General features: G+C 45.4%; 1 protein-coding gene and 1 long non-coding RNA gene across 2 annotated transcripts; both read left to right on the top strand.

Annotated features, from left to right (window-relative positions):
* Nucleotides 1-3,052: 3,052 nt before the first annotated feature.
* Nucleotides 3,053-20,590, top strand: LOC125757722 (uncharacterized). The gene is made up of 4 exons (XR_007415473.1): nucleotides 3,053-3,213; nucleotides 17,337-17,416; nucleotides 18,532-18,612; nucleotides 20,369-20,590. It is a non-coding gene; the product is annotated as an uncharacterized LOC125757722 (long non-coding RNA).
* Nucleotides 20,591-32,348: 11,758 nt separating this feature from the next.
* LOC119385215 (uncharacterized) lies at nucleotides 32,349-43,731 on the top strand. Its single transcript, XM_037652721.2, has 5 exons — nucleotides 32,349-32,581; nucleotides 33,230-33,387; nucleotides 39,942-40,033; nucleotides 41,815-41,907; nucleotides 43,396-43,731. The coding sequence occupies exons 1-5, from the start codon at nucleotides 32,456-32,458 to the stop codon at nucleotides 43,575-43,577; spliced, it is 651 nt and encodes a 216-aa protein (XP_037508649.1). The 5' UTR covers nucleotides 32,349-32,455; the 3' UTR covers nucleotides 43,578-43,731.
* Nucleotides 43,732-63,504: the final 19,773 nt, after the last annotated feature.

Below are 63,504 nucleotides of genomic sequence, written 5' to 3'. Positions count from 1 at the left end.
TAGGTCACCTTAACCTAGAACCCAGTGTTCAAAATTAACCCACAGTTGCTCCCTCCCTCCACCCCCTTACGGCGTGTCCAATGTTCATATCGCGGGTTTTGCATGTAAATCCCCAGAATTTATTTTTTTAACGCGATAGCGTTAAAGAGCTCGTATCGCAGAAATTCCGCCGTCGGCGTCGGCACCGTTGGTTGTGAGCGAAAAATCATCATCTTGACCGTGACCGAAAAATCGAAAAAGCTGCAAATAAAATAAATAATAAAAATATTGGGTCCGGGTGAGAATTGAACCCAGGCCGTATGCGTGGCAAGCAGGTGTTCTACCACACAGCCACGCCTCTGCTTGGAGCTGCACTGAAAGTAACTTTCATGCTTCCCAAAAATACACGTCCTGTATACAGGTGTCACAGTACGAGATTCAATATCGCAGTAATATTGCGTGGTACAAGCGTACATTGCAATCGGGCGTCACACCATGTCATTATCATAACGACTTTGTGGTTTAAAGACAGCCACCCATTACAGAAGGCACATTACTGCGCGTATTCCTTTAAGACCACGTAGTGGGTGCATCGCAACTTCGAAAAAGTTTCTCGCGCATAATTGCCCCTGGTTTAAAGCATGCTACCCATTACATAAGGCACACACCTTAGTGCGCGCATTCTGTTAAACACTCGTAGTGTTCGAAGTGTGCACTAGGGGCTATATCCCTATCGCGTTCAACTCTTAAAGGCGAAGCTTAAGCGTCCCCCCAATTTTTGTTGTACTTATAGCACTAGCCCCTCCCCCCCCCCCCCCCCCCCCCACACACACACACACACAGGAAGCCTAACAGTTACAGTAGATATCGAGCGCTGTCATTTAAGACAGCTAGCGTATCGAAACGCGCTAATAGTGGAGAGGAAAGAATGTGAGACCACTCCCTTTTATCAGTACCAAAGAGCAGTTTTTTACTGCTGGGTGAGACGGCCACCTATATTCGGGATCTTCCCACGAAAACTCTTTGGCAATCACAAGAAATTGCGTTTATTTCTGAAAGATAGTAAAACGCTTCAAAAGCTCCCGACCAAACCAGCGGAAAGGGCAATGATCTTGCAGATTTTTTTTTCTCTCTATAAAAGCAAAATTCCTATATTTATGTACTATACTGTGTTTCTGTAGTTTAATATAGGTCTAGCTTGACGTAAGCAGTGCCCCGAGAACCTTGAAGTGACCTAAATGAGGAAGAACACTCTGCATTTATATTCCCACGCTAGCTTATATTGGTCTTTAAGAGTCGGGATTTTGAGAGCCTCTCAGGGTGGGCGTGGATTAAGGCGTTTCACGCTGCCCACAAGAGCTATAAAATTTGTTATGTGAAGCCTGCGGAGATAACGACATCTATGAGTTCAGTGTTCCTGATAGTTAACAGCCTTTAAAATGAAAGCTAATAAGAAAAAAAAAGGCACAAAGAGGGACAACGTGAATCTGCAGATTACTATGACATTTCTCAGAATGTTTAAAACCGAGCGACAAGTTCCGTCGACACTTTCTTTTCCTTGAAAAGGACCAGAAGTGGCCTAGAAGCGTACAAAATTTATTCAGAATCACAACGATATGTGGTCACCACTTGGAGACGGAAGTTCAAAGGCATAACGGCGGTAAAGGTTTTCTGGAAGAATAAGCAGTCTCATTTCACTCAGTGAAAGCAAATAGGTTAAGCTTCCAATAGTAACTTTTTTTATATGTCTACACTGTTTTTATTGCATATCTTAGATGCTCTCTGATGAAGCAAACCGTACTCGACGGCAACCTTTCTAACATTATTGTTTTACATTCTCTACTCATTATATTTCCATTTAAAACTTTGGAGCATTGCACTAGATGCAAAACCGGAAAGCAAACGCTTCATGACAATCTTCATTATTAGGCTTTAGCTCAGCGGATATGATAATGTGTTGCTGAGCTCGAGTTTACGTGAACTTCGATAATTAACTACAAATTTGGCACAGTTCAAAGCGCATCTAAGTATAGCTAATTACATCCACTCAATCAACCACCTTCTAGCTTTGATATTTCTTAATCATAGGATAATAGATGAGTTGCAAAAAAAGAATCCGTGGCAGCGCCATCTGTACGTACGTGCAGGAAGCAGCCAACGGCCGCCATTGTGCATGAGTAGTCCCGTGCGTTTTGCCGACATGCATACCACCTGGATCACACAAAATGTTCACGTCAAAATGAAACATCTATCTCTCGTTCATACTTCTTTTCACTTGCACGAGCGCCGCGTTCTTGCGTGCTCTTTTTTATGTTGTCATATACAATGAAGGCTCAGCCCAGTGTTGCTTGAATACTTTGGGGCTTTTTACAGTTTTGCTGGTATTGATATGTTGCTGGTATTTATACGTTGCTGGCGTTATAGTTGCTGCAATGCATTATTTTCGAGCATGCGTAGCTTATAGCCATCGCGGTAGCTTAGTAAGTGCGGTGCGCGGCTGTTTAGTCGGAAGTTGCGGGTTCGATAGGGCCAAGAGGCTATAGAGGCCCGTGTACTGCGCGATGTCAGTGCACGTTGAAGAACACCAGGTGGTCGAAATTATTTCGAGTCATACACTGCGGCGTCTCTCAAAGGCTGAGTCGCTTTGGCACTTAAAAATCCCAAGACCGACCTCTCACGGAGTTTTTATTATCTATGTCGTAACATTTTCAAAAAGCATGCCTGCATCTATGCATTTTCCCGAAACATTACGACGCATTTAGTGGCACGCATCCACATTTGACCTAATCCTCTTGGAAATGTCACTAACACGCATTATTCTCACAAGCGCGTTAATTTCAAAAGCGCATTATTCTCACAGTAGAACACAATTAACGTCACGGCACGATATTCAACGGCCAAATGTATACATTATGTTGAGTGAAAATTCTTTCAAGTAATGTTTCCACAGCCATAAACTATCGCGCAAGATAGTTTCAACTGAATGCAGAAGTGATTAAAATGATCGTTTCTTTTAATTATTTCACCTAGATTACCGCGCACTTGCGTAAATACAATTACTGTTTTTCAGCTGATCGAGATATCTCAGCAGAGATTTTACCTCATGTTTACCTCGCGCAACAAGTTGGAAAAAACGAAATACAAATGTCTCGTCACGTCAAGAACAGAGCCGGTAAAAAGCAGGAAATGGCGACGGAAGCTGTTTTACAGCACTTTTACAAATAATACTAACGGGTGAGTAAGTAACTATATGCAGGTAAGATGGGCACGCTGCATAGTCTGGAGGGGGAAGAAATATAACGTGCTGTATCATACCTCAAAATGCTACTACGTCAAAGTGAGATCAGTTCCATGGCGGATGCTCTCTTGAGCACACCGCTCCCTTACTCTACTTCCACTGTTATATACTTAGTAATAGCCAATGGGAACTGGGCCACAGCCTCTACCTGATTTCGCAGGCGCCCTAATTTGGCCCAATAAAAAACAATGGGACATGATAGATTTTGTGAATGGTAGCCCGAATTTCACGTTGCAGGAACCTGGGCTAGTTGGCCTACGTGAGTTGACATCATTATTGTACTTGCAGAAAAAAAACGCACAGCTTGCGCAAAGACGTGACGAGTGCCCATCCCGCTTATTTCTTTTTTTTTCGCTTGATCTCTCACCATGTTTCAAAGTTCTGTATTATGCAAAGGTACCCAAGTATCATACCTACGATTCTATGTTGAAAGATGCAAAGGGGAATGGAACGAAAAAATACAGAAGTTCAGAAAGTTGGCTATGAGGAGTTAAAGGGCAGAAACACCTCTCTTTCGAACGACCACGCTTTCTGCGCTCCATGCCAATTCCGTCTAAAACCACTCGTTTCTTTAGTAATCTCTCAATTTATCATGCGGTAGAGCAAAGTTTCTTCCGTTCAAAAAATTGGCCGCGTATCTGCGTGCTTCGCTGCAAATGTCGTCTAAAGACGATAGAAGAGGCGCTGCGTGAGATATGGACGCCATCTGGCAATACGTCGGGAAACATGAGTGCTGTGTTGCGGCCTGGTAGTCCCGGCGCAGCAGCAGGCGATGACCGGCGGTGACCAACGCGACTGGTGGGGACGCCATCCAGGCCGAACACGCGGTTTGGCGCGAACCGCCGAAGCAGAAGAAACGTCCGCACTCAACGAGTACTCTCCACACACTCTTTTATTTACACGTCGCCTCAGTAAAACAGGAATGCCAGAGCGGCGCCCCATGGCATTCGTAGAGTGCAATACAGAACCGAAACCGAAACACAACAGTGAGCTCGTGCAGTGGGCACGGAGGAAGGCAAGTTTCAGCGCAGTCGCATTTTCAGCGCAGCTTAAGAAACTAGGGTCTTTAGAGTTACGTATGTATGCATTTTCTATTAAAGGAACACACCACCTAATACTTACCTAGTGATGTTGCACCTCAGATATGCGTATTGTTTGCTTTTTGATCGACAATGTACACAAGTATGAACCTAGTTAGCCGTTCAAGATGGCTGGCCCTTGGGCAAGTGGTTCAACTTTGGCCGAGTGGCTGAATCGAGGGACGTGCCAACAAACAGAAAGACAGACAGAAAGACAGACCAAAATTTCTCTGTTTAAGTATCCCAAGAAAGACTATCGTCTTTAAAAGAAAATATTGGATAAGAAGCTGTTAACGATACGCCATACCTCTAAACAGGCAGGCGAATGTGATCCAGCGCGCAGGCGGGAAATCGGAAGTTGCGGCAGCCGCGGTATGCTTTGCATGCTGAATAGTTAATATGTGGTGAAATGGTGAAACTTGTGGCGCACAAAAAAAGACACAGACAAAGAAAGTGATGGCAGGACGATGCGCTTACTTCCAACAGAATGTTTATTAAAGCGTCGGCTGTTCCGCCTCTGTTTAATAAACAGAGGCGGAAGCAAGCGCATCGTCATTTCCTCACTTTCTTTGTCCGTCCGTGTCTTTTTTATGCGCCACAAGTTTTACCATGTATCATCACCAACAAGCCCATTCTTACGTCCTTTCAAGTTAATATGGGCAGATTCTGGCACTGATCTTTCAAACACAACGGCCCTTGATTCTTCAATATAGCTCCTAGGTTGCACAACCCGTAGTTATCACAGAAGTCTCCTCGCTTTGCCTCGGTGGTTAAAAATTATCGTTGTGATATACGAATACAGATTCTTCACGATTTTTTGCTCGTCTACTGTCTCCAGCTCCTACGGGATCTTGAAAGAATCTCCTTCTACCTTGTTGAAGCTATTACAGTGGAACAAAAGTTATGTCGCCGTGTGCTGGACATATGCTGTACAATAGTGAATTGCGTGCAAGTGAAGCAAGCCCACTATTTTAAAGCAAAAGCCGCCGCTGTCTGTGCTGGAGGACCCCTCGGAGAGCCGGTGATCTTTACGCAAAAAGCGCCATGACGAAAAGATCTCTCCGTGGATGTGTGTGAAAACAGCTGTGAGCGAGTGAAAAAAAAAAACACATGCGCGCGCAGCCAACGCCTCCTCTCGACATTGCTCTGCGGAGTAAGAGGTGTTGTTGCGCATAAAAGTGGCGCTAGTCAGTGGCGAGGTGGTGAACGATAGAGTGTGCACGCCCTCGCTGCTCGCAGCGACGGTCTCTCAGGTATGCCGCTGATAGAGTGTACTAAAAGAGTTCGCTTCTAGTACACTCTACCACTGGGGAAAAAGCGCGTGTCGCTGCCATTGCTTCTCCATCTGTACGAGCACAAGGTAGAAGACAAGAGATTCCCGAAACGCGGAAGCGAGAAACGGAACAACGACGGGAGTGTCGAGCGGAAGACGTAAATACATGGGCAACACGAAGAGGGGCTCGCATTAGGAGTCCAAAGGGTTCACTTTAAAGCCTCACATACGCATTGATTATAGCGGCCCATCTTGCCTTAGATGGGTGCAGCGAGGCTTTTACGTTCTTGTGCCACAAAAGTGTAACACCTACCCAACTTTTATTAGATACATAATAATAATAATAATAATAATAATAATAATAATAATAATATAATAATAATAATAATAATAATAATAATAATAATAATAATAATAATAATACTCACTATTTTCAGCCTGTTTAGGTCATCTGAAAGATTACGGCCAATCCCAGGCACGGATAAATGTTTAATGAATAGAAATAAAGAGCGGACAGTCTAAATTAGGCCCATTGTCGAGTCATTTGAAAGGGGAAGATAGTTCACTTTATCTTGTGCGAGCAGATTCCATTTTATCCCCGCGAACCTCTTTATTTCGTCACTATATCTAACTAGCTGCCTTCATCGACTGCGTTTCCCATCCCTTGGTAACCATTCTGTTACTCTCACTGACCATGGGTTGTCTGTCCTACGTATTACGTCGCCGGCCCAGGTCCATTTCTTTCTCTTGATTTCAACTAGAATACCCGTTAGTCCTGTTTATTCACTGATCAATTGGCCCGTCCTAAGATCTCTCAACGTTACGCCTACCGTTATCCGTATCACTGCGCGCCGCGTGGTCCTTAGCTTTTTTTTTTCTAGTTACTTTGCTACACTCCACGTATCAGCCCCGTATGTTAAAACTGGCCGTACGCAGTGATCGTATAATTTTCGCTTTAAGGACAGCGGAAGATTGCCGGTCATTAGTTGCGAGTGCCTGCCTTATGCGACCCAGCCCATCCTTATTCTTCAGTGAGTTTCGTTTTTGTGAGTAGGCGCCACTGGTAGTAATCGACGTACGTATACATATTGTTGTACCGACTCTAGTTGCTCGTTTCCAATCGTCATCTCTTTCTCTTTTGACAGGTTATTGTGCGTTATATTTGTCTTCAGCATGTCCATTGTTAGCCCTACTTTCATACTTTCTAGGTGTAAGTCCTGAATCATTTTCTGGAACTGGTCACCATTGTTGGTGAAGAGCACTGTGTCATCGAAAATCATAGGTTGCTGAGGTATTCTCCATGAACATTTTTATTCATCTTTCTTTACAGTCCAGTTGTTGAAACACTTCTATGCGTTCAGTAAACAGCATTGGGGAGATCGTATCTCCTTGTATAAGCCCTTTTTATTCGCAATTTTATTGCTCTTTTGTGGAGGGGCGAGCTAGCTGTACAGTTCTTTTAGATATCCGCTAGAGTATTTTTATATGTTACAGGTACTCTTTGCGGACTTAGTGCTTTGAGGACTGCTGGTACCTCGACTGAGTCGAAGCCATTACAGTAGTCTGTGAGAGCTTAATAAAAGGGTTTATTATATTCGGAGAATTTCTCAATAACCGGCTTGACCACATGACTTGTGACCCATCGTAGAGTACCATTTCCTGAAGCCGGCTTGCTCGCTATCGTCGGTTTCAACCTAAGAATACAAGATCCACCCCGCAAAACCCTGGCGCTCTTGTCATACGCGTATTTAAGAGATTCGTGCAAGCTGGTTTGCTTTCAAACCACAAGTACATTTTCTGTGCTCATGTAAATACCACGCACGTCGAAGACCAAAGGTTCACCGTTCCTACCTAAAGTATGACGTTTGGCTAAGCGGTTATGTTAGCGTATCTGACGAAATTTTCCAGGAAGTTCAAGTTTTTCACCTAAATCCAGCGACACGAACATGTCTGTAGGGGAACAACGACTATTTGAAACATGCGAAACGTCCTTAACGTGACGGAAATAAGCGATTATGATTGGATGGAATGTTTACGCAAATTCTCTCTGCATGGGACAGTGATCAATGTGGGTGGAACACGTATGTTTTCTTACGTTGTAAACGATCATCCCTTGGTTGTAATCAAGTTATCCTGTTTGAAATCACCTTCGTAAATATTGTTTCTTTTTTAAGTCTATCGTAGTTCGGTAGAGTTGCTTACTTAGTGCTTTACTTCTAACTTCGATTGCAGTTTCATAGGTTAGTCAAGTTACTGCTTCGTTCATTCCCCCTATATCAGCATTTTCTTCTTGCTCTAAGGTGTCCTACTTGTACTGAAGTTCAATCCTAAATGCCTCAGATTTTACTCTGCCTACGTCTAGGTTGGCCTCCTATCAAACTAGAGCCCGCGACGGAGTGGAGCGAGCGCCGCATGCTACAGTTGGCTATGCTATATGTGGTTTTGCCGGCGTTCATATCATCATCAAGGCGCTCGAAGAACAAGAGGAAGAAGACTTCTCTTTCGCGAGAGCGTGCGCTGAGATGGTTATACTTTACCTGTGTTACTCCAAGCTAGCGGGAGCAATGAGACCTAGCGGCTACTAGGCCGATGGACAAGCCCCGAGCATAAGGAGCAAGCTTTTAAAACATACGAATACAGAGAAAGAAATAGACAAAGAGAAAGAGATAGAGAGAAACAGACACGAACAAGAGAAACAACAACTTGCAGGACGCTTGAGCTTCGCTTTCAAGAATAGAACGCCATAGCGTAATCGAACCGTGCTCGTTTCACCTTCGCAATCGCTAGCCTAGCTTCGCTTCTCGGTGGACACCTAAACCGTGCCGCAAGGAAAGCCAAAGTACGGACACCCTCCGGCTCCTATATCCATGCATGTGGCGTGACGAAACACGGCGGGGCAAGCGCACCCGTGGGCCCTTTGCGCCATCTCGCGGTTGATAGGCAAGCCTCTGCCAGGCTTAAGCACCTCCGATACGTTCGTGCCACCAACGGTAAATGGTGCATATAAATAGCTCGCCGTTAGTATGCCAGAGGATGTACGCGCTGTGGCCGAGTGACTAAGAGCATCGCGCCACGGAGCAAGGGGTCGCAGGTTCTAAACCCCGGTGCCACTCGAACCGAGGTTTCTTATTATTTTATTGATTTGCATCTGCCTCGGAGTTTCGCTCATCGACAAAGCTGATCTTTTACTCGACACCAACGACGCCATCGCCGACACCGGTCGATGACACCAACACCGGAATTTCTGCGAAACGAGCTCTTTAACTCTATCGCATTAAATACCGTGAGCAAGACAGAAAGAAAGAGACAGAAGCAAAGCAAAGGAGTGAGAAAAAACAAGAGGGAGAGAGAAAGAAATAGAAAGAAAGAGTAAGCGAGAAATATAGCGAGAAAGATAAGGGAAAAAGAGAAAAAGATAGAAAGAGCCAGAAAGAGAGGAAAGAAATAAAGAGAGAGAAAAATAAATAAATAAAAACAAAGAGAGACAAAAATGAGATGGAACAAACAGAGAAAAAGAGAGAGAAAGAGATGAAGAAAGACAGAGAGGAAAAGAGAAAAACGGAAGGCCGCCCAGCTCCGCTGTTGGTTCCAGCCTTGCGCCACTAGTGCAAGCAGCGCACTTTTTAAGTTCTACACTCAATACCTTACTACCATTTGCTTCCTCTCCATTCTCTTTTCTTCCTACCTTCGCATTGAAGTCTACCGTGACTAGGGTGTATTGGGTACAAGGCTTTTTCATGGCTTATTCTATATCCTCGTACAGTTGTTATGCTTCTGCGTTATCATGTCCGGAGGTTACAACGAAAGCCTGTACTAGTTTGAATTTATGCGCCTTGTTTATTAGGGTCGAAGCTCCTTATAGCGGCACCCGTTCGTCCCGTAGTAGTGTGTAACCAGTCTCATGGCATCTTCGAGAAATCGCATCGGTGCGCACCGGGGCGCCCTGGTACGCCGTTTAGTCCAATCATCGTAGCGCCTGGGCGCCCCTGTGCACACCGGTGTGAATTGTCGAAGATGCCTTAAAAAAGGAGGGGGCGTGCACACATGAAGGCTCCCTAAAGACAATGCGCTGCGACAGTACGTGATATGTATCGCCCTCTCCTCTCCTACGCTTCCCCCTCTTTCTCATCTCCTACGGTCCCTCCCTCCTTTCGCATCGCATTGGCTGACAACCTTTTAGGGGCGAAGCTCCTTAAAGCGGCACCCGTTCGTCCCTTGTAGTCGTAGTGCGTAACCAGTCGTAACGCTAGTACCAGATCTTAACCTCCAAGGTGGTGCCGGTGGGAGATTTTTCCTGTGCGTTGTTGAACAATAAAAAATTCGCAGCGTGCGCGTTAACTAAAAGCCGAATTCTTCTGTCTCTCATTCCCCATTAGCAGCCATTGGCATGTTCCAGTAGGAAACGTTAGTAGAAGTGTAAGTGTTAGCTAAAAGCCGACTTCTTCTGTCTCTCATTCCCATTAGCAGCCATTGTTTACCTCCAAGGTAGTGCCTGGTGAGAAATTTTGTTCAAAACGCCGTTGATTGATGAAATAAACACACGAAAGACGCCAGATGTTTTGTAAAAGCAAAACGAAAGAACGCCAGATGTTTCTAAAGCAAAACGAAAAGACGCCAGCTGCTTAACGAAAGACGCCAGATGTTTTCTAAAGCAATGGTTTTCTAAACAATGAAAATTCACAGCGTACATGTAAAATTAAAGTGAGCTGCAAGTCGTCATAACTCTCATCGAACCTTTAGTATAAACGCGCCCGATCTCACGTCGGTGATGATGTACTGGGCAGAATTCACGGAAGATTCACGGTTTACCGATGAACCTCCGCAGCTTCGCCCACTCATCATCATTCACTCCGTGGATATGCTGTGATTTTTTTTTAGGGGCGAAGCTCCTTAAGGCGGCACCCGTTCGTCCCTCGTAGTCGTAGTAGTGCGTAACCAGTCGTAACGCTAGTACCAGATCTTGACCTCCGAGGTGGTGCCGGTGGGAGATTTTTCCTGTGCGTTGACGATCAATAAAAAATTCGCAGCGTGCGCTTTAACTAAAAGCCGAATTCTTCTGTCTCTCATTCCCCATTAGCAGCCATTGGCATGTTCCAGTAGGAAACGTTGGTAGAAGTAGAAGTGTAAGTGTTAGCTAAAAGCCGACTTCTTCTGTCTCTCATTCCCATTAGCAGCCATTGTTTACCTCCAGGTGAGATTTCTCCTGTGCGTGATTAAACAATAAAAAATTTTGTTCAAAACGCCGTTGATTGATGAAACAAACCAACGAAAGACGCCAGATGTTTCTAAAGCAAAACAAAAAGACACCAGCTGCTTAACGAAAGACGCCAGATGTTTTCTAAAGCAATGGTTTTCTAAACAATGAAAATTCACAGCGTACATGTAAAATTAAAGTGAGCTGCAAGTCGTCATAACTCTCATCGAACCTTTAGTATAAACGGGCCCGATCTCATGTCGGTGATGATGTACTGGGCAGAATTCACGGAAGATTCACGGTTTACCGATGAACCTCCGCAGCTTCGCCCACTCATCATCATTCACTCCATGGATATGCTGTGATTTTTTTTGTGACACCTGCGGTAGCGGGGAGACATTACAGCACATCCTCTGCGGCTGCGCTCGATACCGTACAATCATTCGCGGTCGCTCTAGCTCGCATAGACTAAAGAATTCTTCAACGTTACCTGCTGAATCTTGTAAACAAGAAATCCGACATCATATTCTTTCTTTTCGGCGAGCCCTCTGTAGCAGAAGACGGGCCCATTGTTCAGTACCATGTAGGCTTCCCTACAGTTCTTCTAACCTCACCAAAGCCGATGATGTCTCTGTTTACGCCTTCTAACTATTCGAGTAATTATGCTAATCTATCTTTGCTTGACAGGGTCCTAGCATTAAACTTCCCAGGTTAAGTTTCCACTGGCGGCCTGTCCAGGTGCACAGTTTATCAGTGCTCTCTGCCGCTTTACTAATCCGACCGCCGCCGTGGTCAGGTGTTCCGCAGCTGCTGGAGTCTGAGGACCGGGATTGAGCTTTGAGCTTCATTTGGGATGTGGTTACCAGATACTGCACCAGGGAGGGATATTCCTGTTCTGGATGAGCAAAGGGACACTGATGTGACCGAGGAGGGGTTGAGGCTCGCACCCAGGCTCCGGCGAAGAAGGATTCTTGCGACGCTTCACACGTACAAGAAAACCTGTTTAATTACATATTTACAGGAGGTTTAACAACCAAGGCGTAGAGACGCGCCTTTACATCACAAGGGCCCAGAGCGAGACGAGAGGGCGAGCGAAGGCCAGTGAGTGAGTCCCAGCGCACTCCCGACGCGCTCTTTTTATCTCGGTCCGAGCACGCGTTAGACGCCAACTGCGTATCACAGTCCTGCCGATGCGCTTTCCTCGCAGCGCACCAGGTGATTTCCCGCGTTCCTGTGGAACGCGGACAGCGTATGGCAGGTACGCTGATGAGCGTCCCTTGCAGGTCGGTTCTTTGTATTGCCGGTTACAACAGCTCGTCCGCCGCCCGAAGAGGTCACGTAAGGGCTGCAGTGGCACTGCTCCCTGAAGTGGCCGTTGCACATCTCCATAGGCGTCACACTGATTGTCCACCACAACACAGAGACTCACACCACACAGCCCGTGTTACGGAAGGCACACCTGGACGTCGCAACGAACCACAGCAAACACACGCTTGGTCACAGTATGGGACCGTGCACAGCTGCAGATGCCCGGTCGCCGCTGCCCGGTTATTCACTGATCAAGGCACGAAGCGCTGCAGAAAGGCCACAGTCCGCAGTGGCTAGTTCATCGTGTCCTCCACCCTCCGCTGTGAGTTCAGTAGTTGTAGCTGGACTTCTGCCTGGCTTAAGCGGGAAGCGACGCGTTCAAACCCAACACCAACGCTGAGAGCCCCCAGCTTTCCCGAGATCCACCAGGTGTAAATTGTTACGAGGCTCCTTTCCTACTTTACTGCACTAGTGAAGCCTGAATGGTAGTGACCAGCTGAACTCGAACAAAAATGTAATAAACGTGCACACACACAAAGCTAAATAGCAGCACTTTAGTCAGACCGAGGACTCGAAAAGGATTATGCAGTGCCGCGGTTCCTTTGGCTATTCAGCTACGGAAAACTTCGACCAAGGCCATCGGCGTTTCCGTTGCCTTGGCTTCAGATCAATGGCCTGTGCCACGAGTTCTCCAAAGCTAAGACCCTTTTCTTTTAACAGAAAGTCGGACTTGTTCGAGAATAGGTAATGGTACTGCTTCGGCAGATTCGGAGATACCGCCGCCTCAGTCTTTAACACCTCAAACGGTCCTTTGATCTTTACCCTTGCGATCGGCAGGCAAACGCTGTTCTTTTCTACCACCTGCTTTATCCACGCGCACTTACCCGTGAAATCTTTAGCTTCTACGTAATCGGAGTGGACAATGTCGATAGTGGCTGCGGTGTCACGAAGGGCTTTGCATTCCTTTCCGTTTACAACTACGTCTCGTAGGTAAGGCTTTAAAGGAGCACTGACATCAAATTTTAAAGTCGAGATGTGTCATTCATTCGATTGCTCGGTATGCATAGGTCTTCTTTAGGGGTGTGCGAATATTCGAAAGTTTCGAATATTCGTCGAATATTACATTCGAAATATTCGTATTCGATTCGAAAATCGTGTATTCGAAAAGTTTCGAATTTCGATAACTTCGAATATTCGAAAAAATTCGAATATGCGATTCGATTATCATGCATAAAATAACTCGTCTTCCACATTTCTGCTGCGTTCGTATAGCTAAAAACGTTGCCGAGAGGAGCGATAAACATCGTAAGTACACGGAGGCACGATATCTGCCTGCGACGAGCGCCCCAATACGTATGATTTATTGCTGGTGCATCTCCGACGTGCAGCGCTGTTGGCGATCATGTAACCGTACATTTTCTATATTATGCGGCCGTAACGTGCCGCACTACCACTCGTTCACTATGCGGGACCACTTCTGAAGAAAGACAGTGACCCACGGGACTGGTGGCGAACTAGGCACCTTCAGATACCCCTGCCTGGCAAAGCTTTGCCCCATGTACCTCGCTATACCAGCCACTTCTGTTCCAAGCGAGCATGCCTTTTCAGTGGCAGGGGGGGGGGTGTCTCTGTTAGAAGGGAGCGCCTGCTGCCTGATCATGTGGAGCAACTCATATTTCTTCATGATAACATCTAGTCATTACTTTCATTGTGCTGTGATATTTGCTTGTGTTGTGATGTGCATTGTGCTAGCATGGACATTGTGTTCTAGAGATAGCAGTGTATGTTGTGTTGCCAGTCAGGCTGTTAATGTTTCTTTTTTTCAAGTAGCTACATGTTAAATAAAATATCGTTACTGTGGAGGCATTTTTCCTTTGATATTCGATATTCGATTCGATATTCGAAGGTGGATATTCGTATTCGATTCGTATTCGAAAAATTTGATATTCGCACACCCCAGTCTTGGCCAAATTTGAATGGCGTCCGTCGCGTGGAAGTAATTTTATTTCGAGGGCAAACAGCGTACGAAAGCTCAACGGAAGATTGATCACGCTGCAACATCGGCACTAGTGCTACGTAACAGGTGTGATACATTCCGCAAATACCATCCTGAGTGACGATACGCCAGTAACAATGACGTCGACGATCTGAGTGTACTTGTTGTGCCGCCGACGCCAGACGACGCTTTCACCGGCTCTCACTCACAGCCAGTGGCTCTCCTTGCTGTCCCGATCCGTGCCTGCGATTCATCGTGTCGTATCGACTGATTTGTCGTGTGATCCTCAGCGCGAGTGAGATCAATCAGAGCGACTACGTGCCAGCACGTCGGGGAACCGCTGCGTAGTGCGGACCTGCTCGTCGAGGCGCGGAAAAAGCGGAAAGTGCGTGGCGTTTCATTACACGTATGGTACACGCCAACACGACCACAAGCTATCAAAGTGGAGTAGCCTATAGATAAATAACATCGCTAACAAGTAACACGCATGTAGCGTTAATAGTGAATGGTAGTTCGTCCGTGGACTTCCTTGCGCTGGCGTAATACCGGGTTACTGCAGCCGTAACCGTGAGAGGCCGGATATGTGGGGCCATCTGGCGGCGCAAAGAAGAACCTGGCAAGCACAGAATTGTTACTGTAGAAACCTATCGTATTCTATTTCTCCGCTGGTGTGCATTCGCTATGTCGATATTCCATAGACCCCTTTGCGTATACCGGAATGCCGTGCACGCTACAATTCTCTGATATAGCTAATTGAGACACACCAGCGAGTATGGCCCAAGCGCGCGTCCCCGGGCACCTCCTCGTCGCTGCTTGGAACGGCGACCATTTCTGAATCGCTGTTTAGCAAAGGGTCGAAGCGAAAATGATTCGCGACGTCGCGTATCGCGGTGATTCTAAGTTCCAGAATGTCGTCTTCAACACAAGTCGATACTTTTGACGGCGACGCTGGTGACAAGGCATGGCTGAACGTGCGCGCCTAGCCAACACCACCTAGCCTAGCAGACGAAATGTTAGCTGAGCAGCTGATCCTCACGTCACTCCTTTCTGTGGACAAGTGGTAAACTGGGGCGCGATCTGGAGTTGACCGCGAGGGAGCGCTGCCAGCGCTAAAAAATGGCGGGCTTGCAGGCCGTTTTGAATCGTGCTAGATACCGGTCGGATATCGGATATAAATCAATAAAACAGATAGCTATTCGTCGCTCAATTGCATTTTCGGTCGCGAATCGCTACTAGGGGGTAGATAACTACTCGTGGATGCAAAAATCTTGACATGCGTAAATTTGATGTCAGTGCTCCTTTAAGAGTTGCACATTTTTGTCGTCAGCGCCTGTGATGGAGAACACTACCTTGGGGTTCCGACAGCCAGCCGCTATGTGCCCTGGCTCTTGGCACCGGAAACACTGCAGTGGCTTCCTTGCCTCAAAACTCTCGTCTTTCCCCGTCTTTCCCATCACTCCGCTCTCGGGCGCATTCTTTACAACGCTGTCGCCTTTACTGGGTGGTTCCATTCGGTACTCTTCCTTATAACAAACGCCTTTACGTTCAGGGCAATCACTGCGCTGCAGTTTGCTGAACGGACGAACGCGTGCTTTCTCTGACTTGCGACGGACGCTGTACTCATCAGCTAGCTCAGCCGCGCGTTCAATGTTCCTCTCGCCCGGTCTGTCCTGAATCCATAGGCGCGTTTCCTCATCCAAGCACCCGTAAAATTGCTCAAGGCAGATCAAGTCCACTACCTTGTCACGATCGTCATATGCACCTTCTCCCTTTAACCACTCCACCAAATCGGCCTTCATGTTGAATGCGAACTCCTGGAATGTCTCGCCAGTTTTCTTTTGTGCGTCCCTAAACCGGCGACGAAACGCTTCTGCTGAAAGCCGGAATTTCTTTAGGAGCGCAGCCTTCACTTTGTTATAATCATCCGCGTCTACTGCTGGCAAACGCGCAAGCGTGTCCGCTGCTTCGCAGGGCAATACCATTAGTAGCTTCTGAGGCCATGTGGCACGATCAAACCCCATAATCTCACAAGTTCTTTCAAAATTTATAAGGAACAACGCAATGTCCTCGCTCATTTTGTAAGGCTGCAAGAGGTCCCTCATGCTCAATCGTGCGCCTGCCTGACTCTCTACATTTTCTGTTCCCAGACCGCTAGCGCCTTTTGCCTCTGCAATCTTAAGCTGAATCCGCAAGTGCTCAAGCTCCCTTTCTTGGCTTTCCGCTTCTTCTTTACGCCTAACGGTCTCTCGCTCTTCGTCTTCTTGTGCCCTTTTTATCCTCTCCTCAATTAGCTCCCAGCACTCGGCAAGCTCCTCCTCATCCGCGCCAGAATCCTTAACTGCCTGTATTAAATGTGGCTTTCTATGTATAGTCGCCACCTTAATCCCCAGCTCCTCGCACAGAAGCACTAAATCCGGTTTTCTCAATTTGTTCAAATCCATGGCCACCCCGTCCAGACTTCCGTTGCTCAAACTGCCGTGAAGGTACCTCTAATAAACCCAAGCCTTCACAAAGCAGCAACTAATCTACGCCTTTGGATAAACAACACCATCTATCCAAAACACCTGGTAGAATCTCTACGGAAAGTGAGCACTCACCAGCATCGGTACCAGGAAAGAACACCAACCGATCCCGCCGCTGCCAACCAGTTGATGTGACCGAGGAGGGGTTGAGGCTCGCACCCAGGCTCCGGCGAAGAAGGATTCTTGCGACACTTCACACGTACAAGAAAACCTGTTTAATTACATATTTACAGGAGGTTTAACAACCAAGGCGTAGAGGCGCGCCTTTACATCACAAGGGCCCAGAGCGAGACGAGAGGGCGAGCGAAGGCCAGTGAGTGAGTCCCAGCGCACTCCCGACGCGCTCCTTTTATCTCGGTCCGAGCACGCGTTAGACGCCAACTGCGTATCACAGTCCTGCCGATGCGCTTTCCTCGCAGCGCACCAGGTGATTTCCCGCGTTCCTGTGGAACGCTGACAGCGTATGGCAGGTACGCTGATGAGCGTCCCTTGCAGGTCGGTTCTTCGTGTTGCCGGTTACAACAGCTTCAGCTGTCCTGCCGATCCAGACACCAGCCGTCTGGTATGGCCTTTTCACACATTTCGGTACAGGACCGCGATTTTGTTGCTATATGAGAGCATTTTTCATAAATACTTATAAGTATTCGATTTTATATGTCCGAAATAAACTTACTTGTTCATTTCTAGAACATCATCGACCACAATTGGAATAAAAAAGAGAGAGAAGTGCCACACCTACGAAGATGCAATCACTGTCTGGAATGAAGGTAACAATCCCAGGCACAGATAAATTTTTAATGAATAGAAATAAAGAGCGGACAGTCTAAATTAAGTACAGTGTCGAGTAAGTTTGTGACCTATAGGACAACCCCCCCTCCTTGTTTTAACATAATGCATAGGATGGAATTCAATATTGAATCAAATTCATTGCCCTGTAGCGTTTCGATTATAGGTACCTGTTCAATTGCGCGCATCAAAAGCGAAACTTATATGCTCATTATTTTATCTTAAATAAATATTATAAGGCCGATCTGCTTGTCAAAAACATCAGTGACAAATGCACTGCGCTCCGCTAGCATTAGTGTTTGTGTGTTGCCATTATTATGGCTCAAATAAATATACTTACGCAAAACAGAGTCCTGAAACTATTGCTCGCTTAACTCATATGTGAAACAAAACTTAGAATTTTCAATCAGCATGAAATCATACTTGTAAAGGGGGTCTGCGGTGAAGGGAAAACATTTTATGCAGGCGCAATCATATGATCCACTAGCATACTTGCACCAATTCAGCAGAAATTCGCTGCATGTGAAGAGCAACCACGATCTAGTGGACTGTGTGAGTACTTGTGGAATGTCAAAGTCACTTAACCTTGACCTTACCACATTTTATGGCATAAAAGATTCGTAATAAGACAAAAATCATTAATTTTACGTTCGTTCAAGGAAGGATGAATGTGAGCGAAACGATGATCAAAGTTTTCAATAGGAAGGAATCTATCATACGCATACTTTGCAGCAATAGTGATTGCAATATACAAATAGATAAAAGGGCTTCGCATTTAAAATGGCAGCTCTACTTGGTATTGAGAAAATTCATGGTTTTTTCGGTATATATGTACCTTATTGATTTTATGGATTTAAAGCTGGGACATTCGCATGGCCACCTGTAGTAAAAGTTGACAGTTCTCGTTCGCACTACAACATTTAACTATGGTGATTTGTGTATTAAGGAGGCACTGATGCGTTTACTGGCTGCTTACATCAAGTTACCACCTACAAAAAACTTCGATAGCTCTAGAAGGTGTTTGCTTAGGCATATGAAAAAAATAATTGTGCTCGTGAACATACTCTGAACCTGTTCCACTGCTATTCCTTTTCAGAAGAAAAGCAAGTTCCATGGACGAGCGAAATTATATACACTGACTATAAAAATTGCGCACTATTGAAGTCGAAATTCCTAGGTAACACAACTCATCTTTTCTGTGTGATACATATTTACTGCTGAATATTTGCTTACGTCAAAGCTAAATGACGCTTTAGCTTTGATTTCAAGCTAAAAAGTAAGACGATCATATCACCCCAAGGCACCTCGCATACACGCAGGTGGCTAAATCTTTGGTCACTTCGTGCGCTCTTTCATGCCCGAATCAAGAAAGCGCGAGCAAGTTATTCACGCGTCGCAAGCACAAAGCCGAAGCACCACTGCTCTTTTCGTTATGCTTGTTATGCTTCCTATGTATTCTAGCGAAACTTAAGCCTATGATCACAACAAACAAAACCTTGGCGACAGCCACTACTGGAACTGTCATTCGTGCCATTGTAAATAAGGCATACTTTGCAGATAGAGACGTCGTCGTTGAAACCATATATGAGGGTTAAAAGATTCGGCAAATTACCAGAAATCAGCGTGTTACATTAGACGACTCCTTTCTTATCATTCGAGGGATTTACCAGAAAACATAAGTAGTATAAATATATTTCCCTAGGGCATCAAATAAGTGTACACTGTCCTGTTTGATGCAGACGCTGTAGCAATAAATTTGCAAAATCACTTTCCGTCATCCACAGGACAGAATCATCTAGAATATTTGGTGTGAATTTGGCCTCCTTGAGTATTCTGTACTTTGTAATAATAGTATTAGTACCAGGGCACAGCCACACATTCGTTCATTCTCGACCAATTGCTGTAGCTGCAATAATTATCAATCATCTACACGGTGACACTCTTGGCTATAACATGACATACCATCTAAAAAATTATTTCTTTCTTCACTGAAAATGCTTGTAAGCAAGCCATTAAAAAACTCAAATATTTCTGCGTAATTGTGCTGAGTTTTCTAGAACTTGACTCATCTCACATATTATGCAGTTATTGAAGCCTCATACAGTCCTCCGCGCGCAAGCAGCATGTATATCAGCTGCAGTGCCACAGCACGACCCCACTTCTTTATTCCAAATTTGATTTATATATAAGTTGCCTTCGGAATGTGTGTGAACGCCTTTGCGCTGACTTTGTTTAATAAAAGGTGCAATGGCGTAAGCGGAAGACTTTTTGCTGTCGCATTCACCTATGTATTGTCAGAACTGCCGCCACCCCCGTGAGGCCTCCGTGATCTGCATACGTAATCCGCGATGCAGAGAAAAAGGAAGGGTCAACACCTGGGAAAGCTACCCGTGTGGGCATGGCAACCCGCCTGGCATGACTATTCGCATGGCATAGCTACCCGCCTGGGCTTGGCTACTTACTTGGCATGGCTACTCGCCTTGGCATGGCCACCCAATGCCTATGCCCGGGAGTGAGACTTGCTGGTGGGCACTGTGCGGACGTGTCGCCTCCCACAACCTGTGTCCGGCATAGCCACACGTGCGGCAAAAATAAAGGCGCATTTAAAAAATTGCGTCTGCTTTAGTAACGCCTGTTTTTAACTGTGTTGCGCTACTGCCGGCAATAGAAGCGTGCTCGAGATATCTCCCAACCATAACCCATATTAACAAAGCTTCTTACGTGTAAGTGTAGATGGCCACTAGTCGGTAGCCTTCCGTTATGGTACGATCAGCTTCCGGATTCTCTGAGATATTAAATACGAGTATAGCATTTACATACAATCCTCCTCCATGAAAAAAAAAACTGGGTCACACTGATATGAAAGATGAGTAGGCAAAGTACGTTGAGCAAGATTGCTATAATTTTTTCATCCATTTTATCATGCTGTCTAGGATACCAAGTGTGGGTTGCAGAAAAATATCTGAAAGCCAATAAGGAAATTCCGTATCTATGCGTGCTGTTGTACGAAATATACTCCGGGATCATTAAATACTGGATATACGACTGGGAAACATGTGCTGAGAAGACTACAAATGATGAATAAAAATTCTGTATTTAGAAACACACATAATAAATATTACTGCGTTGTGTCTTATACGAAGCATACGCGAATATCAGAACCAGTACATTTATGGACTACAGTTTGCTTGACATCTCTATAGGTTGACGGACACAGAGATTATTACATCATGCACGTCCCAAACTTCCAATAGATTGCAACAACTTCGACACTTGTGCTATTTTCTACAATACTCCTCTTCCCGATATTTGTACTAGACTATAATACTTTTCTACAGAGGTGCTAAACGGATTTAGACGTGCGCCTAATGTTTTTGGGACATCGCGTGTGCTGAATGTTTGAACCAAGAGCGAATAGCTCATTACTTCTATTCGGGTCGACACACTTTACACTTGTGATGAAAAGCATTCAATAAAAATCGATAAATAACATTCACCTCTCTCTCGCTTGTAAAACTTGTATCTTGAAGTAGTCCTGTGCCCACAAGACAAAAAGAGGTTTTCATTCCCAGGTTGTGAAAATAAAGCAAGACAATTGTTCAACATTTTGGTGGAATGTCGTGCTGCCTTAAGAAGGTAGGTCAAAATGCAAAAGCTTATGTTCTTTTGTGTCACTGTTTGCGCTGTCTTCCATGAAAACGCGAAAAAAGGCGAAATGTAAAACCAAGCACAGACTGCGCTTCGCACAATGTGCTCAGTGTACGAGGTGCCTACCTCCTATGGTAAAGTTTACATCGGCCAAAGTGGTCGATGAATTGACGACCGGCTTAGAGAACACCACTGCAAAGTCAACAGCGCAATTCAGGGTCATCTTTGCCTGCACTGTTGCGACTATGTTGGTGCAAACCTGTCTTCACTGAAAGTAATATTGTATCTAGAAGCAAGTCAGCCCTTACAAAAGAAATTATCGAGGCAGCTGCAATATCATTGCATATCGTGCCGCGATAGTGCAGCCCTTCCGTAGCATTATGCGAAATTGATGACCTTCGTAGATGCCAGGGTGCGATAATGATATGAGTATAACCTGTGCGCAAGTGGGATCTCGCGTTTTCTCAAGTGGTCACTACAAACGACTGTGCACCGGCAAAAGAAACATTTTATTGAAAGACAGCGCACCATATGTCTGCGTCGTGTGCCTCTTCGCCCCCGTGTGTTTCCTGCGTCGTCGTCCTTTACTGGTATTGTGCGTAAAACGCATTTCAGAAAGTACAATACCGACTTCGAGCTGGTCTCTAGGTAGAGAATCAGATAGTCTCAAGAGGCATTTCACGTCATTCAAGATACTCTCAATATATATCTTCGCGTGAACATCAAAATGAAGTACGACGAAACTGCATATGTTGTCAGAAACCGTTATTGGCCCTCAAGTTGACCTGTTTCTGGCACCGCTCGTCCGTGAGCTTCTCTTGGTTTTACCTTGACAACACGCCTTACAATGGTAAAAAGGCGCTCCACGAATGCACTTGAAGAGATAGCTACATTATATACCGCAGAAGGAGTTCTTTAAGATGGCGAAGTATATTAAAACGATTGTGTGTTCGCTTCTCTTCTTTTCTCAAGAATACACGTGTGCAGCTGAAATCCATTTGTTTCTTCTTCTCGTCCCCGTCTCCTTTTACGCTAGTAACCATGTCATATTATTCCCGATACCACCTAGCCCAACTTTCCGCCTTACCTGTGTAGCCATTTGTCTTCCACAGGCCCTGACTCCGCGAAGGAGAAATTGTCACCTTGCTGTGTTGTTGTCGAATGCTATTCTTCGATGACACCACTGGTACTTGCGGTAGCTTTGCGCCTCACAATCTCAATGGCTCCTTTTCTTTGAATTAGCTCAATCGTTGGCATTGACTTCGTTGGACTGTGAGTACGCAAGCATGGGCAAATTCAAGCACACGCAGCTTCACAACCTGCTTACGTTGAACAAAGAAATTGTGCCAGTGGAGTCCAGGCAGGTTAGTATAGTGCTTACTTGCCACGTAAGGAGGTTTTCTTTTTAAATATTTCAAACACAATATGCTCTCCAATGCACTTACAGTAAAAAAGTCACAGTTTCGCCGCAAGGGCGAAGGAATGAATGCGATAGCAAGAAGAGCGGCCCGTGATGGACGCGCTACAACTACCGTGCGTCCATCACTACCCGGCAGCTACTTGACAGTTTTAATTTCACGTACGTAGGGACTTCACATACGCAAACGTGAAAAGTACACGTACGTTACGTGCACGACGTCTGAAACGCTTTTAGCTACAAGTACGCGACGCGCGGTGAGAGATACTACGTAGCTCCATCTGCTGAGAATCATTAACACTGCGGTAGCTTGTTCGAGCGCCCGCGCGAGCAGACAGCGGAAGGGCAAGGTTCTCCCTGCGCAAATATAAGAAGTGAGAGAGCGCCCGACTAGGGAGCCTACATGACCGGCCGTTTTAGGGTGATGTCAGCCTTTGACCCACTACGTGCCGCCAACGCACCGCCGCCCGCCAAAACACAGTGTATCCAGACAGCAACGCCGCGCTGGGAGCGGCGGGTGGCCCCAGTATGGCGGCGCACAGAAAACTATGCATCTTGGTGCCCGCACTGCGTCTACTCCCGGTTGCGTTTAGTTCTCGACAATACGGCGTCGAGCGTTGCGGTAGCATGTTAAACGCTGCCGGTGAAGCCCTGGATGCTGCGTACCGCTCTGCACTAACCACAACAGAAAGGGCGTGCGAATGTTCCGCTTCCCAGCGAGCCCTGGCCGACGACAACTCTGGCTGGCTCAATTGAAGCGAGGCGGCTGGGAGAGTGCGTCTCGTATTTGCTCTCTGAATACTGCGTATTTCGTTCACTGTTTTTTGCTGCAGCACACGTTATATGCCTTTCACGTTGTTCGCGAATGCGTAGATAACCGAAGGTGCCGTTGCTACGTCCACGCATTGCGAGTAGGAAGCCTACAAACGGGACGCGTCCGCGCGTCCGTACGGAGACGCGCTCGCTAGTCTGAGCTGTTGCCTCCCTTGCGTGAGTTCGCGTCAGCGTAACCTCAGTATTATGTCGCCATAGGGCCCCTTATGCCTTTGCCTAAGATGACAAGAAACAGAAAGCCTTCTCATTTCGCTCGATTATATTTATCCTTACCCCGGAAGCTTTCTGCACTTAACGTGCTTTTGCATTGCCTCCGCGATCATAGGCTTGCAACTTTTTATTTTCAACTCGTTGTTAAGCATTGCCTCCGAGATGGGCACATGTTTCACCAGGCGACGACGGCGTGTGATGACGTCATCATTTGAGGTCATGTGATGAACTCATCATGAAACGTTATGATCACGTCACAAATTTCGGAGCTCTATGACTTCATGATGACGTCACACGGTCGGCTCCTTGATGACATCGATTGACATTCAGGTCATGCGACTTTCGATGCGCCGTCGGCTTGCATGCATTCACCTATCCAGCACGTGACTACCTTTATTCCGTTTTCTTGAATCATTTTTGTTGACACCGCCGCCGACAGTGTGTGGCAACATCATCATACGTGTTACGTCATAGTGATTCCCATGATGACGGCATACTTTGGTGTCATACCATGGTATTGCTAATTGATGTACCGCTCGTGTTGACGCCGACGCTGGACGCCAACGACGGTTACATTTCGCGTTGGATGCATCTAAGGCTTTCGCCTTAATAAGGCTTTCGCCTGGAAAACGGCCTTTGAATACACGGCAGATCACGAGTAACCCTTGTGGAGAGCAAGAGTGCTTCGCGTAGCTGGAGGGAGCGGCGGCTGGCCCCAATATGGCGGCGCACAGAAAACTATGCTGAATTTGGTGGAAGCTGGCAACAGCGTGTCCCATTGCTCGCTGGTTTTGGCTGAGTTTCTTGAAGGCACTTATTAAGATGGCTCCACCCTGAAAACGGGCGGTCATATGGGCTCCCTACGCCCGACGCGCTCCTAGCGCCATCTCGCTGGTAATGAAGAAACGCTTATCAGCGCCTCCGTCTCGGAGGACTGCAAACGGTAAAGGGTGTGTATATAACGCTCGCCGTTAGCTACCTGAGGGATGTACGCTTTGTGGAGTAGTGCTTAGCGCACCGCGCTGCGAATTCAGACGTCGCTGGTTCGATTCCGCGCTTCGGAAGCACTTTTCTTATTTATTTTTCTTTGGGATATTGATGTATATATACATACTTATACATATACGCAGCATGACGGCGGCGACGGCGACGGCAAAAATCAGCCGAGACTGTCCATATAATTGCTATCGCAATAAAATAAAATTACTCCCCCTCCAATGTATTCAAAAGGTACCGAAGTATTTTGCAAGTATTTAGGATACAGTAAACTTGTACGGGGGAAGTGAGATATATAGCTGTCTCGTTGCTTCGCTGGCTGTCATTGTAAATCCTACACTCTAATGCAAAAGGGTGTTAAAAGGATGTGTGGTTCGTCCCTTTGGGGACTAATAGGGCTCCGACAAACATTAATCTTTTCAAGGACTAATGGCACCGGGTCTAACAGTTAGTCCTGACATTTACACCTTACTGGTCAATTGCTAGTCCCCACAGATCACCTCAGCGGACTAACATTTAGTCCTCACATTTACACCTTACCGGGCAACCCTTAGTCCCCGCAGTTGCACCTCGCCGGACGAGCGGTTGCTCCACTCAAATTCAGATGAAATTTTTATCCCCAGGGATGATTTTCTACAGTTAATCTCCGCAAGGCTTAATACCTTTCCGCGGTGAGCAACAAATGCCGCGGAAAAGAACACGCGAAAAAATATATTTAGTCATGCGTGTACCACTGCTTTCGCAGTCAATGCGACAACGAAGGACAAGAACGTCAGATAATGAAACGTTTTATTTTTCTCTACACATATGTAGTTTCTGCTTTCTTTCATTGAATTTACTGCAAAATATCCAATACAGGTGCAGTCTCGTTGTCATATCTCGTACAGACATTTTTGTGAAGTTGCTCGAACGGTAGCGATACATGACAGGCATTGTATGCGCCAGCGAACACGGCATTCTGCACGTTGTGGACAACAGCTGCGTTCTGGAAAGCACAAAAAATTTTGCAAATAGTTAGTCCCACGTGACAGAGAGGATGAAGACGGATGCACATGGTAAATACATGCAAGGTGAAGTAAAAACATCCGCCTGAAATACGGCATGTAAATAATTTCACCGTGATGTAATACATCATCAAAATACGCATTTCGAGCCACATAGCGCAACAGTTCAAGTGCGGCAGCCGCAGCCATCACGCCGAGGCGCCGCCAACCACCGTGCCGCCAACGAGTCGGCGAGTTTTCTGCGAACGGCGTCGCACAGCTCGAGCAAGTCCGTCAGCCACCGCTGCCGCCAGCGAATCTCGAGCAGAACAACGAGCGAACGCGGGGCCGCACCACGAACGGCGCCGGGCGGCTTGCGAGCGAGCGACGGGGAAGCCGGCGGTAACGGCGTCCATTTTCCACGAAGTTATTCGAGCGAGCGGCGAAAGCGGGGCCACCGCCACGAACGACGGCGAACTGCTTGCGATTGAGCGTCGAGGAAGCCGACGGTAATGGCCACCAATTTCCACAGAGTTCCGAAGCGCAGCTAAAGTCGGCTGACTAAAGCACCCGGCAACCCAAGCCGGTGCATTTCAAAGGCACGACGTACAATCGATTCTAAAATCGATTCGCCGTACAATCGAGCTCGTTGCTGGCGACCGCAATGCGTTTTGGACGAGATATAGAAACGCGACGAGGCTTCTGCCTAATATCAGCAATGCGAATCCTCGGTAAGTGACAGTCCGGGCGGCCAAAGACGTTGGCGGTCAATATCCAGGCGGTCACAAAGCACAGGCGAGCTGATGCCCAAGCCTGCCCTCGCGATCAGTTTCGCGCACGCGATAGGTACAGTAGAATAAACAACGGTCACTTACTTGTGAAAGAATTCAGCGCCAATTTATGCCCAGAGTCAGTTTGAAATCATGGATCCGATAGGCCTACTGTCTTCTCGGCCGCCATTCCCAGCAGGGGTGACGCAGTGCCGTGACTACGCCAGAGATATACAGCGCGCTGTCGCGACGTGTCGAGACCAGCTCCAGACTGCATGGTTGCGGCGAAACGTAAAAGCAGCGCCACACGCTCATACACGCAAACGTGTATATTGAAGGCATCGCGGCGTAGTTCCTAGATTGTCGAACTCTCCGAGCGCGACACCACAAACACGCCACCACGAAAACAAGTAGGAAGACTGACCCAAGAGCGAGGCGGACGGTCAGTTCCCTTGACAACGGTTTGCACACGGAACGTATCTCTGCACACAGCCTGCATCTCCCGCGCGGTTGTTCCCTTTGCAGACTAAATGGTTTGCACACGGCACACAACCCTCTGCGGTTCCTCGTCAACGGTCTATCCGTTCATCGCGCGCGCCTATTGGGCTTCGTTGTTCCTCTTTCGGGTAATATTGCCTTAGAGTGTAGGAATCTATCCGGGTTACATCTATAATGCACGTCGCGTGGGAAGTGGGCATGCAGTAATGCGACAGACGGCACACGTGTTCGATGCTAGAACCACTTAACAGCGTAGATACTTCACCGCAGGAGGAACATTCTTCATGCTCTTCGATAGATTCGCAGATTACTTCGTATTCATGATGTAAAACAGCGCAAATGACAAGGGATTGTAGACAACTGAACAAGGCAGGCGCTGACTCGCAACTAAGTTCAATCGCACACGAAGGGTAAATATATACAGTGGGGCAGAAAATACTACAAAAAGAGAAGAAAAACATGGCTGATCCCTTTGTCATAGGAATCGGTATAACACGAAAGTGAAACGTGTCTTCACAGACGTAGTTGAGCTTTTGTTGTGCATTCTTTCGCCACAAGCGCGAAGGAATGAATGCTACAGCAACAAATTGTAATGTCACGCGAAGAACGGCAAGCAGCTCGAAACTTGCAACGCGGTGCTCAAGCAGAAAGCGCGCACGGAACGAACATACACAGGATGAGCGCGAACTGTCACAGTTGTAACTTATTTTTGTGTGAGCAGCGCACTCTTTTCGCAAAAGCGGCCGCTGCGGTGTGCGAAGTGACCTTCGTGCTCTCAACGCAAACTTGCGGTGAGAGCGCAAGACGTACACACCACCGCCATCACGAGATAAGCCCGCAAACGAGCGACCACGCGCTGTTGAGGCGCGCACTCATCTTCGTGGGGCGACGACCTTTAAAGCGCGCTCTTCGAGCCCTTCGCGCCATTTCGCTAGTGATAACGAAAACAGGCTGAAGTGCCACCGATCTCCGAGTATCGCCATCGATAAATGGTATATATAAATAGCTCGCCGTTAGCATGACAAAGAACGTGCCATGTGTGGCTGAATCGTTTCGCGCTCCGCGCTGCGGAGCGAGGGGTCGTAAGTTCGACTGCCGGTGACGGAACTTTTTCTTCTCGTTTTTTTTCTTTGCCAACTGTTAGTCTTTATATTTTATAGCGTCATATCCGCGACGAAAACACGTCAGTGGAACCGTGGTGGACCCCGGCATAATACACTTTCGTGTTACAAGAAGAGCAGAATGCGATACACACTACACACGGTTAATTCGCTCACATCATCGCAATGTGCCATCTACATACTCTATTTCCTCTCAGATAGCGCAATCGAAGGCTGGCTGATACATACCGTGTCTTTTCGTGCAATCTGCGCTGCCTCGACAACTAACCTCGTGTTTCCATCTCTGTGCCTGTACAAAATCTCAGTGTGAGTAAAATTGGGCAAGCACTTGCACTGTCGGCATTGCGCTGAAACATGCGCATAATCATTCTTGTTTAGACTGAAGGCGTCCTCCCTCAACCTAACATTGGTGCACCGACCCTTCTCTCTTATGTATACCCGTCCGCAGGAAAGCGGAAAGGAGTATACAACATTTATCCGGCAACTTTTGTACTTATGAACATGGTTCACACTGCATCTGTTAGCTGAGTCATGCATGGGACCTTCAGCCCGCCTTTCCACCGCCGTACAAATCACACGCAGTTTTTCGGGAGCCGAAAACACGACTTCTACCCAGCAACGACCCGCAACGTTCTTGAGCCCATGGGAAAGTTTGTGCGCATAAGGCACAATAACCAAATTCTTGTTCCTGCACCTCTCTATGAGTTCCTCATTCCGCTGGACCTTACCCATTTGGTCAGCTTCTCACAGCTTGCTGAAATCAAGCTCACTGAGTACGCTGCCTCCTCAAGTCTGGTCACTTGACGTGTAAATTAACCGCTAACTCTATGTACACATGACTTCAGTAGAGCGGAACGAAGGCCGGACACACAAATGGCATTCCTTACTCTCTTCGAATAGTATCTGGCATGAGCAAGCCTGACGCGGCGCTATCCTCACGTGGGGAGTTATAAGGTGAATGAAATTTTCTTATTATTGCGATAGCAATTATATGGACAGTCTCGGCTAGATTTTGCCGTCGCCGTCGCCGTCATGCACCGTATATGTATAAGTATGTATATATATATAAAAACCCCAAAGAAAAATAATTCAGAAAAATGCGTCCGAAGCGCGGAATCGTACCAGGGACCTCTTGCTCCGCAGCGAGTGGCGCTAACCACTACGCCATGGAACGCAGGTCGTCCACGTAGCTAACGGCGAGCGTTATATACACACCTTTACCGATGAACGGACTCAGAGACGGCCGGCGGCCTATAAGCGTTTGTTCATTGCCAGCGAGATGGCGCTAGGAGCGCGACGGGCACATTTAAAAGTCGTCGTCGAGCTCGCTCGCTTCTTCTTATATTTCCGCAGGGAGAACCTTGGCGCCTTCCGCTGTCTGCTCGCGTGGTTTTCTCGTGGTGAGGGCAAGAGGGATGTTTCAACCTTTCACCGTGATGTCCGCGCTCATGTTACAAAGCGTACGAAAGTCACTCGAGCTCAAGAGACGCCGCTAAACGAACAAACAGAAGATAGCGCGAACTATCAAGTGTCACAGCTCGACACTTGAAGCACGCTAGTTTCCTTCGCTGCTTCGGCCGCCTTTGCAACAGGAGCGCTGTTCGAACTGAGAGTATCCATTGGCGAGCCTCACTTCGTATAGCATTAGATTCTTTCTATCGCATTCATTGCTTCGCCCTTGTGGCGAAACTGTGATTTTTTTGTCCACAGTACTATGTTCGTTTTTGTCGATGTCTGGTCGGTCCGTCTGGCTATGTTCATTTTTGGCGACGTCTGGAGTTTCGAACACTAGCGTAGGCGACGTGCTTTCTTGAGTGCGATAAAATGGTTGTTGTGGAGTGTTTGAACCAGTGCCTCCTCTATCTTTCTGTGCCTGGGCGAACGAGCAAAGCGCGATGGGAACAGACCGCACTGAATCGCAGGCTTAGATCTAAAAATTGCAACTCATTCGAGTTGGGGGTCTCGTCCGTCGGCCGTCGGCGTTAGTGCGGCTTTTAGCCACCGGACGCTTGGACGCTTAAAATTCCCCGACGCATGCTACCGTCTACTGGTGTAGCACGCTACACGCAAGCCTTGAGCTATACGCAAGCCTGGAGCCTGGAGTTCAGCACGAAATGTCACTAGACTGCTTCCAGGGATATACGTGATCGCCCCTTCCCTTCGTGAAGCTTTTGAGAATTACATTTGTTGCCCCCGGGAGGAAGGAAAAGCTGGTGCCAGAAAAAGAGGAACTATGCCAAGTGATTCCACCGTTTCAGGGCTTAAACCAGTTAAATCGTGTTGGTACGAAAAACAAACAAAAACAGCTGCTTATGCCGGGCGCTTCTTGCAACACTGACCGATCTGTGTGAACAGACGCTGTCGTTCATGTATAAAGTCGTAGTGCCGACTCTCAACTTGAGCCAATGTGATAAGCGTCTCAACTTGAACCAATGTGATTGCTTGAGCTCGTCTTTGTATTTGTCGACGGACTGTTGTAGCCTCAGCATCTGGCTCCTCAGGTATCTTTCTTTTCTCTTCCATTTGGTCTTTTCGCTAGTGAGCAAAGTAGAGGCCGAATGCCTGACGACCTGGACACTTTTGTCGCATGGAGCAGCCTGCTCAGCCTTGTGCACTCATTTATTGTGACACTAGCTGTACATAAATATTGTCGATTGTTTCGCCGGTAGCACAGATGGTGTTCATGGGCTCCGATTCTTCAGCTGCGGGACCTAATGTCAGCGCTGCATGCACATGGCAGCGATCGCGAGGCAGCGTTGCTACTGGTACTACATGCAATCGTTGACTGTTCGGACGCAACACGATCACGTGTAGGGATACTTGCCATGTTTGGTGCAGTTGTTACCTTGGGCTGCAAACGTGAAGGGTAGTCTGCAAAGAGGGACGCTACTGCATCCTTCTTAAGCCACCGCTTCTTATATTCTATGAAATCTTCCGATCGTAAACGACGGCTGCATATTCAGTGTAGTTTGAAGATGTACTAGGAGGCCAATTATCCCGCCTAATTACTGGAAGCCACCTCTACCGAACACCAACGGCAGCTGGAATTTGCTGGAACGACAGCCGAACACTGTATTACGGCGAAATCCTTAGATGCCTCATCAAACGCGAAAATTGACCGTCGGCGACGTCAGCACGAGTGATGCAAAAAATAATTACGTGATGACGTAATCTTATGACTTCATAGATAATAATATGTTGTGACATTATCGTGACGTCACATAAGGTGACATCGTCATATTACATCTTCGCTTGGTCAAAATGGGCCGATCACAGAGGCAGTGCGTGCCTCCGCTGATGTGCAGAAAGCTTGCACTGCCTCCGATCATTGAGGCTGTAAGAAAACCACGTTAGGCACAAAAATATCTCGGAGGGAGGCAGGAAATGTTCAATACACTGACTGGAAGAAAAAAGAAGAAGATGGCTTTCGCCTTTCAGTCGTCTTAGGTGAATGCATAAGGGACCCTGTGAGATTTTTTTTTCTTTATCAATAATGGGAAATAAAAGAAAGGCAATCGTGATTTCTTTCAGTTCCATTTGCAGAGTGGAACGCAACAGTATGACATACTAAGGCATTGGCGTGGTTGCGATAGCCTGAACTTGAAAATAAAACGCGAATACTATCAAACTCGAGTGCAAGTATCGAACCGGCAGCGCGGCCTGACAGACTGCCTGCGGAATACGTACAGCGGGGATCGAAAGACACGCGAACATGCGGCATCTGCATTCTTTGCTGTTTCGCATTTATTTTCAAGTGGTTATAGCCTGGATGATTAATGAAAACACGACGTCATCCATGACACAATCAAAGACCATCTAGTATCTTTTTATTGCCACCACGGTTAGAACTTGATGAAAACAGCGCGCCGCTATGTTCGCGTTTCTTTCCATCCCCCCTGTACCTGTGAAAGCCTACGAGAAGCACAAATGCAATTAAACCCGCATGCTAACACGAATTCGTGAGCTTCGTGATACGCGCGGCCGTTCAGCGCCAGCTTCTCGTAGTCTACTTGCCCAGCTCCACCACGCGGCAGCAGCGAGCGGACGCGGAGCGCGCGCTCGGCGGCCTGAGGAGAGCGTTCGCCCAGGCACTGAAAAAAACAGAGGAGGTGCTGGTTTGAACTTATTGACATGTTCAGCCTTTTATAATGTACTGACATAAATAAAATAAAGTGCTGACTCATAGATATCTCGCGGTAATGCCACTAGATAGATTGAGTTTCTCCTTGACGTATCCCATTCCTGTGACTTGACCTGCACGAGATTTCTTGACGTCAACATAAAAAAAATCCACTGTGATTTTCGTTTCGAAAATGTCATCGCACATTGAGCAGGCTGAAAGTACGATGGTAAATGCGAAGACGCGCTCACAGTAGACAAGTCAAAGTGCTTCTCAGTACACTTGACGTTTTTCCAGTACGTGATGGGTCTATTAATGGCGTAGTTCTTGAACTTTCTTGCCCTTTACACGAGCGTTGGGAAACATGTAGATAATTTCCTCAAATTAATTCTGTGAGCTGTATGAGAGTTCGAATGCAAGTGCATGATGCCCGTTGTACAAGCGTTGCTACTCGCTCTAGCACTAGGCTTCAGCACTGCCAATCGGAATCCAAAATGTGATGCAAAGCAAATTTCTAGGCGCCTTGGTTACGACCCGGATGCGTGGACGGTATGTTGTAACTTTCTTTGCTTTACGATGGGTGTTCACTAATGACCTTATATCACTTGAACGCATACCACCGGTCCTTTTTCCCCTTTCGCATAGAAATACTGAGTCTCAAACAAAATAACATTTTTGACTGCATGAAAACGTACGATTGAGTGCTCCGCGATGGAAGGGTAGCGCCTTTACAAGACATGTAAGCAGCTAAGTTGGACAATCATGACCTTGCATGTTTGAGTTAATGCACTCGCGACATGTTTGCAAGCGACTATGGTACAGTCGCGAACTTGGTGACTATGGTACTGTTGCCAAGACGTGATTGTCCATACCTGGCGTAATTCGCGAGCTAGGCACAAGTGAACGCTGATCTCCTTCATTTATAGCTCAGGGTGCTCTGGAAAAGCAAGGTTGTATCCTACTGGCATGCAGGTGTTCAAGCTCTCAGGCCTGCAGACCTCAGATTCAAGCTGTGATGTATGCAGGCGCTAATGTGCGCATTTCATTCGTTTCCTGTTACGTTGGCTACAAGGTACAGTGCGCCCGAGCAATAGCACTGCCAGCCTGTGTAAGAGCCGCGTAATATTCAGCTAGCTAGAGATGTTACAATGCACTTTAAACTAAAACAGGAAATTTTGTCGTTCTTTTTTGTTTTAGTTGATTAACCGCGAACACCCTAAGTACCACCTCATGTTCTACTCATCTGGAAATCTTTCGGCGACGTACAAATGCCTGTGCACAACGACGTCTTGGGATAAATCCGGTAGTCGGTGGAGAAAAGTCGTAAAATTTCACTATTCTCCAAATGAAACAATGTAAGTCTAAATGGGCAATTTTTTTATTTCCCCAAGTTTCACTTACAATGAGTAATATATATTGGAACTTACAAGAAAGTCCATTGTCCTATCTCACCTGAAGCGTGGGAAGCAATACTCCTTTAGCCGAGCCTGGAGGTTCACCTTAGGGCCACCGAAAGAGCCAAGGAAGCGGCTGCAAGGGATTGCCTGGCAGCCATCCCTTACTGAATCATATTGACAAAATAAAGTTGTCTCCTCCTCCAGTTCTACGAGACATTCACCGCATCTAATGCAGTGGAGCCACTTTAGAATATTACATATATATATATATATTATATATATATATATATATATATAGGAAAGGAGATGATTTTTTAAGGGCTCGTTTATCTTTGTTAGACACAATATTAATGAGAACTAACAGACAATAACGCCAAGGAAAGTATAGGGGGTGTTATCTGTAGTATTTAGAATATGAATGTGAAGAAAGTAAAGTGGACGAAAAGATGACTTGCCGCCGGCAGGGACCGAACCTGCGACCTTCGAATAACGCGTCCGATGCTCTACCACTGAGCTACGGCGGCGGTCATCCTCCCGTCCACTTTATGGGGTATATATGTTGATTTAAACCTAGGAGTGTTAGTCAGCGCCAATCGCAGCCATGGCGGCGAGTGTGGAACACACTTTTTTGCCTGTTGGCGTCACGTAGCACGTGATCTTTTTTACGAGCTGGCAGCTGACCAATAATCCCTCGCATACTACCTGAAGGCATTAAGTCTGCCAGGACGAGACCCTCGCTATGAATGAAGGAAAGATGACAAAGATAAACGAGCCCTTAAAAAAATCATCTCCTTTCCTTCATTCATAGCGAGGGTCTCGTCCTGGCAGACTTAATGCCTTCAGGTAGTATGCGAGGGATTATTGGTCAGCTGCCAGCTCGTAAAAAAGATCACGTGCTACGTGACGCCAACAGGCAAAAAAGAGTGTTCCACACTCGCCGCCATGGCTGCGATTGGCGCTGACTAACACTCCTAGGTTTAAATCAACATATATACCCCATAAAGTGGACGGGAGGATGACCGCCGCCGTAGCTCAGTGGTAGAGCATCGGACGCGTTATTCGAAGGTCGCAGGTTCGGTCTCTGCCGGCGGCAAGTCATCTTTTCGTCCACTTTACTTTCTTCACATTCATATTCTAAATACTACAGATAACACCCCCTATACTTTCCTTGGCGTTATTGTCTGTTAGTTCTCATTAATATTGTGTCTAACAAAGATAAACGAGCCCTTAAAAAAATCATCTGCTTTCCTTCATTCATAGCGAGGGTCTCGTCCTGGCAGACTTAATGCCTTCAGGTAGTATGCGAGGGATTATTGGTCAGCTGCCAGCTCGTAAAAAAGATCACGTGCTACGTGACGCCAACAGGCAAAAAAGAGTGTTCCACACTCGCCGCCATGGCTGCGATTGGCGCTGACTAACACTCCTAGGTTTAAATCAACATATATACCCCATAAAGTGGACGGGAGGATGACCGCCGCCGTAGCTCAGTGGTAGAGCATCGGACGCGTTATTCGAAGGTCGCAGGTTCGGTCCCTTCCGGCGGCAAGTCATCTTTTCGTCCACTTTACTTTCTTCACATTCATATTCTAAATACTACAGATAACACCCCCTATACTTTCCTTGGCGCTATTGTCTGTGAGTTCTCATTAATATTATATATATATATATATATATATAATATATATATATATATATATATATATATATTTGCGCTGACTCATTGAAAGAACTTCGACAAAGTCCAAAGTAAACGGAGAGCAGTACCCCAGCTCCACCGTAATATCAAGCTACCATCAGCTGCGGTATACAATGCACGTGTTTCATTGTTTTCTGCATATTTTTTATATTTCTTCAGGAACAAGGAGTAAGAACTGGCTGCCTACGCTCTTCAACCTTTACATTAGTAGATGAGCTGACACAACGCCTCCTGCATTTTACAGCGAAAGCTCTTATGAGGTCGTTTCAACGGCCGTTTTTGGCGCCGTAGTTGTCCGCCGCCGCCGCCGGTGTCCGTAACCGCTATCGCACGAAATAAGAAAAGGAAGGAAATAAGAAAAAATTTCCAGGATGGAACGAGGTTCGAACCTGGGCCCTCTGCGTGGGAGCCCAGTGTTCTACCTCTGAGCCATGCCGGTGCTTCAAACTGCGTTGCAAAAAGACCCTATACAGGCTTCATGTCGGGAAGGAACCACATTAACATATGTAATGTAGTGTAGTAGAACAGTAAAATAACAACCAGGCGTCACACAAACGCGAATTGTGTAACCGGGCGTCACATAATGCGAATTGCGCAACGAGTGGGTTGTTGAATGCTTCCAACCCATTACAAAGGCATCTGCGATAATTCTTCATCGTCATCAGCCACAGCATCAACAAAGTGCACATAATGCCTTACAGGTGCTTAGCGAGTACCACGGTTCTCCGCAGAATGACGAAAAATTGCATAGTGCCTGCTTCCCTACTTCACAAAAATTATGATTTATAGCGTAGTGGGTTCCTCGCAAGTGCACTTCTATTGGTTGCCAAGGAAGCCCATAAGGCTCCCATGATCCACTTCCTCAGGGTTTCAATAAAGTTAATTCCCCCTCTCTCTCTCTGTCTCTCTCTCACTCTACGTTTCTCCGGTTAACGTATGTTATAAAGCGTTATCAACCGTCGCATCAACAGAATGCACATAATGCCTTAGAGATGGTACCTCGCCTCTCCACAGAATAACGAATAATGTCGTGGTGGGTGCTTCCAAACTTCCCAAAAATTATTGATTTGTGGCGTAATGGGTACGTTGCTAATTTACTTTTATCAGTAGCCACAAGAGAGTTTATAACGTGCTCAAGAAATGCCGCTCTTCCAGCTTTCGCTGTGACTGTGCTGCGCTTTCCGCACAGACCTGGCGTTCTTTTTTCAGTACCTGGTCGAACGCTCTCCTCGGGCGGTCGAGCACGCACTCCACCGCCGCTTGAGCAGCTGCGTGGCAGCGCTGTACGAGTAGAATGCGCGAAGCTGGCGCTGAATGGCCGCGCGTATTACGAAGCTCTCGATTTGGTGTTTGCATCCGAGTTTAATTGCATTCGCGCTGCTCGCAGGCTTGCACAGGTACATGTTCCGCATGCTCTCTGTGTGGCCATGCTTCCGGTGCGATACTTGAATTTGAATGTGGTAGTATTCGCGTTTTAGCTTCTATTTCAGGCATTTGCAACCACGTGATCCGCATGCCTCAGTGTATCGTACTGTTGTGTACCACTGTGCAAATCGAACGCAAAGAAATAACGGTTGTCCTTTTTTTTTATTTCCCTTTATTACATAAAGAAAAAAACTCACAGGGTCCTTTATGCATTCACCTGCACAACTTGAAGGCGAAAGCCATCTTCTTTTTTTTTCTTCCCAGTCGATGTATTGAACATGCCCTGCTCCCCTCCGAGATATGTCTGCACCTAACGTGGTTTTCTTACTGCCTCAAGGATCGGAGTCACTGCAAGCTTTCTGCACCTCAACTGCCTCCGTGATTGACCCATCTTTGACCAAGTGAAAATTTAATATGATGACGTCATCGTATGACGTCACGTTATCTGACATCACGATCACCTCGCAATCTTTCATATCTGTGACGTCATGGTGACGTCATATTGTGACATCATCTCGTGATGATGATTGTTTGCATCACTCGTGTTGATGCCGCCGACGCAGGACGCCGACGGTAAATTTTCGCGTTTGACAAATCATCTAAGGCTTCCACCTTAAAAGACTGTTGGGCTGTCGTTCTATGAAATTCCAGCTGCCGCTGGCGCACGGGAGAGGTGGCCTGCAGTAACTGGGCAGGATATTTGGCCTCCTAATACATCTTTAAATTACACTAGAACATGTAGCCGCCCTTTCCGACCAGACTATTTCATAGAATGTAAGAAGCGGCGGCTCAAGAAGGATGCAGTACCGTCAGTCTTCGCAGACTACTCTTCACGTTTGAAGCCCAAGGTAACAACTGAACGAAGCATGCTAAGTATCACTAGACGGGAACGAATGCAGGCAGCAGTGGCAACGCTGCCTCGCGATCCCGTCCATGTGCAACGCTGACATTAGGTCCCGAAGCTGAATAATCGAAGCCCATGGACACCACATGCGCTACCGGCGAAACAACCTACAATCATTCTGTACAGTGCCACAATGAATGCGTGCACAAGTCTGAGCAGGCCGCCCTATGCAACAAAAGTGTTTAGGTCGACAGCCATTCGGCCTCTACTTTGTTAACTACCGAAAACCTCAAATGGAAGAGAAAAGAGAGAGACCGGAATCTTTTGACTGAGAGTCGGTTTTAAAGCGAAAGCTGTTTTAAGATCATGACGGCAGTGGGGTAGTTGTCCGCCGCCGCCACTGCCGCCGGTATCCCTAACCGCTATTGCGCAAAATAAGACAAAATGAAATCAGAAAACAACGTCCCGAATCGGAAGCGATTTGAACCCGGACCCTCTGCGTGGCAGTCCAGTTTTCTACCACTGAGCCACGCCGGTGATTGGGAGTCATTCGCAAAAAGACGCTATACAAGCGGCATGTCGGTCACGGAATCACGTTAACATATGTAATATACTGTGGTAGACGAGTAAAATAACACTCAGGCGTCACACAATGCGAATTGCGCGACAAGTGTGTCGTTGAATGCTTCCAAAACCATTACAAAGGACTCAGACATTATTATTCATCTTCATCAGCCACAGCACAAAGTGCAATAATACCTTACGGATGTGGAGCGGCTATCACGCTTCTCCACAGAATGACGAATAATAAATGCATGGTTGGTGCATCCCTAATTCACAAAAAAAAAAACATGGCTGATCCCTCCCTCATAGGAATCGGTATGACACGAAAGTGAAACGTGTCTTCACAGAAGTAGTGCTTATTGTGTAGTGATATATGAGAGCTTGTACAATGTCTATTCGTGTTTGGCCGCTATAGCACCGTTTGACGTGGATGCACCCGTGTTGACGGCACGTCTCTATCGCGACGACTAATGCCCATGATCATGATTAAACCGTTGTGGTAGCTGACGTTGTGAACATATATTTGGACACAGCGGATCGTGAATCCCGCGTAAGGATGATATCAACAATATCTTAATCAACACTGGTACCCGGTATGCACTTCTTCAAAGCGTCGTCAATTAAGGAGAGAAACGGCACGGGGTGCGCTTTCTAGCAATGGGTGACTGACGCCTGCGCTCATGCATACACTACCACACACTGCGCTTCAGCAACACGGGAGGTAGAGGTTCGTAGCCTGAGCCGCAAACGCGTGCGTCCCGCTGGCCTCTGTCTCGCAGGCGCTGGTCTCGCTCCACCAAGGCACGACATTCGCCCGTCGAAATCGCGTCCTTTCTGCAACACGTATTGCAGCAGTTTTGTTAGTCGGTGCTCTCGCAATCGAAGCAGTCGGCGGCGGAGAAATACCGTTGGTGCATGTGGAAGCTGCACTACTCCGATGAGCCGACGCACGCTAACACGAAGCGAAAGGCAAAGAACGAACTGCGTCAAGGGTGCCTCGGCGATGCCAGCGCGCCGACGCACACCGAGACGTTTTAACCATGACCTCCGATATCACGCGCAATCTCGGAGTAAGCGCTAGTAAATGTCGATCGTGAACCATTACTTCTTTTCACCTCTCACAGACGGCGGCACCGCCCCGCTCCGCCTAAGCTCCGCCCCGCCTACCTACATCGCCAGCAGAGAGCACCGTGCGAAAGAGAACGTGTGAAAGACATAAGGCGCGCTCGCGCCGTGTCCTGCACTGCCGAGTTAGCTTAGTCGGTAGGGCGTCGGGCGCTTGCCGTCGCGGCCGCAAGGTTATGGGTTCGATTCCCAGCGAGGGGTCTTTTTTTTGTTTTTTTTCTTTCTCACACGTTGGCGACCATTTTATCAACGTCATATCCGTGACGGATGTGCTTGGTGGACCCCGGCATAAAACGCTTTCGTGTTAAAATTGTGATAGTTTAAGGCGGCGTCGAGGCCTGCTGGTTTCCGCTAATAAAGTTTATTCCTCCTCCTCACTATGGCATGATGGGCACCATATTAGTTGTCCCCAGAGAGTTTACAACGGGCTCTAGAAAAGCCGCTCTTCCAGCATTCGCTGTGACTGTGCTGTTTGTTCCGCGCAGGCCTGGAGATTTTTGACGAGACAAATTAATAGAGTGGAGAGAGCAAGAGTTTTCACTGAAATGCAATGATTTGTTGCAGCATGCCTTCGACCGCAGGTATACCATTTGGCTATGGACGGGCATGTGTCCATATGCCGGCAAAGTGGGGTAGATAGGTCTGAAAACGCACGGTAGGAAGGTGTGCGTACATTTTAGGATAGGGAATTTTCGGCGAGCCTCTGTGTGTACGTCTTCTTGTCAGGACGCACGTCTTCTTATCAGGTGACAGCCGATAACGGCAAGTAGCCCATTTCAAGGAAAATTACGGTGCATGAATAGCGATGCTCACTTGTCGCCTCAAGCAACAAGCTAAACAAATATTTTAAATTTCCAGTTTTCATGGAACTGACACAGTATTGACGGTAAAAACGGATCAATATTATGTATACGACAACGCCTTCAACGCAACCTACTTTGTCCCTGCACGTAAGAGACTTAATTCATTTCATTTTTCAGTAACGACAACTCAGTGTAACGTATAATGTTACTAATACAAATCGGGCAACGCCTACGCTGCGGAGATGAACTTGGCACTATGACTATTTCAAGTCACAATCTGCTATCAAGTGATCTAGGGGACGAAATCTTTCTGAAAGGCAGAGCCTAACGGTATTCTTTAAAACATTAAAATAGTTGTTGCTATTGAACCTTAGCAAGGTAACAATGGGACAGTGCAAACTATGTGTGACTATGTGTGGATATGTGAAATTGACAGTGGGATCAGCGGCGCAAATTTAAGAAAAGGAAAAAAGCAGGAATGTTAAACAGAATAGCTTCTGGTTTGTAACGAGACAACAAAACAAATCAGGGTAGAAGTTTTTTAGCCTGTATGTTCACACTTCACGCGTAGTTTATTTTGCCATGTCCTTAACAAAAGGCGTAATCACCCCACACTATCAAATGAAGATCTCGGCAGCAGCAGCTTCAGTTTCCCTCCCTTTCCATGATTACTTGGAAAGGGAGGAGCAATGTTGAGCAAATTACTCTTTCATCCGGCTATCTGAAAATCGAAAAATACTTACCCGCTTCATGTATAACCCCGTTGATGGGCTTTGACACTGACGTGATAGTTCTATTCACCGACTTTTCATATTCACTTTTGTTTTACGCAACGTAAGAATGCCACGTTATATTTTCTGTCATATGCGTCTGGCACCTATAAGTAGCATTGCTGATTTGATTCAAGAGGATAAATATCCGACATATTATGGACAGTTTTACTGTGTTTTTAACATATTTCTATATTTCATATTTTTTGTCCTGAAGAAAACATCCCAATTATCAACAGCTTCTATTTTCTTACATCCCTCTATATTACAGGAAGATTTAAATCATTTCTGGGCGCGGGCAGGTCATCTACAGGCAACATGCTATAATATTCTGCCCCAAGCGCAGGGCGACATCGCTTATACCTCGGTAATATTCAAATACTCCGCACACATTCTTGTTTGTGAGCAATAATTCAAGAGCACTGTAAGCACAAAAGTATTCTTCTTGGTGGTGTTTAGGGGCTCCTACATGCCTGCAGTCGCAAAAATCTTCTAACGAAAGCAATATCCTTGAGAGCAAGTGCGAGCTAATTATCAAGTCCGACATTTAATGATATTTTTAAAGGCAACCTGCCAATTACAAAGGTACTTACGAACGACAATCATTGCACATTCAGTTCGTGCGCAATAGATTCTTACTTTTGTGTACACTTTTGTGAATAAGTGCCCAGAACCTGCTCTCAAAATTGTCAAAACCGGCACCGTAATAAATCGCCGAATGGATATCTCATGGCTTTTTATTTCTTCTTGCATTGCGAAATATTTTCCGTAAAGGCTCGATATATTGATATAGTCTCGAGAAAAACGTACTTGTGAGAAGCACATTTTTGCAAATAAATGTTGTCCTTCCATCATACTATTCCATAACGTACTCAGCTTAGCTTGAGCGCGTACGTACTGTAAAAAATTACACCGAATATGCCCAAGTTAGCCAGCCTGCTGAGGACGTATGCTACCTCGACATCGATGACACTAGTGGGTGCCCCAGAAATATTTCCGAAAAATGTAAGATTTGATTGAAAAGTTTCATGCACAGCATTAGCAGACTCTACAAGAACTAACAACAGTTTTTTATTTTCTGATCTAAAATTTATTGAGGTCTCGCTCATAATCTTGATGTACCAGAAGTACATTTTTGTTGTTTTATTTTTCTTTCAGTGAAAGAAATCGAATTCAAAGAAATGTTTTCTGTTAGTGAACTTATCTTTGCATACGAAAGAAAGTGTGTGATAATGAGATCAGACCTGCTCGGTGAGATATCCGTGTGTTTTTTTTTAATTTTTAGCACAGTACACTTGATGTGAAGGGCTGTTCCACGGCGTAAAATAATTACATGTTCTATTAGTAGAGAATGAATAAAGCTTAATCAAACTACCGCGGATTAGTTTTCACCTTTTATACACAAAAGAGTCAAGTCAGAATTCATAAACTAACATGGCATTCATTTCAGCAATCGGTTCAACCTCCCACTATAACTACAGAAATGTACATTGAATTCTAGAACATCATCTATGCTTACGTTTGCTCACCAACTCCCACTGCTCTCTAATGCTTATGCGTACCGTTGGTCTCATTGCTCGCTTCTCGGATTCTTCTAAAGAGTTTCAGCCTATGCGCAAACTTTTGGTGAGTGGTTAGTAGTGAAACAGCATAATTATCCTTTTTTTCATTATTTTGATAATAACATGGCTACACAAACAAATTAATTATTAGCTTGTAGAGGCAAAATACTGCCTGTTTCTCGCACTCTCGTCAATCGTTTCATAGGAGGAAATGACACAACGTGTCGTCTCTCTCTCACTCTCTTGTAACATCGTCAAAGTTGCTAAAGAAGCCGCACCAAGGTACCGCAAGTGCGCTTCATCTGAGATAAAAAGCACTCGTCAGTGAAAGCCTTGATTTATTAAATTCATTAAAGCTCCTGGAAATGGCTGACAGCGATGTTCAGTCATGTTTCGGGGGCGTGGATGCGCAAAGTTTTTTGTTGTTTTTTTTCTGTCTCACAAAGAAGGTTTCTTTGCGCTGTCGTGTGTTCTCTTTCTGTGTGTTGTAAGTAAGCGCTGTCGTGAGTTCCCTTTCTGTGTCCTGGTCGTTGCGTGCGCTATGTGTGTCATAATGTTTATATAAGATTATCGCAAACAACGAATTCCACAAGTATTTCAAGTTAGGCTGTTAACAACAGCGCGATAAATCAGGATAAACATCGACGAAGGGATGACAAAATGAGGCGTTTGTTCAGACCGCCTTGTGTTCGCAATTGTAAGCTTATGTCACTATTTATAGCGGTGTTGCAAATGAGCATTGCGTATCATACAAAACTGTAGCTATTACAGTATTCTATATGGTGTATGAAAGGAGACAAATATATGCAGAAAACATTGAGATTTTCAATTTCACAGGCAAAATACTTGGTGTATTCTTGCATTACATTTGTGTAGTGTTGACTGGGTAATATGATATTCGAATTATTGATCAAGACTTGTTGGAAAGGAAGAAATAATAATGCAGATTAAGATAGTGGAGGAACTTCAAACTTTTATGCATGCTATACAACATATTTTCGTTACATCGCATTCAGTGTATACGCCGGAAAATTCAGTTCTGTCTGATAAAAAAATATTTATTTCCCAGCGAGGCCTAGATTGTAAACTCGCAGTCCATTCATTCGCTTGAAATTATAAGTGATCAACGCCATATCATCACAGTTAAATATCTTCTGCTTGTGTTCTTCTTCTGCAGGCTACCAAGTCTGGGTCGGCACACATTATTTGAAAAAGTATCGAAAAATACCTTATGTGTGCACTTTCATGTACGAAGCCTGTGCGGGAACGTCGAAATACTGGCTTTACGATTGGGACCATTGTCTCGACACAACTCACCAAGTGCGCGAGAATCAAGAGCCACTATTAGCAAACATATAAATGGTAATTACAAGGACAGCATTTGCACGAACGAATAAAGCTACATACATCTGTTTACGGTCAACAAAAAATGACAAGCCTAACGGTTAGCCAACGCTTCGCTAAGGACAAAAGTAATTTCGTTCTTATCACGCATCCTGCACTACTGCACTCCTGCCTTTATTATAAGCCTGGGCTATTGGAACTCAATAGAAGGATTTAAAAGATTGACGTTGTTGTTGTCTTCTTTCATTGATTTCCTCAATACGCAAACACTGCCATTCTACAAAAAGGAAAACTCCGAGCAGTAAAGTAGGATCTATAAAAGCTTATTTAAGTTATTTTTACTAAGAAATTGTGATAGGCGGTAAAACTTGCCTTTGGTGCTCAGTTTCATGTTTTATTCTTAAGTTATGCGTCTAGCGTCAACTTTTGTTTTTGACTAGTATTATAGACACCTCGTGTTCAGGCGTTCTCAGATAACACAGCCTATCGAGTGCAGAAAGCGAAATGAGAGAGTTGTAATAAACATTGAACATGCCGTGACCGATAACTATAGAAATCCGCGACAATTGTGGCTTGCGTACTGTCAAAGCTTACAATAAATCTTAAGTTCAACTTCATCATACCTTTCCAGTTCAATTTGTTTTTCTCTCTAACTCCCTTTTAGAGCGCAGCTCTTAGGCGCCCGTTCCTGCGTTGAGCGCCGTCGCCGTCGGTGGCACAACCGATGGACATGAAAAAGTAACCAACAGAGAGCAAAAAATAAAATAAGAAAAAAATAACTGGGATTGAATGAAATTTGAGCCCTGATCCTCTGCGTGGCAGTTGAGTATTCTACCACAGAACCACAGTTGTGCTTGAAACTCATTTGCAAAAAGACCCGATACAGGCGTCATGTCGGTCAAGGAATACTTTTAATCTATGCAATATAACGTGGAAGAAGAGTAAAATAACAACCAGTCATCACACAATGTTAATTGCGCAATGAGTGTGTGGTTTAATGCTTCCCACCCACTGCAAAGTGCTCAGCCATAATTCTTCATCGTCATCAGCCACATGCAGCATCAACAAAGTGCACATTATACCTCACAGATGTGTCGCGGGTACCTCGCTTATCCGCAAAAAGATGAACAATGGCTTATAGTGGGTGCTTTCCTACTGCACAAAAATTATGATTTATGGCGTGGTCGATACCTTGCGGAAACCCAAAACTTCAAACAGAGTTGACCTTGCCACAACACAAATATGCGCTCAGAATTCGCATTAGGCAGTATCGTAATCGTAATCGGATATTTTTTCTTTTCACAGTCTTTCACTGTTGTGGTTTCGGTGATTTCAATATATCCAACAGAAGTTTAGTCCAAAGCAAGAGGTCAGAATGGCCCCTGTATATGTGCCGTTCGTTTTCCACCATGTTCAATTGCTTTTACTCGCTTTATACCCAAAGCCCGCATCGTCAGTTTAATGCGACGTGTCTTGTAGGAAATGTCGCGATGCACGCAGTATCTCCGTGAGGCGCCAACTCGAAGATGTCAACAACCTAGAAAACGTAAATGTGCTTGCTGACATTTCCTGACGCAGATCAGTTCGTTTAACGTATTAGCTTTACCTAGCTGCGTGCCCGTAATGATGCCTTGGATATTTCCAAGCTTACTATAGTATAATAAAAACGGGCACTTTGGATGTTTGTGCAATGCTTCGCCATCGAGTTACAGCGAAAACGACAATCAGTGTTAGAGCGACATTGCTTTTGATATCACTGAGTGCCTCTAGTACGCTCAACAAGCTACGATGTCAACCGAAACTCATAGCCCGACGCATTGAATATGAACCAAACGCTTCAAAGGTATGTAACTGTGCGTGGGAAGTTCGTTCACACAATGTATATTTTCAGAGGGGAGAGTGGTGTGAATAACAATGGAGCCTGGGCTATGCTCACAAAATCAGTTGATCTATTGTAGCGTATGCATTCTGGCGTTCAAGTTTATTTCCTGACTCGCGACTGCAGTAGTTCTCGGTGTCTTACGTTCAGTGAACACATATAATACGTTAATTAAGTACATAATATCGTCAAAGAACGCGACCTCTTTTTTGTACACTCTTAGCAAACGACCGCTTAAAACAACGCATATAAGGCGGAAAGTAGGTCGACTTTTCGGCGCTTAAAAATGGCTCTCTAAGTGGCCTACTTATACGGCTCTTTCATGCGGCCCTTCTTTATGCGGCCTCCGGCTAAGCGGCTCTTTCTTATGCGGCCTAAGCTTATGCGGCTCTTCCATATGCGAGGCCATCTCGTTGCCAGAAGGCCGTTTAAAAGTGACCGCTTAAAGTAACGCATACCGTCGATTTGGTTAAGCGGTATTTCAGGTCAAATCTGTCCGGCTTATATACGGCTCAATATGCGGTCGAAATATATGTGGTACTTTTCGCAAAGTTTTAGAAAAAAAATTCTTCTACATTGTAGTTGATCGTGCAGTGTTCCTCTTTTTTTTCTTTTGTTCTTTTCAGCCTTCCAACTCATGAATATGCATTCACACATCACAAGAACACTGCACAGAGAGTCACAAACCATGTATTAACACACACACTCCACCACGAGGATTTGAACCCAGGCCAACCGCGCGACAAGCAGACACTGTAACCACTACGCCACCGCACCACACGATCTGGGTGGACTTCCGCGGCTTTATATATGCACTTCACGTTATCTCGGACTATTTTACGATCGGCTACAACGCTATAATTTTGCACATATGAGAGGCATTGTTCGCGTATAATGCGCATGTATACGTGTGCACGACCTTAAACGAACCCTCGCGGGCAGTCACTGTCAGTTTGTGTGTGGAATTATGTTTCTCGTCCGACGGCTTCCGCATCCCGCACGGAGACAGAGGTGAACAATGAACGATGCGTTTCCTGAGGGAATTTCCATTTGCCGGCATCACACAGCATGCCAAACGTGCCCTGATGTGCAACCAGCCGCCAAAGAAAAGTTTTCTGCGATGTTTGACGCAATACAGGCGGTGGAAGTCAGCTGATCTCATCTCTACTTGGCGAAGTACAGTCTCCCACGTTCTTCGCGAGCATCGCGTTGATGTCGGTGCGTTTATACGGAGAGTATTGTGTAGACGTTCATCTCAGGGAATCGGATTAAAACACATAATCGCTTATTCGCGCAACAGGTGGGTTTGGTGTAGTGCAGCGCGTACGAGGCGACGGACCAGCTTTCAGAAAGGACGCGCTCATTTCTCTCCCGAGTATAGCATAGACGATGAAGAAACGTTGTTGTTGAGTCGAAAGAACAACGAGCCTTCGCAGAAAAAGAATGCAGTCTCCCGAGCTCGAGGCTGACGGCGCCGACCAGCGATGCCGTGGAATTGTCATGCTGGGGAGGACGGCGGGTCTGAGGTTGTTCGTTCTCGTGGTTCGTTCGTTGTTGGCAGTTGGAAGTCATGCTCCCCTTGGCTTCCACAAACGATGAAACGTATAGTGCATGACTGGCGCGGAAAGAGCACGCATGAAATCGCTTGCATCACCCGTTAGAACATATGTTTCCTGCCAAGCGTCGCATCAAAAGAAGCTAGCAATGCTTGAAATCGAATGAAGTCACAATATGATCCTGCTTTCAAGGATAAAACCATGCTATTTCTTCAAAAGTCAGAAGTGGCCTGAAGGATTCAGAAGGATCATGTGAACAATTATACTGAATAATGCAAAGATTAACTTGAAACATTCTAACATTTAATAGGCGCTGTTAAATCTAAATAACAACCCCAAAATAAATATGCACTTCTTTTGCACCTTGAAGGTTCATGAACGTTAAGCTCTACAACATGCCTCAGTCGACCGCATATCAGCGCCGAAGAGCGATCTGGTGGAGGCCCTGTGTTGGGGAACATGGCAGGTTGAAGGTTGTTTTCATATTCCACCCATTGTCGACGAGTGAAAGTGATTCTTTCCTCGGCTACGAGATGTAATCGGAGCGACAAGGGCCAGTATTACTTCACTCCACGTCATCCAGTCGAGTATGCTTTGAGCTTAACGACGCTTTAACGTATAAACTAGCAAAATGCTAAAAGTGGCTGAATTCGGGCAGTAATCTTGACTTCTAGGAATAAATGTTCACCCGTCTTAAAAATGTGCAGTCAGTAGCAGCCTGCTTGATTCGGATCATGGGACACGACATGCAAACGTATAATACTAAATAGTAGATATAGAGGAACAATTCTTATACTCAGTAGGTGTCATAATTGCAAATAACAGCTGCAAATAAAAAGCACGCTTTCACACTAATAGCACACCCATAAATGTTGAGCTTTACGTGTCCCAGTCAACTTCCCTCATGTTCAATGCCGGGGGCGTAGCCAGAAATTTTTTTCGGGGTGGAGGGGGGGGGGGGAGTCATTAATGCTTTATGTATGTTTGTGCATGTGTTTGCATGTCTGTGTGTATATATACGCAAGCAAAATTGAAAATTTAAGGGGGGGGGGTTAACCCCCCCCCCCCTTGGCTACGCCCCTGTTCCATACCATGTAGCTTTACGTGCACCTTTATTTAAATATAAGCTGTCATGCAACATCCTTAGCTTTGGCTGGTACAGCAGCTAATACAAACTGTGCTCGAGAATTCAAGATTTATTGCCAGTACCAACACTAGCTATACACAAAAACATTCTGTAGTAGTTCAAACGCAATTGTTGCAGCTTTTTTTCAGAATTAGCAGCTCAAATAGCGCTCACATAAGCATGCAGATATACACGTCTAAATGTGCAGCTATTATTCTTTTTTACGAAGAACTGCGCGAAATAAACTGGCACAAGGAGACGCACGGACCAGCGTCTTCCTTGTGCCAGTTTATTTCGCGCAGTTCTTTGTAGTCATGAATTACCAACTTGCCCAGCGATAAATTCTTCGATATTATCCTTTACATGCAGCCCACTTCCATGGCAGTTACCACGGTACACCATCTGTCAGACATCGTGCCACATGAAGCGTATTCGCATATAGTACTAGACTTGTCCTTCACTAAATGTTGAGACCTGAAATGTATTTGTTATTTTTCTGGCATCATTTCAAAACATGACCTTTCCCTTGCAGTGTTGAGACATATCTTTGCAGTAAGTTAGGCATTGTGTCCAAATCCATTACTGTGCCAGCCTGGCACTTATGCTTGCATGGGTCCCTTATTTCTATTCTGTGCTCCAAGCCCTTTCCTTCACCCATTACTGTAGAACTGTGGCATTTAGGTGTTTCATCTGGCAACGCTAATTGTTGTTACATTTTGTGGCATTTCTTCGAGTACCCATGCCAGTATTTAGTGCACTAAGTGAATGAAGGAACATGTTATGCTGCTGCGCAGCTGCACACTGAGCAGAACAATGAGATGCAGAGTCATGAGAGAAAATATATAGAGAACATCGTCACGGTACAACGCAAACACAAGACAGTGAAAAGTTCTACAAGAGTAGGACAGCTTGTTGACACAAAAAAATGGCAGGCACAAACATGTCTAACAAGACAGAAACTTGGGCTAGTTGGTTGTCCTTCATGATGAACCAGCAGCACAACCACACACGGACAGAGGAAAGGTACACGAAACACAGCACTCTGTTGTGTGCCTTCTTTCCTATGTCCGTGTATGGTTGCACTGCCAGTTCATCATGAAGGACAAACATGATGTCTTTGGAAAAATCCCAATGATCCACTAGACATTGATGTTCATTGATGACCCCATTGTCTTCCTCACCTGCAGAGCACACGCGTCAATACATATACAATATATAGGGTGCATCGTAAGGGTTTTTCACCTATATGCTCTGTTGTTGGAGTAATAGGGCATTGTGTGAACAAAATAATGAATGTAAAAATAAAATCACCCTAATATATATGCCATATTCCTTATTGCTCAATTCTCAACCTCCACGTGTTGCACTTCAGCACCTGTGCACATAATGGCCCCCTAAAGGATCTCAGCAGTAGTTTCTCTGAAATGGTTTTGAAAGCTGTTATTGGATCACATTAAGCTAACTGAATCTCATGAACGTATCCTTTCAAAACAAATAAGGGGGCAGTTCACTTGTTATTTTCTAGCCAGCTACCTTAGCAATTTGGCCTTGAACGTGTGCACTTTCCTTGCAGTTGTGTCCCAAACAGCAGTCAGTGGCCTATCGGTTATCAGTAAAAAACTTTTTTATGAACAGTCTTACAAGTTCAGTAATGCAGCATTTTAATGGATGTATCATTCTGACATATAATTTATGCATTCAAAACTCTTCAGTTGAAATTCCTAACCAGTTTCTCTATCAGTAATGACCACAATTGCTATGCAACTCTCGGTAACATCATCTGCATGCATGGATTGATGCATTCTGCAATGCTTTAATCATGCATCTTATCACTGGCCCTGTGATCTCACAAGTCACCTGTGTCCTTTTCTAGACAGTAACAGCTATAAATATTTTGCATAACTTAACCAGTTTTTTTTTTTCAAACAGCATGACTTACCTCTATTTGCAGAGTCAGTAAGCCTGAACACACAGTCAGTGCACACTTTTGTAGTAACAACTGCGAAAGAGGTGATCAAATAATTGAACAGAACGATTGTTGTTTTTCTACGCTTTAGGGGTTTCAGGCCTTCTCATCTGACTAGAATTAATTGATAATGACCTAGCTTGAGTTTCAGCACGCCTATACGTAGAAAAAACTCTAGTTTCTTGCAGAGTGCAAGTCAATACATACATGGAAAATTCCACCCCATAAATGGCAGGACCTACCTAAATGCCTTCAATTATAATAACTTTACTTAAACACAATAAGATAACACAGAATTGACTAGAGTAACAAAGACGTATTGCAAGTAAGTGGGCCTTGATCGACGTCATATATTTACTTAAACACAATAAGATAACACAGAATTGACTAGAGTAACAAAGAAGTATTGCAAGTAAGCGGGCCTTGATCAACGTCATATACGTAGCCTTGGAAACAGACGAAGGGCTTGAGGTGTGCTTCCTGCCTGTTTCTGGCACTTAATTTGCAATATATGAGTAGAATACACAGTGAAAAAAATTCTGTTCTATATCATGAGCTGTGTAGTGCACGTAGGTACTATGATTTATCACAAATGTATGACTAAACTAGATACCCTCTATATTAGTAGGCCTGAAGTTTGAGGACGCAGCTTTTCTGTAGGTAGTGGCTAATAAAATTTCAAAACATGGGTATCAGCTGTGCATGAACGACAAGTGATATGCTAATATAATGCCCTAATAAATAACACTTTTCATAGTACATCCATCAGAAATAACATGATGACTGTGTATGTTATACTCTGAGGAAAACTACAAAATGAACAATGAATATGTATATATGAACACACACACATACACACACACACACACACACATACATACAGTTATTATTGCACATGATGTCTGCCACAGATTCAATGCTAGTGTACCTGCTACTCAGGTATCCTCAAAAGAAAGAGCATTGAAAAGTACGTGAACATAAAACAAGCTTAAATGTCTGTAAAGTTTGTGAAAATTCAGCTAGCCAGCAGCCTTATCTACCCAGCCTAACAATGTAACAAAAAACACACAAACAAAATAAAACTGCACAAAAGGAACATAAGTTAGGCGTTGTCCTTGAGCTTGTCGAGAATCTTCAGCAGTTTACTGCTTGCCCAGCAACGTGGAAAATCTGTCTTCCTTGAGCAGCAACCTTTGAATTAGTCCCAATGTTTGGGCGAAAGCGGACGGGTAGGTAACATCCTTTATGTAATGTACGGTCAAACACAAGAAAAGTGCCTTTTCAAGCGTGCAGTCATCTTTCAGGGTAAAACGCTCGTCCTCAGCACAAAAAATAAGCTTTGTTGCCGAGCTCCCAACAATCATGGGCCCTGGCAACCCATGGACATCTGCAAGAGACTGAAAAAAAGTAATAAAAACTAATATATGTTTTATGTTCTGCACAGCACATCTTTATACAAAAAGCTAACTATTCAGAGGTACTGGATGGATGAATGCCAGCACTAAAATATTGCAAGCTTTAGATGCAAAACCGTGCATAAATTGAGATTTTTATGGGCGTGGTTTATGCCACAGTAAATAAAGCAGTTTCAGCAACCCCGATACGCAGCTATAGGTGCCACAGCTTGAAATTTTGCTAATGCATTCAAAGCAGCCACAAGTACAATGTCTGATCTCACAAGTGTATAAGCAAGTGTTTCTTTGTGTTTCGCACGCAATGCTCATATCATATATCTGTACCATGAAAATCGGTAAAAACAGCAGCCAAATGAGTGTACTGAGACGATAAGTTACGGAAAGCAGAGCCTTGGCTTGCTTCAATAGTAGGCTGAAATGGAGGCCTGAAGCCACCTCTCAATGATGACATATCACTGGTGGTGACAGATGGCATGTGTGTTGGGCATGTCCTTTTGCACTAAACTTGAGAGCTGTAGTGTCACGCTCACAGGGCAAACCTGGAAATACCTGGTTTCTGTTTTTGTTGGGAAATGGAAGTACCACAGGACAATCAAAAAGGCCCGAATGGATTGCCTACATTGACTTACATGATTGCTTATGTGTTTACGCCTTTGTGCATACAGATGTACTTGAACTATTTTAAACAGAGGAATTGACTGGGCCCTATTTAATGGCGGAAAAGGAACTCTGCTACAAACAAGGTGGATGTAGCGACAGAATCCACATTGAAAAAAGTAAGGGCCATGTCCACAATAGGACACATAGCAGTTCCCAGTCATCATGTAAGGTGGCTTACGCATGTAAGGTGGCTACACATAGGCTAGTATCAATATTCTTTGCAGCACCAAGGAAACAAACTTCAATTCTACGTGGATGTTCTAATACTGAAATTTGACATATAAACTTTCGTTAAGTGAATGATACAAATTACATTCAAAGTCAATGTCAGAGTACTTTAGTAGACTCAAAGGGCCCACTTTGTGTAAATAGATGCATGCAGTGAATGGTGCTGTTGTATATAGACTAATATCACAACTTTGCAGGTCCTTTCGGCTGTCAATGCACACGTCTGAGCACGTCTGAGAGTGGTGCCACCACCTGCTTATTGAATATTGTCTTTCTTTCATTGAAAGTAAAGCTCTTTTGCAGAAAAACATTCTTGTATTCAAAAGTATTTTGTGTTTGCATATAGCATAATTGGGCTTAAAATTACCCTGAATATCTCCTTTCAACGTGGTCTTGACAAACATGTATTTGTCGTCTGGTCAGACATAGAATAGCTTTTTTTTCATATGCTGCGCAAAAAATTGCTGCATAATTGTGACAAAATTGTCGTGCGAAAGAAAATTCTTCAATGGAATGAGCTAGCTATAGACCTAATTGTAATTTATGAACTCTCCACCAGAAACACATATCTAAGTTATATCTGTTGCAGTACCTAAACGCAGATAAATAGTTACATTGTTTACGAACGTTTTACGATAGTCATGCACGTACAATACTGATTCCGTTTTTGAGCAATATATGAGAGATAGATGCGCTTCAGGTGCACAATTGTAGATGCTGCTTGATATCGTTCTTGATTCGCGAACCACATAATAGTGAGCAACAGTGTTTCGCTTTCTGACAATTTGCGACCTTCATGCATATTGAAGAAAAGGTCCGAGCAAGAGGCTCTTCCGATGCGCCTTTCACAGATCTATAGAGACTCGTTAGGAGCGGTGCTTTGTTTCTAACAGCACAACACAAGATTGGGAGCATCGAAATAAACTCACCCAGTCGTGCATGGTTCACGGGGCAGTGCCCGCAGTAGGAACACCAGGCAACTTGATGTGGCACGCCTGGTTCCCCTGGCTGGCGGCTGTACGCGAGCAATCTGATGCACTCACACTCACATCGCACTCACACGTGCCATCATAACTGCACGCTCCTCTCTGAGTGCCTTTGACGTCGGTCGAGGAGTACATCCCACGCAGCAGGGCCTGATCGGCACTGCCGAAACATTGAAACACGCCAGGACGATCGCGGGACCGAATTCTCAACGAAAACAGATACCACGCAAGGAGCGGGCGCAAAAGAGACAGACACCACTCGACGCGCATGGGAGAGAGAACTGTAGCGGGAATAAGTCAGCAGCGTGAGCAGGGAGAGAACGCGATCAAATGTGAAAACTTCCTTCGCACGTTGAGTTTGTAGACGATTGGCCAAGGTCAGGGAGGCGCTGGCTGTATCAGCTGTATCTCGAGTTCACCGGCCGCATTCGGCGCCAACACAGGAAACACTACGCGACGTCAACGTGGACTTCGAGCATTCAGCACGCTCGCTCGGCGCTGTTGGTATAAGTTTCCCTCTCGCTTCTCGCCGCGGCGCCGATCTCAATTTCCCGCATAAAACAACGGGCCCTGTATAAGTGTTGCGTCCGCTCAAGACATTTTCGCGTCAGTAAACACCGGGCTCCATATAAGCGTTGCGTCCGCTCGCGGCCGCATATAGCGGGCCCAGCCCGTCACCGCAGAATTTGTCACGCTTAATGGCGGTTGAAGGGCCGCTTATATGGAGTACCTTGTGGTGGAATAAAAATGGGCCGTTTATGTGCCGGACGTTATACGGGACTTGAATAAGTGTGTACTTCTGGGTATTCTTAGTCAAAATAAACAACGAGTGCTATTCTCTCCGGTAAGGACATTTTTTTTTTAAATTAGCTCCGCTTTTAGATCAACTCTAACGCACTTCATTCGAACGAAAATAATACGTCGTTTAGCCCTTCATCGAAAGAGTCTAAAATTCCCGCTCATACTCCAGAAAACATTGTGCCCAGACCTTTATTTTAGAGACCCTAACCTTAAGCGGCCTATTTCGCCAAAATTAACCGAAAATAGAAAACATTTACTCTGTCTCACCGTCTGCAGCTTGGCGCAGAATGTACACGTCACATTTTGCGCATATTTTCAATTATTTTTAGTCCGCAGTGTCCTTGTGGGCACAATGAAGACGTATGACACCACCAATTTATTGCCTGCAACATGATAGAGCGATAGGAAAAATAAGAGCCGGTTTGATGAAGTTGAACTGTTCTCCTTTAACTTGGAAATAATATTCGGGCTGTGGACGAAAATCCAGGTACAAAAAAAAGAGTTGTAGCATTTAAAAACTTTGTTTAAAAAAACGCCAGGCCTGCGCGGAAAGCGCAGCACAGTCACAGCGAAAGCTGGAAGAGCGGCATTTCTAGAGCCCGTTATAAACTCTCCTGTGGCTACTAATACAGGTACATTAGCCACATACCCACTACGCCACAAAGCGCAATTTTTGGGAAGTTGGGAAGCACCCAGCACGCCATTATTCGTTGTTCTGCGGAGAAGCGAGGTACCATTTGTAAGCGATTATGTGCAGTTTGTTGATGCGGCGGTTGATGACGATGAATAATTATGGTTGCGCCCTTTGTAATGGGTTGGAAGCTTTAAACGACCCACTAGTTACGTAATGCATATTGTGTGACGCCCGGTCGTTATTTAAATGTCCCACCACGCTTTATAACACACTTTAACCGGAGAAACGTAGAGCGAGAGAGAGAGAGAATTGACTTTATTGAGACCCTGAGGAAATGGATCATGGGAGCCTTATGGGCTTCCTTGGCAACCAACAGAAGTGCACTTGCGAGGAACCCACTACGCTATAAATCATTGTAATTTTTGAGAAGTAGGGCAGTAGGCACTGTGGCCATTTTTCGTCATTCTACAGACAGCCGTGGTACCTGCTAAACGCATGTAAGGCATTATGCGCACTTTGTTGATGCTGTGCGTGATGACGATGAAGAATTATGGCAGAGCTCTTTGTAATGGGTTGGAAGCATTCAACAACCTACTCGTTGCGCAATTCGCATTGTGTGACGCCTGGTTACAGAATTCGCGTTGTGCTACGCTTGGTGCTTATTCTACTCTTTACCACGCTTTATTGCATATGCTAATGTGGTTCCTTCCCGACATGAAGCCTGTATAGGACCTTTTTGCATAGCAGCTTCAAGCACCGGCATGGCTCAGAGGTTGAATACTGGGCTCCCACGCAGAGGGCCCAGGTTCGAACCTCGTTCCATCCTGGAATTTTTTTCTTATTTAGTTTTTTTTCTTATTTCGAGCGATACTGGTTACGGACACCGGCGGCGGCGGCGGCGGCGGCGGCGGCGGCGGCGGCAGCGGCGGCGGCGGCGGCGGCAGCGGCGGCGGCGGCAGCGGCGGCGGCGGCGGCGGCGGACAACTACGGCACCAAAAACGGCCGGTGAAATGATCTCATAACAGCTTTCGCTGTAAAACAATCACCGCATCTCCACTAATGTGAACCATGACGAGTGGCGAAGCACTGGGTATCGTACCGGTATGTCACCGTACGTCACCCACGCTTTGCCACTGCGAATGTAAATTGAGTGACATAAAGTGTATATATATATATATATATATATATATATATATATATATATATATATATATATATATATATATATATATATATATATATATATATATATATATATATATATATATATATTATATATATATATATATAATATATATATACAAATGTATTTATTTGGTTCCTCTTTAATGCTCTGTTTTAATCTTCTTGTTATAACTCGTATATCGTCTTGAGTTCTGGATTCTGTTTTCCCTTCATTATTACTGCTTTGTGGTCTGTGAAATGGAGAGCCAATGGTTCTTCGAGTGGATAGATCTAATCTAAATTGGCAAAGACAAGGTCTATGCATGTTCATCGGGTGGTTGTTGGTTGTTGCCAGTCATATGAAATGCTTCGTCAAACTTATCAAGACATAATATAGAGCATAAGCGAGTCGCTGTCCATAATGCCTACGTTGAAGTCGCCGACTAGTATAAAGGGTTTGCGCTCGTACTTTGTTTCGTAGTCGTTATCGCAACGTGCACATATGTTTCGCCTTTGAGGAGGAAATGTCGTGGACTTCTAAAGTTGTCTCCGACTCAAGCTCTTACGAAAGTATTTCTTCAGGGTCTCTCGCTGAAGACAAACTGTCAGGCACGACACCTTCCACATCCCACTGCGCACATCCTTCAGAATTGTGATAGCCAGATTTTGCTGATTTTGGTAATATAGTGCATTTAATTATTATTCGATCTCATTCTTATTAAGATATTTCAGGAGTGTTTTGAGTGCTGCATATGACTTTTATCTGAAATTTTGATGTTTTATGGTCACCTGTCAAAACTTAAACACTAGTGCTGCGTGGATATTTGGAATATTAAATACCAATGGAATAGTCCCTGCTTTTAAGTCGGCTTCTAGCTCATAAAGCCGAATCCAATGGTAGGGACGTTTGAAATGACATGCTGAGTTCTGAGTATCTGTACACAAAAAAAAAGCGTTACGCTCTTTTCTTCTGCTCTCTCGTTTTTTTTAAATGCGAAGCATTTCTTAGCGAACTTCTGCGACTTTGAGCGTATCTATCTATCTATCTATCTAGCCGCCTACGACTTTGTGCTCTCCTGGCCGTTTCGTTAATCGGATGTATACCAAAATTGGTGTGTCATAACATGGCCTTATTACGAACATAAATGACAGGTCATATCATGAAAATCATGACACGCATGCCATGAACAGCATGATTTACATTCCACGGCCTTTGGGCTCTTGCGGCCGTTCCGTTAATTTCATATATACCAAAATTGGTACGGCGTGACAAGAGTTCATGACGAACATAATGACAGGTCCTAACATGCAAATCATGACGCGCATGTCATGTGCAGCATGATTTACATGACATGGTCTCGGGGCGCTCGCGGCCGTTTAAATGAAGGGATACATACGAAAACTGGTATGACGAGACATTTCTGTATGACGAACATAACTGACACGTGGTAACATGAAAATCATGATATGCATGTCATGTATGACATGATTTACATGCCACGGTCATGGCACACTCGCGGCCGTTTCGCTACATTGATATACACCAAAATTGGTACTGTGCGATGTGACTTTATGAAGAACATGAATAACAGGTGGTAGCATGAAAACCATGACATCCATGACATGTATGTCATGATTTACATGCCACGCTCATGGTGCATTCGCGTCCGTTTCGCTTGCGTGATATACACCAAAATTGGTGTTACGCGACACGACAGTATGACGAACGTAAGTGAGACGTGCTAGCGTGAAAATCATGACATGCAAGTCATGTACGACCTGATTTACATGCCACGCTCATGATGCGCTAGCGGCAGTTTCGGTAGATTGATCTACACCAAAATTGGTATTGCGCGATGTGACTATATGAAGAACATGAATGACAGTTGGTAAGATGAAAACCATGACATGCATGTCATGTATGTCATGAATTAATTGCCACGCTCATGATGCATTCGCGGCCGTTTCGCTAGCTCGATGTACACCAAAATTGGTATTGCGCGAAGCGACTGTATGAGGAAGGTAAATGAGACTTGGTAACATGAAAATCATGACATGCATGACATGCACGACATGATTTACATGTCATGCTCATCACGCACTCGTGCCGTTTCGCTTGCTTGACATACACCAAAATTGGTATTGCACGACGCGACTGCATGACGAACGTAAATGAGAGGTGGTAACATGGAAATCATGACATGCACGTTATGTATGTCATGATTTACATGCCGCGCTCATTGTGCATTCCCGGCCGTTTCGCTAGCTTGGTATACACCAAAATTGGTATTGCGCGACGCCACTGTATGACGAACGTAAATGAAAGGTGGTAACATGATAATCATGACATTCATGAAATGTACGACATGATTTACATGCCATGCTCATGGCGCACTCGTGGCCGTTCCGCTAGATTGATATTCACCAAAATTGGTATTGCGCGATGTGACTGTATGAAGAACATGAATAACAGGTGGTAACATGAAAACATTGACATGCATGCCATGCATGTCATGACTTACATGCCACGCTCATGGTGCATTCGCGGCCGTTTCGACAGCTTGATATACACCAAAACTGGTATTGCGCGATGAGACTGTATGATGAACATTAGTGACAGGTGGCAACATGAAAAACCATAATATTCGTGTCATGTATGGCATGATTTACATGCTCTACTCATGGTGCACTCGCGGCCATTTCGCTCCTTTGATATACACCAAAATTGGTATTGCGCGATGTGACTCTACGACGAACATAAATGAGAGGTCTTAACATGCGAATCATGTTATGCATGTCATGTACGGTATGATTTACATGCCACTGTCATGGTGCGCTTCCAGCCGTTTTGTTAACGTGATATATACCAAAATTGGTATGGCATGACACGAGTGCGTGATGAACATAAAGGACAGGTCATGCTTTTATATACCAGAATATGCGTTTCATTGGCATGGTGTACACTAGATTGTGCATGCATGCATGCATGGCAAACATGCGATATATGGTGGACTAGATGCCATGGCATGAATGATTTCATTTGGCTCAAAGACAAACAAGGCGATGTATGCAGCTCTTTGCTGGCTGCTTCGCATTACATCGATTCCCACAGTGCGTGGGATCTGCCGAATTTTTTTTTCTGCGTTTGCGCACTGTGCTATACGTCGTTATGAACCAAAACCAGCTCGCCCAAGCTTTTACTGTTGTAGACTGCTAAGGGTCCACGTAGTCCGCCATGGTCGACCTAGATCTTTCCCGCTTGACCACATTTACATCCCTTTAAAGTAACCTGTGACTCTGTATAGTGTCTACAATTCTGCCTCCCTCCAAGGTACACAATACAGCACGCTCATTTTCTGATACGCTGTTCCCTTGCTATCACTGTTAATACCTTTGCGCTCCAGATAACTGAAAACAGTCATTTGTCATCTTCATGCTGCTCCATTGTCGAAACGTCTAAATGTAGATGGCACCACATGAGTGTGATAATCTGATTAATTTTATTCTTGGCCGAACGAATTCAACGCAAGCTTTATCTTTCATGACGCTTTAGAAGAGAGCAGGTGCTCAGTTCGATATTCGGTGAACTAGCTTTTATTGCGATAACAATTATATGGACAGTCTCGGCTGATTTTTGCCGTCGCCGTCATGCACCGTATATGTCTATATATATATATATATATATAGATATATATATATCTCAAAGCCACAAAGAAAAGTAATTGAGAAAAACTTTCCGACGCGCGGAATCGAACGGGTGACCTCCCGCTTTCCAGCGCGCGGTGTTGACGGTTAGGCCACGAATAGCTCCGTCTTTCATCCTGCTAACGGCGAGCTATTTATATACACCACTTACATCAGCATGCTTTCTGAGTTACCACATAGATGGCGCGATGTCCACGCGTGGCGCGCGTTAAAGAGCAATCGGCCCCGTTCTTGCGAACGGCCCGTTGCTCTTTCGCCTACAGGGCGTGGTCGCCTTCGTGCGCTTATCTCCAGGAAAGAAGCGGGCGGCTCGCGGGGGGGAGGGAACGGGGGGTTGTATGTCTTGTGCTTTCCCCGCGATGTCTGCGCTGAAGTCACAGAGCGTACGAAGGTCGCTTCGACGCTGCAGCGGCCGCGTTTGCGAAAGGGGCGCGCTGTTCAAACAGAAATAAGTAACGACTGGGACAGTTAGTTCGCGCTCGTCCTGTATGTACCTGTTCGTTCGTTTCGTGCGTCCTGCTTTATGTTTCAGCAGTGCGCTTCCAGTGTCGAGCTGTGACGCATAATAGTTCGCGCTGGTGCTGTGTGCGTTCTTTTCGTGCGTCCTTTGGGCTCGAGCGACGCGCTGGCAATTTCGAGCTCCTTTCCGTTCTTCGCGTTACATTCAAATTTATTGTTATCGCATTCATTGCTTCGCCGTTGCGGCGAAACTGTGACTTTTTCAGGAATATTCCAACACAATTCCGAAATTTCACTACCTCATGGAAGAAATTCCCAAAATGCTACACAGCGCTCATTGCGATAAAGTTTGACATGACAAGAACTTTACTAAAGCTTCTTCTTATAATTTTAACAAGCAAACCCCCTACGCTTTTCGGATAATTACTTCTCTTTCATACATCGAAGGTTCAGGTTCCAAATTTTTGCATGGTTCATGCGCACATCGATCCAGCCATGTTGGCTATGCGTATCGGGTATTTTCTGTTTTCTTACGTGTCGTTCCAGTTGTCAGGAAGTACGCTTAACGATATTTTTTTCAGATACCATGAATCATACATAGCGTGAACAACAAAAAAGAGCTATTTTTTTTGTATGACAATAGAGTGAATGTGTCATACTATCGCGAAACACGTAAGATCTACTTTCATATTGAATTTCTTGTGATTTTTTATGTTGATGATACATTGCGTGAAATACTTTTTAAAAAATTACACCATTTCCCGCTAAAGGGGACCATGAGGCGATGCGAAGCCGGTGCACTTGCACGATCGCGTTCCGTTGGCGTTCTTTGGGCATGCTACCGACCTCGCGTCGTGGAACGCGAAGAGGAACGCTACACGCGTCTTGTCTTCCCTCTAGCCTGGCCGTTAATTCTCACAGGGCGAGCGGGGAACGCAGTCGGCAGGCATGCGAGAGGGGGGCAGCGTAGGAGCGGAGAGAGAGGGGGGAGGGGACGCGCATGCGCTGGTGCTCATCGCGGCGTTGCACCGGAGAGAATTTCAGCATGTCTAGCCCGCGTTTCAGAGGAAGAGTGGAAAGGGGGAGGGGAGAGGGAAAGTGGAGAGGGGGAAGGGAGAGGGGAAGTGGAGAGGGTATGTGCATGCGCAGTAAGGGTGGTCACGCCGCACACCACCACCACCATCACCACCACCACCGGATTGAACTCCGCCATAAGATACTTCGCATCTAAAATACTTTATTAGTAATAATATAGCTTGCCATGAGATGCGCTTCATTGCAGAACCAAAACGAGATGCGCCTTTAAAAGCAGCAACAGTGTACGACGTCCAGATCACCATATGTGACTTCACCGTCAAATCAAACGTTGATAAAATGGCAGATTGAAAAAAAGGAAATCAGGGGACCTGTTGTGTTAGAATTGCTAAAGATAAGGTTTTACAAACATTTTGGTAATGTTTGTATGCTCGGGAAACTGTGGACGAATTGACAGCTTTTAGTTTGTAGGTGCTCAGTGCCATCGGCAATATAGTTGGCTTTGGTAATGAAATGCCCTGCATCACGATTGGCTGAAAAGTTTCTCATAAGAAAAAATTCGGCAGATCCCACGCACTGTGGGAATCGATGTAATGCGAAGCAGCCAGCAAAGAGCTGCATACATCGCCTTGTTTGTCTTTGAGCCAAATGAAATCATTCATGCCATGGCATCTAGTCCACCATATATCGCATGTTTGCCATGCACGCATGCATGCACAATCTAGTGTACACCATGCCAATGAAGCGCATATCCTGGTATATAAATGCATGACCTGTCGTTTATGTTCATCACGCACTCGTGTCATGCCATACCAATTTTGGTATATATCACGTTAACAAAATGGCCGGAAGCGCACCATGACAGTGGCATGTAAATCATACCGTACATGACATGCATAACATGATTCGCATGTTAAGACCTCTCATTTATGTTCGTCATACAGTCACGTCGCGCAATACCAATTTTGGTGTATATCAAAGGAGCGAAATGGCCGCGAGTGCACCATGAGTAGAGCATGTAAATCATGCCATACATGACATGAATATTATGTTTTTTCATGTTGCCACCTGTCACTAATGTTCATCATACAGTCTCATCGCGCAATACCAGTTTTGGTGTACATCAAGCTATCGAAACGGCCGCGAATGCACCATGAGCGTGGCATGTAAGTCATGACATACATGGCATGCATGTCAAAGTTTTCATGTTACCACCTGTTATTCATGTTCTTCATACAGTCACATCGCGCAATACCAATTTTGGTGCATATCAATCTAGCGAAACGGCCACGAGTGCGCCATGAGCATGGCATGTAAATCATGTCGTACATTTCATGCATGTCATGATTATCATGTTACCACCTTTCATTTACGTTCGTCATACAGTGGCGTCGCGCAATACCAATTTTGGTGTATACCAAGCTAGCGAAACGGCCGGGAATGCACAATGAGCGCGGCATGTAAATCATGACATACATAACGTGCATGTCATAATTTCCATGTTACCACCTCTCATTTACGTTCGTCATGCAGTGGCGTCGTGCAATACCAATTTTGGTGTATGTCAAGCAAGCGAAACGGCACGAGTGCGTGATGAGCATGACATGTAAATCATGTCGTGCATGTCATGCATGTCATGATTTTCATGTTACCACGTCTCATTTACCTTCGTCATACAGTCGCTTCGCGCAATACCAGTTTTGGTGTACATCGAGCTAGCGAAACGGCCGCGAATGCATCATGAGCGTGGCAATTAATTCATGACATACATGACATGTATGTCATGGTTTTCATCTTACCAACTGTCATTCATGTTCTTCATACAGTCACATCGCGCAATACCAATTTTGGTGTAGATCAATCTACTGAAACTGCCGCTAGCGCATCATGAGCGTGGCATGTAAATCAGGTCGTACATGACTTGCATGTCATGATTTTCACGCTAGCACGTCTCACTTACGTTCGTCATACTGTCGTGTCGCGTAACACCAATTTTGGTGTATATCACGCAAGCGAAACGGACGCGAATGCACCATGAGCGTGGCATGTAAATCATGTCATACATGACATGCATATCATGATTTTCATGTTACCACGTGTCAGTTATGTTCGTCATACAGAAATGTCTCGTCATACCAGTTTTCGTATGTATCCCTTCATTTAAACGGCCGCGAGCGCCCCGAGACCATGTCATGTAAATCATGCTGCACATGACATGCGCGTCATGATTTGCATGTTAGGACCTGTCATTATGTTCGTCATGAACTCTTGTCACGCCGTGCCAATTTTGGTATATATGAAATTAACGGAACGGCCGCAAGAGCCCAA

Source organism: Rhipicephalus sanguineus, chromosome 3 (genome assembly GCF_013339695.2).
Source record: "Rhipicephalus sanguineus isolate Rsan-2018 chromosome 3, BIME_Rsan_1.4, whole genome shotgun sequence".
In the NCBI taxonomy this organism is placed as follows: Eukaryota; Metazoa; Arthropoda; class Arachnida; order Ixodida; family Ixodidae; genus Rhipicephalus; species Rhipicephalus sanguineus.
This window is presented reverse-complemented; position numbering and strand designations above follow the sequence as displayed.

Bases quoted from the DNA above. Each gene is read 5' to 3' on its own strand.
- LOC119385215 (XM_037652721.2), top strand. From the start codon at position 32,456: ATGATGCCCGTTGTACAAGCGTTGCTACTCGCTCTAGCACTAGGCTTC. The intron at 32,582-33,229 runs GTATGTTGTAAC...TTTTTGTTTTAG, and splicing joins ACGACCCGGATGCGTGGACG to TTGATTAACCGCGAACACCC. The intron at 41,908-43,395 runs GTGAGATATCCG...CTTCTTCTGCAG, and splicing joins AATGAGATCAGACCTGCTCG to GCTACCAAGTCTGGGTCGGC.